Source organism: Mesoplodon bidens (genome assembly GCF_964165515.1).
Source record: "Mesoplodon bidens genome assembly, chromosome: 3".
In the NCBI taxonomy this organism is placed as follows: domain Eukaryota; kingdom Metazoa; phylum Chordata; class Mammalia; order Artiodactyla; family Ziphiidae; genus Mesoplodon; species Mesoplodon bidens.
This window is the reverse complement of record NC_138178.1, coordinates 1861366-1933454: the sequence shown is the minus strand read 5'-3', so window position 1 is coordinate 1933454 and position 72089 is coordinate 1861366. Positions and strand designations below refer to the sequence as shown.

Below are 72089 nucleotides of genomic sequence, written 5' to 3'. Positions count from 1 at the left end.
TTCAAAGCTGAATATATCGACTGAGAACAACTCAGCAAGCAGAGGTGCCAGGGAAAGCTTTACTAGCAAAGAAAACCAAACTTATAGTCACTGGGATTTTGAAAGGAATGAGCTATCACAATCTTGCAATTTCTGTGAAATTATGTTTTTTATCTATAAAATCATGAAAATTTTGCATTCTCTACAATATTTATATTTTTGCTGCAATAGAAAAATAACACTTTTCCTCACTATAGAATTAAATTAGTCAGCCCTCTCTATCCACCGTTTCCACATCTGCAGGTTCAACCAATCACAGATGGAAAACATTTGAAAAATAAAATTCCAGAAAGTTCTAAAAAGCCAAACTTGAATTCTCCCCATAAAGGCAACTATTTACATAGTATTTACAGTGTATTAGGTATTATAAGTCATCTAGAGATGATTTAAAGTACAGTTGGCTCTCGAACAACATGGCTTTGAACTGCATGAGTCTACTTAACATGTTAATATTTTTCAATAAATATATCGGAAAGTTTTCTGGACATTTGTGACAATTTGAAAAAACTTACAGGTGAAACTCATAGCCTAGAAATATTAAGAAAAAGTTTACGTTATGAATTCATAAACTATATGTAGATACTAGTATATCCTTACATAGGCATAAGGTGAGTGATATTTAATATGAAATTAATAATGAGTTAGTTTCCTTACTCTTTTATAGCTTCGCTTTCAAAGAATTACATTACCGTACAGTATGCCTCCGTCTCGTAGTTGGAGAAGTTGTGTATCAGCCTATCATCCTAGGTAAGTGGTTTTTTAAAAAATGTAACAATGTTTCCAGTACTGTATTATGACTATGACTGTAATACTGTATGCCATAAAGTTTTATGATTCATTCATTAGTGCATGTGAACTGTGAAGCAATCTTATCCATGACACTAGGCGACCATAAAGTAATCATATTGCTGCTTCCTCGTTATCAATGCAGAATTTTTCTACCTGTAAATAAATACAAATTTCCTTTTCACATTTTCTTTTCATATTTGATGGCTAGCGTTAGAATATGTATGACATCTACAGTGTTTTTTATCATATAAAACAATATTGATGTAGGAACCGACAGACAATTCACCTTATAAACAGATGACATAAACTTACAATATCGATAAATCCGATACCGTAAATGTATTTTCTCTTCCTTGTGACTTCCTTAATAACATTTTCTTTTCTCTAGCTTACTTTATTGTAAGAATACAGTATATAATATATAAAACATACAAAATATGTGTTAACTGACTGTTTATGTTATTGGTAAGGCTTCCAGTCAATAATAGGCTGTTAGTAGTTAAGTTTTGGAGGAGTTCAAAGCTATATGTGGGGACTTCCCTGGTGGCCCAGTGGTTAAAGAATCCGCCTGCCAATGCAGGGGACACGGGTTTGAGCCCTGGTCCGGGAAGATCCCACACGCCGCGGAGCAACTAAGCCCGTGCGCCACAACTACTGAGCCCGGGTGCCACAACTACTGAAACCCACGTGCCTAGAGCTCATGCTCTGCAACTAGAGAAGCCACCGCAATGAGAAGCCCCCCCTCTCGACTCAACTAGAGAAAGCCCATGTGCAGCAACAGAGACCCAATGCAACCAAAAATAAATAAATTTTAAAAAATAAAACTAAAATTTTTTTAAAAAAGCTACCTGTGGATTTTGCACTTCCCAGGGGTCAGCACCCCAACCTCCTTATTGTTCAAGGGCGGACTGCATACAGGAGGATGCGTGTAGGTTGTACGCAAATACTATGCCACTTTATATAAGGGACTTGAGCATCCGTGGAGTTTGGAATCTGCAGGGGTCCTGGAACGAATCCCCTGAGGATACTGAAGGATGCCGGACTTTACTTTTCCCTTCAAATCATCCTGGAGTAAAATCCACGGTTCTCATGCACAAATGTCTGAGATTCCTGCCCTCCCATTGCTGTCGAAACTCGCCCTCTGTTCACCGGTGCCGAATAGAAACACAGAGACAGTTTTGGGTGAAGTGGAAATAGTAGTTTTTATTGTTTTGCCAGGCAAGGGGGGCCACAGTGGGCTCATGCCCTCAAGACTGTGTGACCCACCCTCGAGGGGGTAGGGAGGAGTCTTAGAGCGTTCAAGGAACAGGGCGTGCTCAACTTGTGGACACTCTTCTGATTGGCTGGTGGTGAGGTAATTGCGAGTCAGCATCATCAGCCTTCTGGTTCCAACCGGTCTGGGGTCTGCGTGCTTGTGGGCAGCACACAGTTATCTTCTTCCACCTGGAGGGGGTTTCAGCAGCTGCAAAACAGCCCAAAGGACATGGCTCAGAAGAGTATCTATAGTCTTTGAGGAGGAACTAAATGTCCTTGACTTTGTTTAATGGCTAAAGTATTATTATTTTGTTTGCTTGACTGTTTTCCTTTCTTTCTGCATTTTCTCACTTCTCTGATTAAATTTACTTTTCGACTGAAGTTCTTCTACAGACAAAAGGCAGACAGAAGACACGGGTGGTGGTCTATTCTGGGAAGGCATCATAGGGTCCTGCTTGGTTACACCATGTGCAACCACAGAGCTGATGCTAGAGACTTAATCTCCTTTATCAAATGCCTGAGTGTTCAGTCAAAGGTGGAACTGCAGGCTTCTGCTGCCTTCTCTGCATCACATCCTCTAATCAGGAAATGGCCCTAGGGCACGAGATGGTCTACCTGGCCCAGGTTTTCATCTCTCAGCAGCAAGGAAAGCTCACAAACCCCTTTCACTAGCTTTTGACCAACACATGCAGAAAAACTTGCTTATATGTTGGTAAACAGAAATATATATTTATCTTAATCCCACCCATCCATTCATGCATTGCTTAAGCCCAGAGAACCAGTCTCATAGCTGTTCTTCAAAGCTCAGCCTAGCACCTTGGATGAGGGCAACCCCGAAGATCAGGCAAAAGCCTCGGGAAGTGGGAACAAGAGCACTGGCCTGGGAGTCAGGAGGCTGCATTCTGTTCCTGCCTCGACCCGAATCTGCTATGTGTGTCCTTAGGAAGGAAACTCAAATTCTTGCTTTTGTCATGTTCGTCTGGAAACTGCAGTAAGATCTCTTTCCTCACAGCACCAAGACTTAGAATTCAATTAAAACATACTCCCTGAACATTCTGTGCCAGTACTATAAGGTGTTGTAAGGTTTATATCAAGAGAAAACCATGTTGACTCTCATACAGCGTGGAGTAAGTCAGAAAGAGAAAAACAAATATCGTATATTAACGCATATATGTGGAACCTAGAAAAATGGTACAGGTGATCTTATCTGCAAAGCAGAAGTAGAGACTCAGACGTAGAGAACAAACATAGGGATACCAAGGGGGGAAGGGGGGAGGGATGAACTGGGAGATTGGGATTGACACATATACACTACTGATACTATGTATAAAACAGATCACTAATGAGAACCTACCGTGTAGCACAGGGAACTCGACTCAACACTCTGAGGTGACTTAAATGGGAAGGAAATCCAGAAAAGACAGGATATATGTATACATAGAGCTGATTCACTTTGCTGTACAGCAGAAACTAACACAACATTGTAAAGCACCTCCACTCCAATAAAAATTAATTATTAAAAAAGTGAAAAAAGAAGAGTAAACCGCGTTTCTGCCCTCAGGGAGTCCACCTTCTGCTGAGGGGAATAGCCTGATCCATAGGTAAGTTGTGTCTAGTGGTAAATGCTAGATGGGAAGGGAAGCCTGAAGCAGACGTTCCCAAAAAGCTTTGGTGTGTTGTGAGGGAGGGGTGGGCCGCTGGAACAGACAAGAGCGGTTCTCTCTCTCTCTCTGTCTCTCTCTCTCTGTGTCTGTCTGTCTGTCTGTCTCAAGGTTGTGAGCAGGGTGATGTTATAGGGCTTGTGACTCACTCATCCCTGATCCTCTGGCAGTAAGAACATAATAGGTTCACAATTCATTGAATTATGAACTAAATTTTAAAATACTTGTGCTGATGCAGGGCATCTATTCATAAGCTGACCCATTAGTTTTCATTTCCACTTGGTTTGATAGCCCTTTTCTTCCATTTGCTCCCTGTATAGTAAACAGACTTTTTATTATAATTTTACGTGTTTGAAGACAAAGAATTTATTAATCTTCTACCAGTTTGGAATTAAGATAATTTGGACAGAGAAGAGACTAAAGTTACCTTTCTATTGTTTATGTAACCGGGCTTTGGAATGAAAATTAAAATGTCAACTATGTGTGACTTTCTTTGAACCAGTCGAACCTTTTCGAAATTTCCTTCCGAAAGCTTGGCAATACTTTTCAGAATTACAAATGCATATAACCTTTGCGATTCTATTTCTAGAAATTTATTGTAGAGACATACTTGCTCTTAGAGGGAGAGATAATAAATAACCTAAATGAAAGAGGAGGCTCTTTATCTGCTGAACTGGGACGATCTTCAAGATACATTGTTAATTGAATATCTTGTAATAAACCAGAATGGAAAAGCATATGAAAAAGAATACATATGTGTATAACTGAATCACTTTGCTGTACAGCAGAAACTAACACAATATTGTAAATCAACTATACTTCAATTAAAACAATTTTTTATTTAAAAAAGATATATTGGGGCTTCCCTGGTGGCGCAGTGGTTGAGAATCTGCCTGCTAATGAGGGGACACGGGTTCGAGCCCTGGTCTGGGAGGATCCCACATGCCGCGGAACAACTAGGCCCGTGAGCCACAACTACTGAGCCTGCGCGTCTGGAGCCTGTGCTCCGCAACAAGAGAGGCCGCGATAGTGAGAGGCCCGCGCACTGCGATGAAGAGTGGCCCCCGCTTGCCACAACTAGAGAAAGCCCTCGCACAGAAACGGAGACCCAACACAGCAAAAATAAATAAATTAATTAATAAACCCCTACCCCCAACATCTTCTTAAAAAAAAAAAAAGATATATTGTTAAAATTGCTAAGTAAAGCAAACAGGGGGTAGGACACTAAACACACACACACACACATTTGCTTGTTTGTGTACAGACTATCTCTGGAAGGACACACAAAAAATCTGGAAGCCTTTGTTGACTTTGGAGATGGGATTGAAAGGCTTGAAGAGAAGTGTGGGAGGGGATTGTTTATACCTTGTGCAGCTTTTGAACTTTTAAATATTTTGAAACATTATAACTCTAAATTTGATTTTAAAGATTTAAAATACTCCTTCATTAAAAAATGTAAAATGTCTCAAATCTACAGCTTGCCTCCAAGGAGGTGAATTGAGGCTCTAATGACCAAGGGCAGGCAGGGAGACTTACTTTCTTTGTCTGCATTTCACACCTTTAAACTTTATTTATCATGTATATATGGGCAGAAAAGGAAGTATGTACCTTGAAGCATCTTAGATTTTCCAAATAACTTGGTTTTTGAAGTTATTATATACATTCTTCAATGCTATATGGTCAAACTACATTGAAAAATCATGTAAAGTTTTATGATTACGCATTCTAAATTTATTATAATTCAAACTGACCATTCACATCCATATCTTTGGGTTTTATGGTTTATAGCCATTTCTCAGCTGTTACTTGCAGTTCTGTAGTTCTAGAAGCTATCTACTTAAGAAACTAAAATCTTCTTTTAAAATCATATTCTCTTTTAGTTAATCTTTATGAGTAGGTTGTAGAAACCAGGGAATTAAGGTTGGCATGATGTTCTGTGACATACAATCGATGAAAATATGAAAATTGATCATCTGACAAGCCAGTTGTTAAATATATTCAATGTGCTTATTATATAAGCTCCTGGCTGCTCCAGAAGTTCAAGCCAGGAGGCCTTTGGTGAATTATAGCCTGGGTATCAGCTGCCCATCCCAAACACTCACTAAAATTCAGTCTTAGAATTCATTGGGATTTATAATGGACAAAAACGACTGCCAAAGTGATGTCTCATGGTTATATTATGCAGGGAGGTCAACTGTTCCTATGCAGTTTCCACAGAAATGATGATAAACTGTTTCCCCAGTTCATTGCTATCTAGGAGGTCATCCCCTGTCAACATTTAAAGCAATAGCTCAGGCCGTTCTGTTCAGATCGACGGAGCCCCTTATCCCTTCCCTGAGTGTGTCTATCTCAGGTTGTTCAAGAATCCCAGGCACAGGCTTCTGCCAGCGGACGGTCTGGTCAACCAACACCGGGACAAAGAACTGAGGGAATCTCATCAATTCTGACGACACAGGCCTCTTTTCCGCGGATGCTGTTTCTATTATGGCCACACGGGGTCACTGTTGGAAACTGGTGATTTCAAGCAGTACAGCGCAGACCCCTCCAAAGCTGGCGTGAAGCCCTGCTTACTGTTGGGGTCTCAACGTCCCAGCAAAATAGCTTACACTCATTTTTAACTTACTCTGGGCCAGTATTGTATACTGTCTAATTGCATCATTTTATTTAAACCTCACAATATGCCTGTGTTAAAAAAACAAAATTCCACCGAGTATATTTGAAGCTCAGATTAGTTTCATTCAAGGGTTCCTGAACAGGGCAGCACCCAACCTTGCAACTAAAAGGCACCCCAGGGGGTTATACAAAATGGAGGGTTATTATAGAGAGACGGGCGGGACAAGGGAGCTATTAGCAAAAGAAAGGAAAGGATTATTTTCAGGCCAGGACACTTTTTTGGGGGGACGGGGTGGGAAGGGAATAGCAAGGATTTTACCAAACAGCTGGCCTCTTCCTCTGGGGGGCCGCGGGGGGGATGGACAGGGCCCACGTGATAGAGGATGTCACTGGTGCTGACCAGAAAATTCCAGACTGGTTGATTAAGATTACATTTCCAGGGGAGGTTGAAACTGCAAATAGGTGAGGTATTAAGTCGAGGCTTGATATCTTGGGCTTGAGCCCAAATGATGCCCTTCTGGGCCTGTAGTTTTTCTCTGTAACACCCGTGGATTTTATTATTATCCCCATTTGATACATGCAAAAATTGAGATGTAGAAAGATTACTTAAAATGACTAAGATCCTTTGGTGATCCTAACCCAGGTTTGACTGACTTTAAGTCCGTCCTTTCAATGTGTCCTTGCTTTCTGACCTGGTAATTCCATTTCTAGGAATCTGTCCTAATTAGAGGTGCACTTAAAGGTTTACGTACAAAGATATTTGATGCAGAATATAATGGTAGGAATAGTGGAGACAATCTAAAGGGCCACCAGGGAGGGACTAGTTAATTTATAATCCATCCATGGGTGAGAATATTAAGATTATATTTATCAAGTGATTAATTACTAGCGAGTCACAGTTCTAAGCATTTTGTTTTTTGACTCAGTTAACACTCACAAAGCCTTAGGATATCCATATTATTATCATATTTCATCTAACCTAAGACATCCTCATTATAAGACACTCCATTATTTTATGCACCTCTAAGAAAAATCTGCCAATTAATCTAGGACACAATGCTTTTTAAAAAATTGTCAATGGAGAGGTGCACTCTGATTTCAGCAATATCAAAATATGGGAGAAATGTTCATCTTAGAATTGATAAAATTAACTATTATCATCCTCATTTTATGGGTGAGGAAACTGAAGCATAGATTAAATAATTTGCCCAAGGTAAAAAAAAAAAAAAAAGGCTGTGAGTAAAGGTAGAATAGTAATTAGGGTAACCAACAGTCCCAGCTTGGTCAATATCTTTCTTTCTCAAGAAAAAGTATGATATTTTAACAGTATGTTTTTAAAACAACAACAGAAGACCCTTAAAGAAAGAGTAGTTCAGGCACCTCCAGACACATAGAGGGCTTTTGTACAAACCTCAAATCATGGGAAGTATTTCTATTAGGACCACAAGAATCTCTCCTATTAAGTGAACTAAACAGAGCTCTGAGCTACAAAGTTGCCTTAATTGAAAGTGTTTTGTATCTTCATTCCCCCTGAGATGCTTTATATAAAGTAGTGGCACTGACAGTTTTTCTCTTTCTCCTGTGACTTTTTTTTAAAGTGGTTGCTGCTGTTTGGGGAACATGAAGGTGAAACATTAGATTGAGAGTCCTGTACAAATGCTTGTAATCAAATGTTTTAAAATGTGAACATAGGCTTTGGAAATGTGATACCAATGTTCCTGCAGTTTTACTTCGTATATTTCACACTAAGTGTTCTTTCTCTTTGGGGATGCTAGGATTTCTGAAGTTGGTCCAGGGACCTGATTCTTGCATCAGAAGCATTTGGTGAGCTTGCTAAAATAGAGAGTTCTGGGTTGTACCCCCAGACTTACTTAATCAGACTATCTAGGGGTGGGATTCAGGAATCCGCATTTTTTTACGAGCTGTTAGTATTAGGTATGCTCAAGCTTGAGAATCACTGCTCTGTGTGTGCCTCTGTGTGTGTGTGTGTGTGTGTGTGTGTGTAGAATCCCATGGAATTCTACACTTTTCTGAAGAAGTTGTTTATCCCATGAAAAAACACCTCATCTAATCTCGTCATTGCTAGAGTTATTATGCACTTTTCTCCGTGGAGATGCTTTTTTGCCATATTTGTAATGCCGGGGAGGAAAACTCTTCCTCTTTCCTTCTAAGTTCTTTGGCTGATCTAATCATTAAATTGACACAAGACACATTGAACAGAAGAAAAACAAATTGAATTTTTGTATGGAAGGGAGTCCATAAAAATATGAGACTCAAAGAAGTGACTAAAGCAAGCAGCTTTTACACCTTTTAGACAGAGAAACAGTAAATTTGTGAAGAATCCACAACATGAAGAAGTGTGGGCTTGGGGCAGTAAATTAGTGAGCAAATAACAAGGTTTGTTTACACAGGCTTCTCAGCCTTGAATTCCCTCTCTCTGGTGATAAGGATGTCTTTCTACCCTCCTGGTATAGGGAGGATCACTTCACATGGGACACTTATTTCCTGCTTTCGGGGGGAAAAATGAGGGTCAGTGTGTCTTGTACCAGCTGTTTTTCAAGTGAACTTAATTCAGAATAATCAATATACTAACTGGTATATTTTGAGGTGGCATATTTTACTTCCTCGTAATAGTAATAATAATAATAGCTATATTTGCCTATACTTTTTTTTTTCTGTGTTGGGTCCTCATTGCTGCACACGAGCTTTCTCTAGTTGCAGCGAGCAGGGGCTACTCTTCGTTGCGGTGCGCGGGCTTCTCACTGCGGTGGCTTCTCTTATTGTGGAGCACGGGCTCTAGGCATGCGGGCACACAGGCTCAGTAGTTGTGGCTCATGGGATTAGTTGCTCTGCGGCATGTGGGATCTTCCCGGACCAGGGATGGAACCCGTGTCCCCTGTATTAGCAGGCAGATTCTTAACCACTGCACCACCAGGGAAGTCCATGCTTATGCTATTTTCTTTACTCAGATTACAAAGAGTTCTACTGATTCACTTATAGGTGAGTTTTCATTGTGATCCTGTCTTTAATGATGAGGTCCATGACCTTAGATGCCAACAAGCCCATGAATTCAGACACATAATCACCAGCACAGAAATATTCATTTTTATTCTTGCCACATTTAATGCTAACTCATATCTTATTTTCTTAAAAAAAAAAAAAAGGAAAGGAAAGAAAGAAGAAAGAAAATTTCTTTGAAGAGGCAAGAGGGAAGCGAGATTGCGGTACCAGGTTTCTTTCCTCTGCAGGCCGGTGTCCCTTCTCTGGGCCATCTGTCACTGGCTGCATTGCCCACACATCTGGAAATGTTCCTGCCAACAAGCCACAGTGAGAATGCCTTTTTCTGGGCAGAAATGCCTGCCAGGGGCTGCAAAGCAGAGGAAAGCAGCCTTGAGTTGGAGGGGACTGGAATTTGGGAAGAGTGTGATTCCCATCCTTGGGATGGAGCCACATCTTCTCCCTGGATCAGACCACTACTGCTTGGTCTGTGGGATATCCCCAGCTGGGATGGGAAAAGAGCAGCCTGCTTGAGGAGCCTCAGAGCTAAAGGCTCAAACACATTAAAATTAGGCTTCTTCCTGTCTGTTTCAGTGTTCTAAAAAAATGAGCATTCCATGGAGATCTCTGAGACCTAAACATAGACCTTTAAATTGACCTTTCTAAAGAGACTCTAAGATCTTCCTAACACCTCTGCCAACTCTGTAGAACAGTCAATGATTTCTTAGTTGGGTATTTCCTTCAAAATGTCCTGGCTGTGATCAATTTCAGATAGTTTTCCAAGAACCCCAGGGAGATTTCCTGGATAATCCAGTTCACTGGTAAAAATGATACCACTACCACACAGCTGATGATGCAATAAATAAAGCAAGTGTTAGAAAACAGGCACCAAAGAAAACCGGAAGATTTGGTTACTTAAAGAGAAAAACCACAGCGATACAGCTTCGAACTGCTGGATTGGTTACCAGGTTTCTCCACACACTGACCCAGGGTTTCTGTTACTAACCTGAGCCCTACTCAGTTGCAAGAAAAACCCAACCACTGGCAAAGCTTGACTCTATTTCCCCTGTGTAGAAGATGTTAACTTTTATCATTCTATGTATGCTATATTTTCCCCTTATAACCTCTCACTATTTTCTCCATTTACACATTGGAATAAAAACCACATTTATGATGCATCCTGGTTTCATAAGTAAGGACACTAAAGCTCAGAAGTTTAAGTAGCTTTTCTAAATCACGCAGCTAGGGAATGACAAGAAAGAAAAAAAAAGAAAAGAAAGAGAGAGAGAGAGAAAGAAAGGAAGGAAGAAGGAAAGAAAGAAAGAGAGAGAGAGAGAGAGAAAGAAAGAAAGAAAGGAAGAAAAGAAAGAAAAAGAAAAGGCATCCGGATGTTATGTAACTGACACTAAAACACTTGTTCTTTCACCCCAGACTTTGCATCAGGAAAAAAAAAAGATACCAGATACTATGTAATTGATTATATTTGATTACAGTGTATTTATGGGAACAATATAGAGCAACATTTCTTTATATTATGCTTCTCTAAAAGGAGATGCATGTTATAGTAATAACAGATGGGATATGTGGGTCACAAAAGTTAGCCTCTAGACATAGTTCTGCCCTTTGCTAGTAACATGATTTTGGCTAAGTCACCGCCCTGACATCATCTTCATCATTTATAAAATGAAGGTGTTAAATTAAATCACCTCTAAGATCTTTGCTTACTTTGAGACTTGATCGACATCAGCTCATAACAAACTTGAAGCATGGATTTAAGTGATTAACAGCTACACCTACATGGTGACTTCTGACCTATATCGGGCTGCTCTCATCTACATCACTATCTTTATGTGAGGGGCACATTCTCAGAAAGGTCCTCTCTGAGCTTCGCAAGATCCAGTTCATAAGCATCTTTCACTTCCCTTTACTTCCTCCACCTTGTTCATTTCCGTCGTGGCACTTGTCAGAAGTTGACCTCTTCTATGTATTTGTTTCTTCAGTGTTCTGCTGTCCCCAGGCTATAGGTTCCCTGAAGGCCATTGAGTTTGTCCCCTGCTGTTTCCCAGCACCTGGAACTGCGCCTGCCATATAATACTCACTCAAGTGTTTGGTGAATAAACACATGAGTGAGCAAATTGCCTTCTAAATAGTGTGGGGGTTACTCTTTGCTTCTCACTTGCAAAGCTAATTTTAGAAGCAGTCACCAGGGGTAAAGGCAACAAAATCTTAATTTCTGTGCATCACACACACACACACAAAATCAGAATGATGTTCCCTACAATGTTGACAGTAGTTATGGCTGACCTGAGTATTGGGGCAGGGGGTACATTTCATTATCTCTATTTACCAGAATGTCTTTACTGAACATAACTTGTTTTGCCCTCAGATTTAAATTTTTACAAAGTACAGATTCGTGGTGTGATCTCTAATTTGGAGTTCTTTGGGGGGCAGTTAAAACTACAACCTGAGCACTGGGAACAGGGGCGCATACATGTGGTGTGTCTGGAGCCTCTCCAACTTTAATTATCTACGGCTAAGAAGAGGCATCTTACTTTTCCAGCCCCTCTTGGAGGTCCGTGCCCTGGAATATGCTCATGAATCTTGGATCTGGTGGGTGAAGCCCAGGTTGTTGACTCTCTAGCAGTTCAGTTAGCTAGAACCACCCATAGTGGCAGGTTTCAAGCAACCAAGATGGGGTTTGGGGGAGGCTGGTGTGGCCTCTGAGAGCGGGGCTGCAGGAGGAAGTAGGGAGGACTGGCCAGCGGCTTCACGGAGAATAAACAGCAGCAGATGGACGGTGAGGGCTGTCCCTGGAGTCTATTGATCCCCATAAGTGGCTCTTGAATGAATGACTTAGCACCAACTATGTCAAAGAATATCATAAATCTAATGGCTGCATAGGTTTTTGTTTTTTTAGTTTATTTATTTACTTATGTAGTTTTTAAATTTATTTTTAAATTTTTATTTTATATTGGAGTATAGTTGATGCAGAGTTTTGAAAGTAGCAAGTGTAGGTTAGAATTTTGGCTCTGGGTATTATCTAAGTAATATGTTACTTACTGTAAATTTCAGATTCCTCAAATGTCAAACAGGCCTAATGACAGTCACTTTCAAGGTTATTGTATGAATGATAAGAACTGACAAATATATGCAAGTATTGTGTTTTTCATAAGTATTTTAGTATAGTATAAAGACACATAATAATGGATTTCACTTTTCTCCTGGTGTCAAAGCTGTGAGTTGTTGATAGCACTTGACGTTATTAAAAAAAAAAAAGGAAAGGAAAGTGTAAAAAGCAAAATGAAAACAAAGTAACTTTTATTGTTTCCCTTTCTATAAATAAAGAAACTAAAGCTCCATGAATTTATTGATTTGCCTACAGTCACATGGACAGAAAGTGGTAAAGCACAGGTGTCAATGCAAGACATGTTCTTTTTGCTTGCCCCATACTTCCATTCTCTTGGACCTTTCTGAAATTCATATCTCAGGGGCCCAAGCCCCTTTATACCGAACAAGAATTCCCCAGGGGATTGCTAAGAGGCAGTGGGCGACACTGATTGGAAACCCAGCCGGCATCAGCTTGGGAGGAGTTTAGATTATGAAGGACAGTGTCCGCTGCCACTGCTCCGGAGGGGTCAGCCCAGCTGCAGCCTCGTTCTCAGGACAGACCCTCGATGCACTTCTCCCCTTCCCATGGCTTTACTGTTAGAACAGAGATGAAGCTCCAGGAATGACAGAGAGATGGGGGCCCACGATCACCCTTCATTGTTGGAGATTTTGCTACTTGGGTAGAAATAAAAGTTATTCTGATGTATTATTGAGTGTTAGAAAAGGGAGGGTAGAGTACAAAAACAAATAACCTAAAGTGTGTCAGAAGTCCCTAAAAAGGGTGTCACAAGTTCCTGAATGCAGTTCTGTGCTGGTAAATATTTAACAACCAGCTTTGTGAAAGCCCTGCCCTGGTTTGTAGCATTTGCTGGTTTCTGTGGTGTAAATACTCCCACGATGGCCTATTTTCAGCTGCTAACTGGAGGCCACCAAGTGCAGAGTTGGAAAGAGACATACAGGAACCCCTCACGGTGTAGTATTTCCACCATGTGGATGTAATAGACATAAGTGAGAGCCTGGAAACCAATAAAATGCAACAAAATAATCGGGAAGTGGTAAGTTTTTCATATTTATTACATTGTCTTTAATATATATATATTTCATTTACTTGTAATTTTATATAATTTTATTTTTAGTCATGACTGTATTTAACAGCCAGCCGTCACAGATCCCGAGGAGTTTATCACCGGCTCTGTGAGCTGATAGAAATAGGCTCCATCCATCCTCTGTAGGGCTTTGGGTGAGGACCCTTGTTTTGGAGAGAGCCTTGGCCTTGGGGGACTGTGCTCTGTGCCAGAGCTGGGTGGGTGAGTGGGAAAAACTGCCCGTCCATCCGCCCTCAGCATCCATGAGAACATCTCAGGATGCTCTTAAGCCCCAGCAGTGCCTCTAAGCACCCATCCTCCCACCCAGAACCAGGCTGAGAGGGGGCAGGAAGTCTCTCTGGGCTCCCACAGACCCCAAGAAGCATTAAAGCTGGTTTCCCATAAGCATAAGCAAAACTAGCGTTCCATTTCTGAGGTTTCCTGGGCTCAGCCCTCTTCCACATCTCTACCCCCTGGGAGACAGCTGAAATGCTTTCAGAACCTCTCCTCCCATGGTTAGAGATAAAAGATTATCCAGCTGAAGACCCAGTAGAGGTATGTCTGAAATTTATTCACATCTGGCAGAAGGGAGCCAGAGGCTAGAGCCTGAAAAGGAAAACCAACCTCCTGCAAAGGAGAGGCCAGGATGGGAAAGCAGTGGGAGGCCTTTCACAACTGGCTGATGTTCAGTCCTGTTCTCCTCCGAGCGGCACCAGCAGACCCAGCCACGCACCCAGGCGCTTTTGCGCCCCTCTAACCCCGTGCTGGTAGATGCAAGACATTGCTTCTTTGGACTTGGGATCAGACATGGATTAGCATCTGGTTTCCTTGGACACATTAGTTAGCCTACTGGCAAAAAAGAGAGACTAGTGCCCGTCTCAGAATGGCAATGAGCAGAGTGCTCGGACATAGTGCTTAAAATATGAAAGCTATTATCATCATTTTTAATATGGTCGGAATGTATCAGGATGCTTCATTATTATGAAATCCATCCATCGAAGCATCTTGATACTTAGAAATATGTTCTCATGAACATTAATCCCGGGCTTTGATTAAGAAAGGGGAGAAGTCTCCCCAATACACACTGAGACGAATCTGTTGGCAATTGTTTTTAGTGCTGTAACTGCAACGGCAAACCCCAAAATGTGTTTAACTCACTTGGTTTAAACTAATCACGTGAGAATAAGCGTGCAACACCTTTTCTTTTTCTTTTTTTTTTTTTTTTTGCTTTATAACAAATTTAATCAGTCATACATATACATATGTTCCCACATCCCCTCCCCTTTGCGTCTCCCTCCCACCCTCCCTATCCCACCCCTCCAGGCGGTCACAAAGCACCGAGCTGATCTCCCTGTGCTATGTGGCTGCTTCCCACTAGCTATCTACCCTACGTTTGGTAGTGTATATATGTCCAAGCTGCTCTTTCACTTTGTCACAGCTCACCCTTCCCCCTCCCCATATCCTCAAGTCCATGCTCTAGTAGGTCTGTGTCTTTATTCCTGTCTTACCCCTATGTTCTTCATGACATTTTTTTTCCTTAAATTCCATATATATGTGTCAGCATACAGTATTTGTCTTTCTCTTTCTGACTTACTTCACTCTGTATGACAGACTCTAGGTCCATCCACCTCATTACAAATAGCTCAATTTCATTTCTTTTTATGGCTGAGTAATATTCCATTGTATATATGTGCCACATCTTCTTTACCCATTCATCTGATGATAGACACTTAGGTTGTTTCCATCTCCGGGCTATTGTAAATAGAGCTGCTATGAACATTTTGGTACATGTCTCTTTTTGAATTATGGTTTTCTCAGGGTATATGCCCAGTAGTGGGATTGCTGGGTCATATGGTAGTTTTATTTGTAGTTTTTTAAGGAACCTCCATACCGTTCTCCATAGTGGCTGTGCCAATTCACATTCCCACCAGCAGTGCAAGAGTGTTCCCTTTTCTCCACACCCTCTCCAGCATTTATTGTTTCTAGATTTCTTGATGATGGCCATTCTGACTGGTGTGAGATGATATCTCATTGTAGTTTTGATTTGCATTTCTCTAATGAGTAAAGATGTTGAGCATCCTTTCATGTGTTTGTTGGCAGTCTGTATATCTTCTGTGGAGAAATGTCTATTTAGGTCTTCTGCCCATTTTTGGATTGGGTTGTTTGTTTTTTTGTTATTGAGCTGCATGAGCTGCTTATAAATTTTGGAGATTAATCCTTTGTCAGTTGCTTCATTTGCAAATATTTTCTCCCATTCTGAGGGTTATCTTTTGGTCTTGTTTATGGTTTCCTTTGTTGTGCAAAAGCTTTTAAGTTTCATTAGGTCCCATGTGTTTATTTTTGTCTTTATTTCCATTTCTCTAGGAGGTGGGTCAAAAAGGATCTTGCTGTGATTTATGTCATAGAGTGTTCTGCCTATGTTTTCCTCTAAGAGTTTGATAGTGTCTGGCCTTACATTTAGGTCTTTAATCCATTTTGAGTTTATTTTTGTGTATGGTGTTAGGGAGTGATCTAATCTCATACTTTTACATGTCCCTATCCAGTTTTCCCAGCACCACTTATTGAAGAGACTGTCCTTTCTCCACTGTACATTCCTGCCTCCTTTATCAAAGATAAGGTGACCATATGTCCGTGGGTTTATCTCTGGGCTTTCTATCCTGTTCCATTGATCTATCTTTCTGTTTTTGTGCCAGTACCATACTGTCTTGATTACTGTAGCTTTGTAGTATAGTCTGAAGTCAGGCAGCCTGATTCCTCCAGCTCCATTTTTCGTTCTCAGGATTGCTTTGGCTATTCGGGGTCTTTTGTGTTTCCATACAAATTGTGAAATTTTTTGTTCTAGTTCTGTGAAAAATGCCAGTGGTAGTTTGATAGGGATTGCATTGAATCTGTAGATTGCTTTGGGTAGTAGAGTCATTTTCACAATGTTGATTCTTCCAATCCAAGAACATGGTATATCTCTCCATCTATTTGTATCATCTTTAATTTCTTTCATCAGTGTCTTATAATTTTCTGCATACAGGTCTTTTGTCTCCTTAGGTAGGTTTATTCCTAGATATTTTATTCTTTTTGTTGCAATGGTAAATGGGAGTGTTTCCTTGATTTCACTTTCAGATTTTTCATCATTAGTGTATAGGAATGCCAGAGATTTCTGTGCATTAATTTTGTATCCTGCAACTTTACCAAATTCATTGATTAGCTCTAGTAGTTTTCTGGTAGCATCTTTAGGATTCTCTATGTATAGTATCATGTCATCTGCAAACAGTGACAGCTTTACTTCTTCTTTTCCGATTTGGATTCCTTTTATTTCCTTTTCTTCTCTGATTGCTGTGGCTAAAACTTCCAAAACTATGTTGAATAAGAGGCAACACCTTTTCTTAAAGGCTGTTGAAATACTAATCCGGCCAATTTCCTAACATGTAATGTGTGAAGAACACCGTTTCAAAGGAGGTTAGTAATGATTGTTTTTGGAGAGGATGCTCTTCTGGTGATTTTTTTTTTCCTACCTCTACATTTACACTTGCAGATCAGCCTGTGCTTAATTTTTTTTTTTTGCGGTACACGGGCCTCTCACTGTTGTGGCCTCTCCCGTTGCGGAGCACAGGCTCCGGACGCGCAGCCTCAGCGGCCATGGCTCACGGGCCCAGCCGCTCCGCAGCATGTGGGATCTTCCTGGACCGAGGCATGAACCCGTGTCCCCTGCATCGGCAGGCGGACTCTCAACCACTGCGCCACCAGGGAAGCCCTGTGCTTAATTTTTTAAAACAATTCCTTGCCTTGCCCAAGCAATAAGTTGCCGGTCCCTCACATTGTGTTTGCAGGTGATGTGTGGTCCCGGGATGAGGGGACTCTGGCTAATAAGGAGATGCTTAGGAGATAATTTCCGCAAATCCATCAGGGACTTCTCCAACATTGGGCCCCATGCAGTTTGGGGGAGCCTCACTGCTGAGCCCTTTTCCCCCCTCTAAAAACGGGGAAAATGAAAGCTATTTCATTGGTCGGAGGAGAAAGCCTTGAACAGTTCCTGGGGGCATCCCAACCCATGTGGTAATCTCGGAAGCCCGAGATTAAGAAATGCTGTACCAGGAGTTTCCATTTGGGAGGTGGAAGAGAGAAGCACAGGGCAGTAGTTTCTGTTTTCAAAGTGTGGTTCATGGACCTCACATTTGGGGAAGTCACAGCACAAAGCAATGAACAAAAAAAATAGTACATTTCATACAGAACGGCGCGTGATGTAGGTACTTTGAGAGGCCCGAGTTTTAGCTTTCTGCACATGAGAACGAAAGGGCTCTAACTCACACCTAGGCCCAGTTTAAACACGGCGTTCAGAGATAAACAACGGCCACAGCTGAGAGCATCTGGAAGCAGGGGATTTCTCACCCCATCTCCCCCACGTGAGGGCTCCATCTCTGCCCCGGGCCCCACTGCCCTCCTTCCTTGCTGTTCCCACGTTGCACAGTGATGGCAAAAGTTGTGAGGACAGAAGGTCAGGAGAGGCAAAGGAGGGATGAGGACACAGGAGACTGTCCCTTTCATCCTCGCCTGCCCTCTGGGTGGTCCGCAGGGGAAAGCCTTGCATGCTGATGTGGCAGGAATCAGATACCCCTGTATTCCTTAAGGCATTCAGGTGCCTCTGCAATCTTCTCTGGGATGCCGTAGGGTGGCCAGGGCGGTGGGGAGAGAAGAGCAGAATGTGATGACGCACACGGGGTGGTCCCCACAGGTCTGATGGAATCCTAATCCACCTCAAGATGCCGAGCGAGGCCAGCAGGTTCCTCGCCAGCAGCTGCAGGGGACCCGGGCTGGGCGGGAGGAAGCAGTTTGTGTTTCAGGTACCAGAGGAGCAGGGCCAAAGTCCAAGGAGCATCAGCCTTGAGGGTGGGGGACAGGGTGGGTCTGGCGGTCCTGAATCTCCTCCCCCGGACGCTTCATCCTTCCATCTGCTGTGTCTTTTTAGTGGCATCCAAGCTAAATTCTCTGACAGTGCATGCAAGTTTTGCAAATCACAGCTTTGTAACTTAGAAAGACTTAATATGAAGAAGTTCAATTATCACTGAAATCCACTCACATTATCATAAGAAACTTACCTACGTCAATGAAAAATATAAGACCTACTGGACTTCTAAAATACAATTTCAACTCTTCAAAAAATTTAAAGATTGTAGTAGTGGTTTTAAATTGATTACTCATGTGTCTGTACAGTTTCTCATCTGAAGGTTATTGTCAGAAGTTTAAAGAGGTCATTGTCTAAACCTCTTGATGGGTAAATAGGTATAGCTGCAACAAAAGCCAGACAGAAAAAAGTTATGCTCATGAAATCAGGCTCAAGTTCCTCTTAACTTTAAAAACATCTTGGGCTTCCCTGGTGGCGCAGTGGTTGAGAGTCCACCTGCCGACACAGGGGACACCGGCCCCGGTCCGGGAAGATCCCACGTGCCATGGAGCAGCTGGGCCCGTGAGCCATGGCCGCTGAGCCTGTGCGTCTGGGGCCTGTGCTCCGCAACGGGAGAGGCCACAGCAGTGAGAGGCCCGTGTACCACAAAAAAAAAAAAAAAAAAAAAAAAAAATCTTATTTAAAGCTTTACTGAAATTCAGTATTTAATGATCTTCCTCAAACCCTTTTGTATTTTACTGTTATTATAATTTAAGAAAATGAAATACATTTTTCACCAAGCCATATATAGGTATCCCGTTTTTTCCAGTTTATCCCAGTATTCTCTAAAAATATTATATTTTTTGAATATGAAGAAGACTGGAAAGCAGTGTCCTGTATTCTATTTATTAGTCTAGAGCCCATTAAGCTTACATAGGCTGATGCACTGACTGGGTCACCTACCACTGTTCATCGTTTTGGTTCTGTTGAGTAAATGAGCTCTGATTTCCAAACTACAGACGACAAACCTATTATTGTTCCAACCTGCCAGTGGAGAAAGCCTCTTCAAGTACACTGCAACCTTGCAGCTCAATTTTCAAGTGCATTTTGTTGGGTGCAAACAGCTTCCAGAGCTGTTTTGTAATGTGCTTTAATCAGCCACCTCTGGCTGTGCACACTCCCGCTGCGGTGGTTTCTCCTTGGCAAGTTTAAACCTCACTGTTCTAGCACGCTGAGCAGTATTGCTTTTGCAAGCCTGTGTTACAAAGTCTTGATGGAGAAAAATGCAAGTAGTCTGCAAACTTTTTCTTTCTCTTCAATTGTCCTCTCTCTCCGGTAATCCGGGTCACCAGATCCAATCTTTGCTAGACTTTAAAAATGTATTTTAGTAAAATCTCTTAATTCACCCCACCAGCTGAAATCTGCTACTGCATAAGCAACGAACAGCCAGCGAGAACCCCGCTGGAGCAGCCATTTAGGGAGCAGCTCCCTAAAATGCAACTATATTTGGAAGACCTCTATGTAGGAAGTAAGGCTAATACTTAGTTCCCAGAAGATTAGGTGTGGTTTTCATTAGCTCATCAAGGGGGTGGTTCCATGTTTCTATTTTTAAAATTGCTTATAAAGATCATCCTTCGTTGGTCAGAGACAACAGATAGAGGAGAGACGTCTCTCATGTTATGATTAGAGGCAACAGCCAGGACAATCTGGTTCCCAGAGAAAAGGCGAAGGGAGCTGATGCTACAGTTTCAGCCGAGACTGGGATAATCTGCTTTTGAGTCCCGGCCAAATTCCACGGAGTCCGCGGCCAGGCCAGCGGGGCTTCTCCCCGCCTGGGCGCGGGCTGCATCTACCGAGTCAGTGCGGCAGGGTCAGTCCAGGCAGCGCGCCCTCCTGCAAGAGCAGAAGCCCGGTGTCCTGGACCAGGGTCGGGGGGTGGTCCAGCCCTGAGACCACTTGGAAATGGTACTCGCCCCGCGTCATTCATGCCACTGCACTCTAGTACTTAAAATAATTTGGGGGATGGCTCAGGGTCCCCAATCAGTCGTCACCGTTTAATTTGCTAGTTGGGCTCGCTTTTACTAAAGTCTCGGGCGTCTGTCAATCCCCTTGTTATCACCAACGCCGCGGGCCCAGAAGCACAAAGAAGTGATGGGCGTTAAGGTCCTACAGCGAGGGCCTTGCTTCTCATCTCAGCTAGCCTCTGTCCGCCGGCAATTCTCAGGTGACTCCCTTGGGTGGGAATAACAATTCACTTTCCGTAGGAGAAACGTGGAGAGTCTTCGAGCGGGTCCGCTGCAGTCTTGCCCTTGTGTGCGTGTGAGGGTGCGTGGGCCCGACACGAGCTTGGGGACAGGAAAGGGCCGGACGCGGGCTCAGCGAGGACTTGGAATCTGGGCTCCACCTGGCGCGTCCGACGTCCGGGTCGCCGAGATGGAGAGGGTCGGTGCCTTACAGCGTCTCTCCCTCTCGGGGCTGTCTTGCAAAATGTCCTGATACTCAGGAAGTACTGGCAGGGCCGCGGGGCTGGGGGGAGCGTGTGCCGCCTCTCAGTGGGTATCGGCAATGTCCTGGAGAGAGGATTTCGTGGAGGGAGGCGCTGTTTCCCTAAACTTCCTTCCGGCTTCGCCGAGAGAAAACGCTTTCCACTCGAGAAGGAAGATCGCTCGAGACGCACGTGGACCTTCTTCCCCAGCGGGACAGAGAATCCCAGACTCGAAGCTGGGGGTTATAGGAGGAGACGGGGCAGATACACTTTGTAACCGGGCGGTGCCACCAATAACCAGTTCCCATAGAGGCTGCAAAGAGCGAAAGCAGCTTTTGCTGGCGGGGACCCCGGCCCTCGTCCGGCGCCCGTCACCTCCCACGGCAGCCTCTCCCAAGCCCTTAAACTGGGTCGGTGCCGGGGGCCACGCATCACCCCCCTGCGTGTGTGACCTGGACCGAAACCTGAGCGGGGCGGGCCGCGGTTCCGGGAAGCTCCCTGCGCCTCCTGCAGCGCGGGGGGGCAGCACGCGGCGCCCCTGTTCGCCCCCCACCCGAGCACACAGACACACCCTCCGGCATGGGGGCGCGGGAAAGGGCCGGGGACCCCGCAGCAGCGCCGAGGGCGCCGGCACCTTAGGAAAGACGAGCTTCCCTCGGCGGCCGGGGGCGGAGGCAGGGCCGCCCTTTCCAGCTCCGCGTCGGGGAGCCCTCTACCCCGCGGCTGCCGGGTCCCCAGGGCGGAGGGACCTCGGGGGTGTTTTTCCAGGCGGTGGGCCGGGGCCGCGCAGCCGGCAGGGGCCCCCGGGAGGCGTGGCGAGGCCGACCCGCTGCTGGCGCGCCCCACCCCCGTCCCTCCTCCAGCTCCGCCCAGCGCCCCGAGGGCCAGCGGGGGGAGGCCGGAATTTCCCCCCGCGGGGGCTCGGGCTGCCCCGCAAGCCGGCGGGCTCTTTCTGTTTACGGAGAGAAAGGGGAAATGGAAGAGGTGGGGAGGCGGCGGCTGGAGTCCGCTGCGCCGCCCCTCGGCCGGCCCAGAAGCTGTGAGTCAGGGGCCGACGAGGGCGGCCCGGGCGCGCGAGAGGCGCGGGGCTCACTCGACCGCTTGGGCCCGAACGGCGCGCCAACGCTCCGGGGCCGGTAGCCCTGGTTCCCGCTCCTGCCGACGCCGGACCTGGGGACCCCGGCGCGCCCGGCTCCCGGGGGCCGCCTGCCAGCTGCGCCGCGAGCCGTCGGGGGACGGCGGCGGGGACGCGCGGAGGCCGCAGGTAAAAGTTCGGGGGCTCGGGGCTGTCGTTCGATCGCAGCCCTGCTGGGTGCCCCGGCGGTTCGCACCCTGAGGTCCGGGGCGCCCCGGCATCCGGGAGGGCTCCGGGGCCCTGGGGGGGGGCGTGCCAGTCTCCGGCTGCGGCGCTTCGGGGCTGCGCGCGGGTCGCGGCTGCAGCCGGCACAGCTGGAAAGCACCTTGCGCAAGGGTCCCACGGGGCGCCGCCCCGCGACTCCTCCCCTTTCCTCCTCCTTCCCGGATCCCTGGCGCGCGAGCAGGGCAGGTCCCGGCTTCCCGCCGCGGGCGCCACCCGCAAGGCTGCGCCCTCCCTACTCAGACCCGGTGAGTGCGCCCCGGAGGCGCGGGGCCCGGCTGCCGCTGGCCCAGGCGATGGGTGCTCTTCTCATGTGCAAGCCCTTTAAGGCTCCCTTCGTCTTAAGGACCGGGAGGAAGGGAGGGGAGGGGGGTTAGCGGGGTCGAGAGCCTCCGAGCAGCTGAAACAACTTCACGCTTGCATCCCAGATCCCATTCTGCGACCAGTGGGGTGGTTATAGCAGAACACGAATGCTGGGCTTTTGGCCTGAGAAAGAATGTTAAGGGGGAAAATGTTATTTCACAGATGTTTCCCCGTGGAAATGCAGTATCAGGATTCCGAAGTTCTAGTTCTAGGCGGAGAACCACGTTGAAAAGGAAGCGCAGCGTCTAGATCGTCCCAAAATTTAACGGGGAAGGCCGCGAGCTGTCTTTAAGAAAACATTGCAATGTCAGTTTCACTTTTGGAAAGACGTATTTTGGCCCAGAATAAAGGACTGCTCCGGACAAAAACAGGGAAAGAAGCAGTAATACAGTTGCTTTGCGTATCTGTGGCCTGAGTTTTAGGTACTTGCCAAGTAGAAGGTAATTTGAATCGGCAGACGCCCCCAGATCTGATGGATTGAGGTTGGTGTGCGGTATTTCTGGCAGACGGCCAATAAGGAAAATCGGATGGTTGAGACATCTAGAGGTTTTGAAGCGGCTGTGCTTCTAATACAGCTAGAATGGCTTCATTCTCGGTTTCTTTTAAAAAATAAATTTGTTTATTTATTTATTATTTATGTTTGGCCGTGTTGGGTCTTCGTTGCTGCGCGCGCTTTCTCTAGTTGCAGAGCAGAGGGTGCTGAGGTGCGCGGGCTTCTCCTTGCTGTGGCTTCTCTTGTGGCGGAGCACTCGCACTCTAGGTGCATGGGCTTCAATAGTTGTGGCTCGCGGGCTCTAGAGCGCAGGCTCAGTAGTTGTGGTGCGCGGGCTTAGTTGCTTCGCCGCATGTGGGATCTTCCCGGACCAGGGATTGAACCCGTGTGCCCTGCATTGGCAGGTGGATTCTTAACCACTGCACCACCAGGGAAGTCCCAATTCTCGGGCTTTTTGAGAAAAAAAATATTATTAGAAGAAGTCTTATTGGAGGTGTGCCCTGAGGGGCAATGTACTATTTTGGCAGAAAAATCTTTTAAATGTGAAGTAACACGAGGTATAATCACCTCTGTACGGTAGGAGCTACGCCAGTAATCTTGGCCATTGTCATTCGCACTTGCCAGGAAACCCTCGACTTTTGTTTATGGAGATGGAAGTAGCTAAGAGTTTGCCATTATGTTAGGAGAGTATTTCCTCTTGGCTTTACTGCCAATTTCAGAAATTATTTGAAGCAGATAATTTTGACTGTATCTGCCCATTTGTCCATTTCTAAAATTGGTGTAGTCCCCTCCTGCGTTAACAAGTGGGGATTTAATGCAGATTTTTATTGAACACTGTGTGGGGAAGGGTGCTTGCTGTAAAGTGAAATACAGATCCCTTCATCATTCACTTTTCTAGACGTCCACTGATGGTGAATAACGCAGAAATCGTTAGCATCTTGTCTGCTTAATTAAGGTGTGAAAACGCTGAGGTTTTTGCCGGCGCCCTGAGCGGTCGGTCGTCAGGGTTTTCTGGGGCACACGCGGGTTTGCACGCGGGTTTGTGGGAGTGGAGGCTGGCGTTGCTAGGGGATTAGTGGCGCCGAAGACACACGCCTCCACCTCCCTGCCCTTCCCCAGCAATCAGATTACGGGCGTGTGTGTTTCCGCCTCTCAGGTTTTACATACAAATGTTCCAGGCTTTGTGCAGGATTTAAAAACCAAAACCCGCCTTTCCTCTCCAGATCAGCTAACCGACTTGTAAACTGTATGGACCTTTTCCTCTCTTTCTATAGCCCTGTTACTACTGGGCACTTTACTTTCTCTCTGGCCAGCCATTCGCTAAGTAAATCCAGCAGCTTTGGAACTTTTCAGCCAGTGGGGTCCTAAATTGAGCTGTTGTTGTTTCAATTTCATTTTTTTCCCTGTAAATTTTACAAGTAGAAACTGCAACTAAATGGCCCCATGAAACCCAAGTCCAGTGTTCCTCCATTAACCTAAAAAATTCCTTTCATAACTCAACAGACTCCAAGAGCCTGAATCAGTCTTCCTCAAAGACCAGCCAGGTCTCAGAGAGGGCGCTTTCCTTTGCTCTCTAGATGTAACTGTAATGATAGCAGCCATCAAAACATTTCATTGGTTTCTGCCTTTTTTTTTTCTTTCTTTCTTTGTCTCTTATTTTAGAAACAGTCTTTAAAACCTTACTGTGAAGGAGGGGGAGGATGGGGGGTTGGGGGGGAATAGGTAGCCGCAGCCCATCTGCAGTTAAGAGAGGCGGCCTAATGCAGTATCTGCAAAGCCAGGGATCCAACCCAGTCCTTCGATGTCACGCGCATCGTAGCAGCTGCAAAAGACATAGTTTACTTACTGTGTACCAGACTCTGCACCCAGCACCTTATGCTCCCGAACTCCTTTGACCCTCACCACCACCTACAAGGGACGTGCTGTTATCACGTGCATTTTGCAGGTGGGGGACATCGACATGCAGTGAGGTTAAAGTACAAAACTTGCCCAAGATCATGCAAACGCTAAAGGAGGGGCTGAGATTGGTCCCCTGCGGTCTGAGTCTAGATGCCGTGTCATAACTGCGCAATCCTAGACTTCTTTCCCCATACACAATTTGTAGTGGCGCAGGGGTTAAGACTCCGCGCTCCCGATGCCGGGGGGGCAGGGTCTGACCCCTGGTCAGGGAACTAGATCCCACAGTGCATGCTGCAACTAAGACTTCACATGCCACAACGAAGGAGCCTGTGAGCCGCAACTAAGGAGCCCACTGGCCACAACTAAGACCTGGCCCAACCAAATAAAATAAATATTTTTTTAAAAGAGCATTAAAAAAAAGAAAGAAAGAAATGGATCGTCCAGTAACTTAATAACGACACTAAATTGCATGGTTCTTTTCCCAAGTGAAATTCACCAAGAGGCCTATGTCTGGGTCTTGTGGGCAGGTGGCCCCAAGGTGGAATATTTCCTGGAGTTTGGTGCTTGTGCTCCAGGTTGATGGGAGCCTGTGGCTTTTATTTAGCCCTGTATGTTGAACGCATTGAAGGATTGTGCTTTCAAGAAGCTGAAACACTTGTCAGAGAGAGGCGGCTTCCAGGAGCACAGTAGTTTAAGTAGACATACATACCTTTTCATTTTCTTAGGTCTCTTAAGTCCTTTTATCTTTAATCCTTTGGAATGGTGTTGTTCCAAAATCGTGAGTAACAGGATCATTGTTTACCCTTGATTTACCTTCTTTTTCTCATTTACAGATCCCCAAGTGTGGCTCCTGATTTGTATATAAGAACTGAAATACGGTTTTGGCTAATCAGAGTTAGTTGACCTTGCCCATGTCTTGCTTATGATAGATTTGGCGTCCCTGACTTCTTTATAAAACCACAACTTCTAGAGAGTCATTGATCTAGATATTAAGTTAACCTTCTTGAGTCTTTGAGATGCATGCTTTGTACTGTTGAAGAATCCTGGTCACAGGAGGGGACAGCTGATTACAAGTTAAAGGAATCTTCTCCTTTCTCATACCCATCCTCAGCAGAAAGAGGATTTGAGATTTGCCATCTCCCTTCTAAATGAGCTGTTATTTGTGTCAGAACTATTCCTGAAACTTGACTTACCATCATCACATTTGCTTAGATTAAAATCCATTTGACATACTTCTGGCTTCAGGGCCTGAATTTTATTTGCAAAGTTAGCTCCTGAATTTGGTAAAGGAGTTTTTTGTTTTTAAGTAAATTTCCATTTTAATTTTATTTATTTATTTATTTTGGGCTGCGCTGTGTGGCTTGCGGGATCGTAGTTCCCCAACCAGGGATTGAACCCGGGCCACCACAGTGAAAGTGCTGAGTCCTAACCACTGGACTGCCAGGGAAGTCCCAAGGAGTTTCTTTTTTTTTTTTTTTTTTTTTTTTTTTTCTTTTTGCAGTATGTGGGCCTCTCACTGCTGTGGCCTCTCCCATTGCGGAGCACAGGCTCTGGACGCGCAGGCCCAGCGGCCATGGCTCACGGGCCCAGCCGCTCCGCGGCATGTGGGATCCTCCCAGACCGGGGCACGAACCCGTATCCCCTGCATCGGCAGGCGGACTCTCAACCACTGCGCCACCAGGGAGGCCCAGGAGTTTCTTTTTTTAAAAAAAGCCACCCACGGCCTAAAAGCCACAGAGATCATGCAGGGAAGATTGTCCCCTTGGGGGAGCAGCAGGGCTGGAAACGGTCAAGGACCAGGCGCCTCACCTCCTGCCGCCCTAATTCATACTTACATTTAGTGGACGTTTATTTTCAGTGGCTACAGCTTATGCCACCAACTCAGTGAGTAAGTGGGAAGCAAGTGAGCTCGCTGGATCTCAGGTTGCCTCTCTGTAAAATGAGCGCCGGACTAAAGGTTATCTAAGGTCCCTTTCTTCACTGTCTGCGCGCTTGACCTCACACACACTGTGGCCAGAGCCCGTATTGTATAAACAAAGTCATATAGAAGCCTGTTCCCAGTCCTTTCCTGTCAGTTTCCCATTGATCTCAAGTGCAAATACAAACACAGTAAACTAAGTAGTTGAGGTTTCTTTTGCAGACTCTCTGGGGAGCCTGACAGTGATGGAGTTCATGAGCACTGGAAGTGATACCAAAGAAGAAATCGATTTATTAATGAAACATTTGAACGTGTCTGATGTAATAGACATTATGGAAAACCTGTACGCAAGTGAAGAGCCTGTGGCCTACGAACCCAGTCCGATGACCGTGTGTCAGGACAGCAATCCCAAGGAAGAGGGGCGTTCCGAATCTGTGCTGCTCAGCGGCCAGGAGGGGCCTTGGCTGTCATCGGTCCGATACGGAACCGTGGAGGATTTGCTTGCTTTTGCAAACCACATATCCAACACCGCAAAGCGTTTGTACGGACACCGACCGCAAGAATCTGGAATTTTATTAAATATGGTATGTTTTTTCCTGATCAGTTGAGTGCTGTGTGTTCAGCTTTCTGCTGCTGCAGCACTTAATGCTGAGTGGGATTTGAACTGGGTTCAGACTGGCTGCCAGGTATGGTTTCTAAAAATGGAATATCTGTAAGAATCACCTCCATGTGAAAGGTGCAAAAAACAGTCTTCGTTAAAAGTTCCATTTAAAGGATCTTTTCCATATTTTAGGATTAGTTCTACAAATAGATAATTAAGAAGAATGAATTTTAATTTAACAATTCACTGAAGAGCTCATTCGTCCATTAGGCCGAAGAGAAAGGCTTCCTGAGATTCCTTCACCTGAGAGGGGAATAAAGACTTTGCCTTTAATTAACATGTAGTTTTTATGTAGTATAGTTGATGTATAATTTTATCTAAGTTATAGGTGTACAATATAGTGATTCACAATTTTTGGAGGTTATACTCCATTTGTATTATTATGAAATATTGGCTGTATTCCGTGTGTTAACACGGTATATCCTTGCAGGTTATTTTATACATAATCGTTGGTGTCTTTTAATCCTCTCCTCCTTTCCCCTTCCCTCTCCCCACTGGTAACCACCAGTTTGTTCTCTATATCTATGAGTCTGTTTCTTTTTTGTTATATTCACTAGTTTGTTGTATTTTTCAGATTCCACATATAAGGGATAGCACACAGTATTGGTCTTTCTCTGTCTGACTTATTTCACTTAGCATAATGCCCTCCAAGTCCATCCATGTTACTGCAAATGGCAAACTTTCATTCTTTTTTATCACTGAGTAGTATTCCATTGTGTGTGTGTATGTATATATATATATATATACATGTACCACATCTTCTTTATCCATTCATCTGTTGAGGGACAGTTAGATTGCTTCCATTCCTTGGCAATTGTAAATAACACTGCTATGAACATTGGGGTACGTGTATCTTTTCAAATTTGTGTTTCCATTTTTTTGGATATATACCCAGGAGTGGAATTGCTGGATCATATGGTAGTTCTCTTTTTAGTTTTTTGAGAAACCTCCATACTGTTCTCCATAGTGGCTGCACCAATTTACACTCCCACCAACAGTGCAGGAGGTTTCCCTTTTCTCCATATCCTCGCCACGTTTGTTATTTGTGTTTTTTGATGATGGCCATTCTGACCGGTGTGAAGTGATATCTCATTGTGGTCTTGATTTGCATTTCCCTGATGATTAGAGATGTTGAGCATCTTTTCATGGGCCTGTTGGCCATCTGCATGTCCTCTTTGGAAAAATATCTATTCAGGTCTTCTGCCCATTTTTTAATTGGGTTGTTGTTTTTTTGATGTTGAGTTATAGGAGCTGTTTACATATTTTGGATATTCATCCCTTCCTTATTGGTTGTATCATTTGCAAATATTTTCTCCTGTCCAGTAGGTTGTCTTTTTGTTTTGTCGATGGTTTCCTTTGCTGTGCAAAAGCTTTTCAGTTTAATTAAGTCCCATTTGTTTGTTTTTGCTTTTATTTCCTTTGCTTTAGGAGACAGATCCAAAAAAATATTGCTACAATTTATGTCAAAGAATGTCTGTTTAGTTTTTTTGAAGGCTGAACTTTTATGCTTCTCTCGTCACATCTTGAAACGTCACGCTATTAATACTGGCTAAATTCAGTTCTTGCAGAAATGTAGTTTGTGGGCAGTAAATAGTTATCCACAGATTCACTCTCTTTAGTTGACAAAGTATGAATGACAAGGGCTATACTTGTTTAGTCATCCCAAGTATCCAAATAATCCAAAATATTGTGACAACACTTAGTTGCCACAGTAGGGGATCAGGTGATGTGTTTGGGTGTGGTCAGTGTCTTAGTCTCTGAAAGGTGAATGTAGGTGCTGGCTTGAGGTGATTTTTAAAAAAAGGACAATTCACAAAGGAGTGGGTGGGAACTTGCAAAACACGCTTATTGATGAAAGTGCCTCCTTTCCTTTGGTGTATCTAAATGGCAAGACGGCCAATGTATGGGGGGCGGTGCTGAACAAGTAAAGATTCTGGACCGAGTACGTAATTATTATTATTATTTTTTGCATACCACATTCGTTCAGTTCAAAACAACACAGTGATTTAGGTCAGCTGTGTAGTGAATTGTTTTGTTAGAAGCCAGTTGTGTTCAGCTATAGCTCAATTTGCAGCAGAATTGCAAAATTACCTTTTCCAAAAAAAAAAAAAAAAGATTACATTTTGCATCATTGTGTGACTTGCTTTGGTCTGGATATACCAAACTGTACTTGATAGTTAACTTTGCCTTGAGAAGAGTACTTCTGTTTATAAATGGGAAGTCATAATTTGAATAAGGGTTAATACCTATTTGTCTTAGCTAAAATATAGCTGGAGAATTCTGGTTCAAAATAATATATATATCTATAATCAGAAACATAATTGTTTATGTATTTCTCTCTTTTTTAAACATATTTATTTGTTAAAATGGGTATCTTAAAGGAAAACATGCAGAATAAACACATTATTTTTGCTTGTAAATATGTAGAGACTTGGGCTTATTTCCCCTGGACTATCAGACTGATGAGAGATGGGCCATAGAATTGGGAATGTACAGAAGGGAATTCAGGAAAAATATAAAGAGTACAAAGCAGTAGCTTCCTGAAGGTTTTGGAGTGAGGGATAAAAAAAAGCTAATGCAGCAAACGAGAGAAATGAAGGCATTAAAAGGAAGTGAAAATATTACCAGCAAAGGGTAAGAGTAGATTGTTGTCAGTCCTGTCATGGAGCCTGTGCTCCAGAAATGAATCAAGTCATATTTGGGAGAAAATTTGCAAATAGGACATATCAAAAAAGCGGGGATCTTTACAACTTTCAAAAAGCTTTTTGTTTTAAAAAGTGGTCAAGAATATAAAATACAGCAAGAAGACCTAAGCTTAAAATCCACAGGAAAGTAGAGCATGCCTTATTTGGCAAGTCACCCTGCGGTTGATGGCTCAGGGGGCTGTGGTTGGCTTTCCTGTCACCGTCCTTAAGGATTAGGTGCATCTCTGTGACAGCTAGTAGCCTGTCACAGCTCCCTGTTTTATAAATAATGGCTCAAGAACGGTGACTTGCCATCCCAGATCAGAGCCAGTCCGAGACAAGATGGTGAAGGAGGCCACGTTGGCTTCTGGCTTCCTTCATCCTCACATGTGTTCTCCTGGGAACCATCCCACCTTCAAGACCTTCCTCTTCCCATGGTCTTCCCACGAAGACTCCATCAAAACTTTTCTCTCCTGGCCTTGCTGCTGTCTGTTTCTCTGCTTTGCAAGATGGCAGCTAATTATCTACCCAACAGATTGGTTCCAAGGTAAAGTCGACCTTCAAGTGTATCTACCGATGGACCAAATGCTTTCCTTCCAGTATTCATCCATTCATTTGCTAGACAGAGCTCAAACCTCTACAGGGGATGAGGTACTTCTCCAGGTGCTAGAGATACAGTCTGTGTTCCCTGGTAGCTTTTTGCCTGCTGGAGAGGGCAAGTAGACAGGTAATTGTAATGCAGTATAGGACTTCTCCATACAGCTAGCCCTGATCGCTATGGGAACGCTCAGGCGGGATACCTCACATAACCACGAGGGTGAGCAGGAGGAATGGAGGAATGTCAGATAGGCTTCCAAGAGGAATTTAAAGAAACATTTTTTTTTTTTGGCCGCACTGCACAGCTTGTAGGATCTTAGTTCTCCAACCAGGGATTGAACCCAGGCCCTCGGCAGTGAAAGTGCCGAGTCCTAACCACTGGACCACCAGGGAATTTCCCCAAGAGGAACTGATGCCTAAATTACTGAGTTGGAATCAGCCAGATAAAGGGGCTGGAGAGCAGAGAATGTTTCAGATGGAGAGAATGGAGGCACAGACGCCTGGTGTATTCCAGGCAACCTACAACCACAGCGCCTGTGGAGTTAATTGGACAGGGTGGAGGACCCAGGAGTTACAATCATATCCTGAAGCGCATAGGCATGTAAAATGGTGGTCTGCATGTGTGTGCAAGTGGGTGCTATTTTCCTGAAAATAATATTTAAAAGATTCCACCAACATCCAGCAGGACCTGGGGAAGAAACTTTAGGAGACTAAGCCAGGGGTTGCTTTGTGTGAGGGTGTTACAAGTTACTTATAATCTAGACCAACTCTCACCCTCATCTGGGGATGAATAACCTAGAATGGGTTCTAAACACTCAACTCTTGGGTGATTGTTTGGGAAGCTCAAGAGCCCCAGAGAGCTCGCTCATAGATGTGGGTGTGAGATGCTGTCCTGCTCCGCAGGCTTAGTCACGGATTCCTGGCTTCTCAGGGTTAAAAAAAACCTTAAAGATCCTTGAGTCAAGCTCTCTGTCTGAAGCTTGAATCACCCCCTTTATCAGCTCCAATAATTGCTGGGGCATTTTGGTCTGTGCTTGGAAACCTGTGATGAAGCATGCATCATATTCTAGGGCATTTAATGTCATTTTGGGCCAATGCTGATTGTAGGGAAGTCCTTCCTTAGAGGGTACTAAAAACCATCTCTGACTCCCCTGACTCCTAAGCCCTACTTCTTGGCCATAAAAATGTGTATATACATATACGATGAGGAGTGGTGAAGATGGCAGGCCCTTGAATTAAAGTGCCCGGCATGTATCTCAGCTCTGAAATGGACTAGCTGGGTGACATTGGGCCAGTCATTACAACCCCTATGCCTCTGTTTACTCATCTGTAAAATGGGTAAATGGCCACATTCATTCCATACAATGAATGCACGTGACCTGTGTACACACAGTGCGTGTTGAAAGGATGCAAGTGTTGTGTTTGTGGTTGTCATGCGCCTTCCTTACGACAGTCCTCCCAATGTTTACAAAACTGCATGTTCCCCACGCCGTCTTCCCTCTTCTTTCTCTGATGCCTCTGGCTGTGCCTGCTCTTTTTCATGCACTGTGGTGTTACCTTTCCTCCTCCTGTGGGTAGCCCCCTCTGGCCTCAGGCCCACCTTACTGCCCCGAACTTGAACCTGGCTGTCCCTTTGCTGTGGGACCAGCAGAGCAGGACAGAGACGGCTGGGCCTTTGTTCTAGAGCCCATGCCTCTTTTCCTGTAGACCGAGGTCACATCCATTTCCTAGCTGCTACATCACACGGGACCCTTATGGAATTATTCTCACTGACATACCTACGGCCTTTCTCAAGTGCTGCTCCTGGGCCCAGTGTTGTTTTGTGTCAATGGCAGTGATTGGGATGAGGAAATGGACTGCGTGTCTGCACTTGACCATGGCTTTAGTATGTTAAGGGGTTGGCAGAGGTAACGGTTAACATAGATTTCCATAAGGTTATTAGCTTGGACCCCTAGAAAGAAGAAGAAGGAGAAGAAGAAAGGGGAAAAACATTTCAAACCGAAATAGGGAAGGTGTCGGACTTGGGGGAGATCCAGGGACTTTGCAGAACCACAAACGGGCCAGCACTTGCATGTCATACGACACGTTCAGGGACTGTCGTCTGAGGTGGCCTGGGAGAACTTGCAGGATGTTTGGAGGAGGGTCCCCAGAACACTGGGGATGCTAAACTGGCGTGAAGGAACTGTAGTATTTGATCTAAAGCGAAGAAGGCCAAGTTGTGCTCAGTGACGTGTAAATGTAGACATGTAACAACTGAGGTTTGACCACAGCTCAGCTTTAATTACAGCCTCTGGAAGATCAAAGGCTCTCATCTAAAGGATAGGAGCTGTGGCTTTGGGGTCAGACAGACCCGCGTTTGAATCCTGACTGTCACTGCCTAGTGAGTTCCTTAATCTCCTGAAGCCAGTTTCCTCATCTGTGAGTGGGGATAAAGAGTCCTTACGTCACAGGCCCGTTGTGAGAAATTGCTGAGTTAATGTATGAAGTACTCAGCACAGGGCCTGGCCCAGAATTAATGCTCGGTAGATGGCTGGTATTATTACCCTTCATCCTGTCGGCTAAGAGGACACTGCATCAGAGTGGGTTAGAGAAGATTTGGGTTGGACCAAAGTAAAACTTTCAAGTGAAGTAAGTCAGACAAAGACAAATATCATATGATATCACTTATACGTGGAATCTAAAAACATGATACAAATGAACTTATTTACAAAATAGAAATAGACTCATAGACATAGAAAAAAAACTGATGGTCTCCAAAGGGGAAAGGGTGAGGGGAGGGATAAATTAGGAGTTTGGGATTAACAGTTACACACTACTATATATAAAATAGATAAACAGCCAGGACCTACTGGTTACAGCCCCGAACTTGAACCTGGCTGTCCCTTTGCTGTGGGACCAGCAGAGCAGGACAGAGCCAGATCCCACGGATCTAGAACAAAGGAACTATAGCACAGGGAACTATATTCAATATCTTGTAATAACCTATAATGGAAAAGAATCTGAAAAAGAATAGATACGTATATGTATAACTGAATCACTGCCGTTCACCTGAAACTACCACAACGTTGTAAATCAACTATACTTCAATTAAAAAAAAAATTTTTTTTTTAAAGTAAATTTTTTTTCCAAAGGTGAGTTAAGCCCTGAAGTGGATTCCTGGAGAATCGAATGAAATTGGGTCTGTAAATATTTAATAACAAGGAAGAGGCAATAAAGCGAGTGCAGCTGAGTGCCGTGAGCATGGTTCTGTCTGCATGTGGTTCCCAGTGTGCTGTAGAAGTGGCCTCCAGGAACTTGAGGTGACACTTCTTGAAAGGAGGTCATATTTCAAACTTGGCAACGCTGCGGTCTCCACTTAGTCATTTTCCCTCTCGGGTCCTGCGCAGAGGCTGCACTCAGTGAATACTAAAGTTTTAAGTGTAGTGACCTCACATTTCAAAGTATTAGCGTCGTTCTTTGCTTCATTCCCTGATAGTGAGCACGCCTGTTCATGGGGTGTAGCTAAGATTAGCAATGGTAGGTCCTGAGTGAATAACGCTTACGGTCACCAGGATTATTCCCAGAGCAGGGCCCGTGTGAGGAGCCCCGTGCATCCGGAGATGAATCGGAGTCTCTACTCTTTACCCCCGTGATCCGCACTCCCCTTCACCCTCTCCCATGCTTGAAATAACTTCATGTCACTTTGATAGTTTCATAATTCCCGAATTCATAATCTGAAGTCATGATATTACTAATGAAACATAGGTAAAACCTGTATTTTGAGACTCTAACCCTTGAAAGCATACCCAACAGATTTTTTTAGGTCATGTCTCCCACGGACTCTCGTATTAATTTGTTTTCATTTTATTTATAATTATTTCTCCTCTCAATTTTTCACTTTTGAAAAATTGAGATAGACTTTATATGCAGTAAAATACACAGATCTTTAATATCCAGTGTGATGAGTTTTGACAAGGGTACATACCCTTATACCCCACACTGCTCTCAGGATATCTCTCTCTGAAATTTTTTAATTGTTATTTTTATTCATTTATTTAAAAATTGAAGTATAGCTGATTTACAATGTTGTATTAGTTTCAGGCATACAGCAATGTGTTTCAGTTATACTATACTGTGTATATATATATATATATATTCAGATTCTTTTCCCTTATAGGTTATTGCAAAATATTGAGTATAGTCCCCTGTGCTATACAGTAGGTCCTTGTTGGTTATCTATTTTATATATAGCTGTATGTATATGTTAATCCCAAACTCCTAATTTATCCCCCCCCATCCCCTTTCGTAACCGTAAGTTTGTTTTCTATGTCTGTGGGTTTATTTCTGTTTCGTATGTAAGTTCACTTGTCTCTTTTCTTTCTTAAGATTCCACATATGATATCATATGGTATTTGTCTTTCTCTATCTGACTTACTTTATTTAGTATGATCATCTCCAGGTCCATCCATGTTTCTGCAGATGGCATGATTTCATTCCTTTTCATGGCTGAGTAGTATTCCACTGTGTATATGTACCACGTCGTCTTTGTCCATTCCTCTGTTGATGGACACTGAGGTTGTCGCCCTCAGCTTTTGGGTCGACTGGTCTTCAGACCTCTTGTTCAAAGTGTTTACTGACTCATGAACCCTCAGAGGTCAGGGGTCATCTGTCTCTCGTTCATCGCTGCCTGCTCAGCTCCAAACACAGTGCCTGGCACGCACCACGCACTCAGCAAGTACTAAACGAGTGAATGGATGAGAAGTGGCTCTGCCCTTGCTTTGCTTACATGGCACTCAACTCATAGCGCTGGCATAACACGTTGTTTTCCGGAACGTCTGTGATCATCAGTTCATTTCCCTACTCTCTGTGAGTGCGCGTCACCTCTGAGTAGTAGGTATGCAGACTAACAGGTTAGCACATTTCAACTGGAAACGAGTCAGCTTGCATGCACACTTTACATTTCTGCAATGTTTACTTTCAGCCTTTTTGTCACAGCAGTCATGGTGCCTTAGGTAAGTCATTTTTAAAGTTCTCTTTGGCAGTGAATTACTCACACGTAGATAGAAATATGATCAGGTCTTATCAGGGATGTGTTCCTGTTACATGCTTTCTCTGTTTTGCTGAAGCTCTAAACGGGAGCTCTAAGAGGCTTCTGTACACTGTTATGATTATATACGGTGACATTAATTTTGAACCCTGCGTGTAGGAATGTGGTCTAACGTAACCAGTTTCTAAAGGGCAGGTCTCAGAAGAGGACTTTGCTGAAATTCTCACCCTCCTGCATTTTTGTTTTGTTGTAGGTAATCACTCCCCAGAATGGACGCTATCAGATAGACTCTGATGTTCTTCTCATCCCTTGGAAGCTGACTTACAGGAATATTGGCTCTGATTTTATTCCTCGGGGGGCCTTTGGAAAAGTATACTTAGCACAAGACATAAAAACTAAGAAAAGAATGGCATGTAAATTGGTACGTACTTCATAACCAGACAGGGTGCCCTGCGTGTTCGGCATAGGGGCTTTTGCGTGTTCGTTTATTTACTTTACTCAAAGCTGGCTACCCTTTGACTGCCTCTTATCTAACTAAGGGTGCTGTGTCCAAAAAAAGCATCTGTGTTTTATAGATTTGCTTGCTACCTGGGGCCATTCAGCCCCCAAGTCTGCTTAAGGGCATAGTTGATTTTAATCAGTTTGCTCTGATAACAAAGAAAGTACCAGCTTCTTTAGCGCCAGCTTGGGTAACTTCATCCCTCTTGTGGTGGCTGAAGGGGGGCCACCCTGCAAGAGCACATCTGTTTGCTGCTGCTTTAATGCCACCCACTGGGGAGGGGACCAGGCAGGGAAGCAGACGCTGGGAAAGCTGCAAGCCTCCTCAGGACTATAGATTAAAGGGCTGAATTTCAGAGAAAAACCCCATCTCTTTTTTTTTTTTTTTTTTTTTAAGATGTTGGGGGTAGGAATTTATTTATTTTGCTGCGTTGGGTCTTCATTTCTGTGCGAGGGCTTTCTCTAGTTGCGGCGAGCAGGGGCCACTCTTCGTCGCGGTGCGTAGGCGTCTCACTGTCGCGGCCTCTCTTGTTGCGGAGCACAGGCTCAGTAGTTGTGGCTTACGGGCCTAGTTTCTCCGTGGCATGTGGGATCCTCCCAGACCAGGGCTCGAACCTGTGTCCCTTGCATTGGCAGGCGGATTCTCAACCACTGTGCCACCAGGGAAGCCCCCCATCTCTTCTTACTGGACAATCAATGCTGAGGTGCCCCACTTTGGAAAACCGTTTGGCAGGATCTAGCAAAGTGAACGCGCACACGCCCTGTGACCCAGCAATTCCACTCCTGCAGCTGCTCGCCCAGCAGGCATGCACACGCGGTCACCAGAGCCACATGCTAGAGTGTTCATGGTAGCAGTATTTGTAATAGCCCCAGACTGGGAAGTTTCCAGGTGCTGAAATATGGTGTATTTACATACTGGGATGCTGTCCAGTGAAGAGAAGAAATGATTTACAACTTCCTATTGATGATGATAGATCTACATTAGGTTAAGCCAGAGCAGCTGGACACAAAATAAGATCTACTGTATGAGGCTTCTCTTACATAAAGGCCGAAAAAGGCTAACCAAACCCATGCTGTTGGAAGTCCCATTAGTGGCTGCCCGTGAGGAGCAGGGACAGGCAGGGGGCAGCAGGGGGCTTCAGGGCACTGGTGGGCTTCTGTTTCCTGATCTACATAGTGGTTACATGGGTGTATTCAGTTGAAAATTCATTGAGTTTGATACTTAACCAGTTTTGCACTTTTGTGTATGTCTGTTCTACTTTAAAGTTTTGTTTTTTTTTTTTAAAGTGCAATAAAACAAACTCACTGGGCTTCCCTGGTGGCGCAGTGGTTGAGGGTCCGCCTGCCGATGCAGGGGACGCGGGTTCGTGCCCCAGTCCGGGAAGATCCCACATGCCGTGGAGCGGCTGGGCCCGTGAGCCATGGCTGCTGAGCCTGCGCATCCGGAGCCTGTGCTCCGCAACAGGAGAGGCCACAGCAGTGAGAGGCCCGCGTACCGCAAAAAAAAAAAAAAAAAAATCTGGAGACATTATTTATAGCTCTTATTTTGGAGACATTCCATATCTATCTGCACTGAAAGAGCTACTTCTTTCTTTATTAATGACTTCCAATTTTCTGTAGAGTAGATGGCCAGTGCTAATTTAAATGCACTGTTAGAACACAAACTGAGAGACCAGAGACATTATATTATTTCATGACAAGGAATATTGAAAATATGACCTAAAATCTAGGTGCCATAGAAATTACATGTATAAAAGATGGGAAATTACCTCCTTTGTTTCAATCATCATGAAAAATTCTTTGGTTGGGTATCTATACTCTAAATGAAAGCAGTATTTCATTATTTTGTTTTTTATTTTCTTATTTTTTTTACCTTAAGCGGACATGAATGTAAAGGCATATATCAAGTAAACATTATCTTAACTCAGGGGTACAATTTCACAACATGTCTGAGTGTCCTTGAGGGCATTTATTTGCCTTCTGGTTTGTGAGTTGACCTATGTTGTGTATTCTTTTCTTTATCCTGGGGTTGTTTAGAATCTTCCTTGTGTTTTGTGTTCTAGATCCCAGTAGACCAATTTAAGCCATCTGACGTGGAAATCCAGGCTTGCTTCCGGCACGAGAACATCGCTGAGTTATACGGCGCGGTTCTATGGGGCGAAACTGTCCATCTCTTTATGGAAGCAGGCGAGGGAGGGTCTGTCCTGGAGAAACTGGAGAGCTGTGGACCCATGAGAGAATTTGAGATTATTTGGGTGACAAAGCATGTTCTCAAGGGACTTGATTTTCTGCACTCAAAGAAAGTGATTCACCATGACATTAAACGTGAGTTCTCCTTGGACATGTCCCTTTTTGGCTTAAAAAAGACTAGTTAGACCTTAGGCACATGGCTCCTCCTTCAATCTGAAGGTGGCAGGGAAGACACCCCTCCCCGCCAGCACTCTCCCCCTTTCTCCCTGGGTTCCTGAGATACATTTTAGAGTCTAGTGGGGTCACGAGAGCTTTCAAAGTCATAAGGAAGGATGATTTTCCAATTGTTGTGCAAGAGATTATAGCCACATATCATTAACGACTGCCTTGTTAATAGGCTTTAAAAATAGTAACATACTTAAAAACACAGTCAACGTTTTTGAAAAACAAATTGCTTTTTAATTTTGAATACAAATTTGGCAATAGTCCATTAAAGAAGCTTTCACTGACTGCTTTCTAGGAATAAGAGATTGTGGGGAAATACATAAGAGAGACCTGCTATGAACCCTTAATATCTAAGGGTAAATTGGACTAGCAAAACTTGTCCTGACAAAAATTGGGTATTTTACTTTTTTGTTTTAGAAAGTGGCTTGATAATACTATGCTTATGTCTTAGAACTTGAAACTCAATATATAAAAAAAATTTTTCCAGCTTTATTGAGAAATACTTGACATATAACATTGTGTAAGTTTAAGGTGTACAAGGTAATGATTTGATATATGTATATATTGCAAAATGATCACCACAATAGGGTTAGTTAACATCCATCCATCTCATGTATTTATAATTTTTCTGTGTGGTGGGAACTTTTAAAATCTATTCTCTTAGCAACTCTCCAATACGCCATTCAGTATTATGGACTGTAGTCACCATGCTGTACGTCACAGCCCCGGAACTTTTTCATCTTATTATTGGAAGATGAAATAGTATTCATCTTATTATTATTTTTCATCTTATTATTTGTAACCTTTGACCACCTTCCTGAATTCCCCCCACCTCAACCTGAAGCAACCACTCTATTCTCTGTTTCTACGTTTGTTTGTTTTTTTCTTTTTTAGATTCCACATATGTTAGATCATGCGGTATTTGTCTTTTCCTGTCTGACTTATTTCGTTTCGCATAATGCCGTCAAGGTTCATCCATATTGTCACAAATAGCAGGGTTTCCTTCTTTTTTATGGCTGAATAATATTCCATTCTATATACCACACAATTTATATGTATATATTATGTATCATAAAAATGTATATATATACAAATCTTCTTTATCCATTCATCTATCAACGGACACTTCGGTTGTTTCCATGTCTTAGCTGTTGTATCTTGAGGATTATTAATGGCTACAATCATTTATATCCACCTTGGCTGAATTCTTGACAAATCTGAAGTGATTTTTACCTAAACTCTCACCCAGATTCATCCTTCTCTTTTGAACATAATAAGCCCATTTTAGTAGGGGAAGCATTTCAGTCTATCTTTATATGGAACTCGTTGTTTTAAATAATGTTTTCATTTTATTTAGGGATAGATACACAATTTTTTACTGAAAAATTTCCTCTCTTTATAGCTAGCAACATTGTTTTCATGTCCACAAAAGCTGTTTTGGTGGATTTTGGTCTAAGTGTCCAAATGACTGAAGAGATCTATTTTCCTAAGGACCTGCGAGGAACAGAGGTAATTATGTTCACACCAGAATGGGCAATATCTTACTAAGAGTAAAAATAAGGTGTGCTGGCATTACTGCAGAAAGGACAAAGAAGGGGAGGAAAACCATTACGTTAAATCATTGTTATCATTGGACCACGTTTAATGAGCATTTACTCTGTGCCGTATACTCTTTAGCCCTTGAAATAAATTGTATTGTTTAATCCTCACAATACTGTTATCACAGGCAGATACTATTATTCCCATTTTAAAATAAGAAAAGAAGCTTGAAGAGGTTAAAATGAAGTGCCCCAAGTTACTCAGCTACTGATAGATCAGGGCCTCGAAATCTAGTTCTTTCTGAGTCTAAAGTCTAAGGTGTAACGGCTATGTAACTTTTTGATATAACTAATATATGTGGTTTTAGCATAACGAATATTACTGCTTGGGTTCAATTACAGCCATAATTGTCATGGTCCTTAAGAACATTTACTGAAAACCGACAGCATTTCAGGCCTCTCTTGAATCCTGGGAATCTTAAAAGAAGTCTCATTTACTGGAGCACAAATGAATCTTATTTGAAGATATAAACTTGCTATACTATTTAACTCATTTGTGAAGCAAGAACAACGAAAACAAAACTTTCCTGAATCTAAATGGGATTCAGAGAAATGCGTTCACGGGCTGTCAAATAATATATGTAGCGCTCACCGTATTAGGCTGAACAGTTGACCCATGTAGTGAGTGTCTATCCAGCACCTGCTGTGTGAAGACTGCTGTAGGTACCAGGGATGGAGCACAGGGCAAAGCCAATAAGGAGTCTGCTCTGGACGGAGGACCCATTTTAAATTTACCTGAATTATTAACGTTTAACCGTTTAGTTCGCGGTTGGCTATGATGGGTATGGGGTTGTATGCATCTGGGAAGTTACATGGGTGTAGAAGCTGCCTTCCTGACCCTTCTCCATGACTGTGAGATGATAAACTATCAGAGGGTGACCTGTCAGAGCCCCCCAGCCCCCCATGCCCTTCTAGCCGTTGAAAGTGCCCTCAGGAAATGGAGAGGGGGCAGTTGGCTGGACGTTTGCCCCGAGATTATCAGGTCAGTCCTGGTGTTAATCAGACGGTAACCTTTAGTTTAGCCAGTAAATGTATTGCACCGAACTCATGGCAGTGCTAAAAAACATTGTCTGCCTTTCAAACCAGGATTCTGTAAGCCTTTTCTTAACTCTCTGAAAGCAGAGACTCCCCGCCCCGGGCAGCAGAAGAGATCTTTGTTTTTGCTGTTATTACTGAACTTACTCTGGAAAATACTTGGGAGAGGATTCTGGAGAGTTGTCTTCAAGCAGAATAACGTTCAGAAGAGAACATTATTAATTTATTATTTTTTTAAGAATGTTTTAGTCACCAGATCTTAGGAAAACTTTCCCAAAGCGCAAAATCTAATAAGACAACACTTATGACATGTTTTTTTTCGGAAAATACTTCAGCATGTTTTGGCAGTCGTCAGACATTCAGATATGTGACACTCTACCCTTTTTCCTGGAGCCAGTTTGAGAAACAAACTATTTATGGTATTAAAGATGGAAAATACCTTTCTCTTCCCAGCAGGGTGATCAAATTGAACATTTTGCAATAGCCAGAGAAAGACATCTCCTTTCTGGGATTTTCTAGCAGGAAGAGAGTGTGTGCTTGGGTATGAGATAGGAGCACAGCGTCTGTTCCTGAATAGTATTTGGATTGAGGTATTTTCACCAAGTGTAAGTTGCTTTCTATGATGGGCTAAACTGGCCTTGGCGTTCCTAGTTATAAACTCTTCTGATCAACCCGTGTTTGCTTACCCTTGGCACTCACGATCGAAGTGTGAGAGTGAAGTGTGACGGTGAGTTGAAGTGGGAAGGAAAGCTCTCGGCAACCTTGTTATGACTCCTCATCCTTAAAGAGCCAAGAAGGTATAATTCATCAAGGTCAACCGTGCAGATTCGCTTCCCGTTAGAACTCGATCACTTGGCTACAGATGATTTCTGATTCCCCCAACAGAGCTCATTCAAATTCGGGACATGATCTTGTAACCATATATTGATAATACACATACAGGGTTCATCTGTCCTGTCTTTAAGCTATTGTGTTTGAATTCCCTACTACAGAGAAGGAAGGAAAAATCAACGTGAATAGCTAATTAGAATTCCTTTGATTGCATGCTTCCTTTTGTAAAGTTCTTATGTAAGGTCACACGTTATCCTCACGTGCCCGGACACACACACACACACACACACACACACAGTCTCTTTCCCTTTGTAATAAATGTCTTCAGAGTTGAAGGCCTTGACCCCTGACCGCTAGGCTCCTTTGCTCCAGTGCCCACACCCTCGGGCGCACGACCCCCACACAGCCAGCCCTGAAAGGAAGTGCCCTTGACCCCCATGCCCTGCTGCTCTGGCGGCTTGAGGAGCGAGGAGTGTGAGCCGTGGGCCCCTGCGGGGGCGAAGGGGAGCTGCCCGAGGGGCCGCAGCCAGGCCTCCAGGTGGGTGGGATGCTGCCGCCCCCGAGGTGCCATCGCACTGTCCCTCCAGGGCCCTGAGCACATCGCTGCCCTTGGTGACGCCCGCAGTAACGCTTTGCCTAACCCTTGCTTAGGGGAGCTGGCAAGGGTGGAGCAGGGTGGGCACTGCTGTTGGCAGCTGTCCGTGGCGCGAAATCTTGTGATTTTATTTGGTAAGAAAGTCCTTCAGAGAGAGAGAGAGAGAGAGAGAGAGAATCAGTGAGGGAACCAAAGCCAGACAGCCCGGAATTGTGTCGTAGCAAGTACTTGAGGCAAGTTAGGAAGGGGAAACTGGGCAATTTCCCCAGGTTTTGTAAGCCAGTTCTTTATTTATTTACTCTGAAATGTATTCTGGGAACACTCACCCGCTTTTCCATGTTCAGATGACAGACGGCATCAAAACTCCTTAAAGCTAAATCTTGACAACGAGGGTAGTAACTGCTCTATGCCTGTAGCCGCCGTAAAGACGCGGCTCCCCAGGGTTTGCTCTTTTTCTCTTTTTTACGTTTAGAAACAAACGCTGCTTACAGAAACTATTTCTAAAACTAGCCCTCCTTTTCCAGCATCGGCTCATAAAACCAGACAGAACTTACACAATGTGAATATGGCATGCCTTTAATATTTAGTCACTGGGCTCCCTGGTAGGTAGAAATAAGAAGTGGTTCATAGAAATGACCGATTAGGATCCCTTGCCCACTATTACACTTTAAATTCTTCTCTTCCGCGTAGTCGGTGTTGATACCCTGGAGACTTCTGCTGCCTTTGGATGACTGCAGATAATTAGTGGTTTGGCATTTTAATGACAAACATGAAATGAGGACATGTATTTCAGTGTCATTTAAATATGAAAGGAATTGGTGTTTTAATAGAAACAGGAAGCGTTGATCTGTGCTTTGCAGAACTTGGATGAGTGGGACTCCCAGGTGGGTTCTCGGCTGTGGCTCCTTTGCTGCCTGGTCTGCCTTGTGTTCAGTCTGTGCGAAGAGGTGTTCTGAGGCTGCAGGGGCCCCTTGGCCAGAGCTGCCTGGGTCCCCGAGGGTCTGTGCTTCTCCTTCACTGAAGGGAACCCAGCAATGCCAGGCCCTTCTGAGGGGATGAAGTGTGCGGTGAATATGGTGAAGCTTCCCCAACTGGATTAGGGAAGTGGTACCTAGACAGGTGAGGGGAGTCAGACTGACCTGTCCTGCTTCTCTTTCAGATTTACATGAGCCCGGAGGTGATCCTGTGCAGGGGCCATTCGACCAAAGCAGACATCTACAGCCTGGGGGCCACACTCATCCACATGCAGACAGGCACCCCGCCCTGGGTGAAGCGCTACCCACGCTCCGCCTACCCCTCCTACCTGTACATAGTAAGCGCCTGCTCAGGGGAGCTGCTCTTTCTCAGATAACACACCTGAGTGGGATGATGGTGAACTATGACCCATGAGGGGAAGCTGAAAGTTCCTCCCACGTGGAGCGATGACCCGTTCCCGCAAAGAAGGCATCACTGTTTGAGCGGGGACCTACGCCAATGTGCCTGGGCAGAAATTATAGCTATGCTGTTATACAAGATGCCACTGAAGAGCATCAGAGTAGCATAAATCATTGAGCCAAGGAAGTTGTATGTGTTCTTTGAACACGTTCCAAAAAATGATGTTAGATTATAGATCCCCACGGCAGCCTGGAACGTAGTGAAACACGCAGGCCCCCTTTGACCGTGGAGAGGTTGAGAAGTAGACGCTTCCCCATTACTGCACAGGGACCTTCGGCCACTGCTCTGATGCAAAGCTGTTTATTCAAACCTCGCATGTATCTTTGACTGCATTCAACCAAAAGATGGGTTTCACTCGGTTTCCTTAGGAAATGTTACTGAAGGGTATGAACTGTATTTGCTTCGAAACAAAAGACTGCCCAGGTCTTGTAACTAGAGTACTTGTCCTGTCGAGGGTATATTTTCATACCACTGACGCTAAGAGAGCTGATTTGTTCGTAGATCCACAAACAAGCGCCTCCTTTGGAAGATATTGCTGAAGACTGCAGTCCGGGCATGAGAGAGCTGATGGAGGCCGCCCTGGAGAGGAACCCCAATCACCGGCCCAGGGCAGCAGACCTGCTGAAACATGACGCCCTGAACCCCCCTAGGGAGGATCAGCCCCGCTGTCAGAGCCTGGACTCTGCACTCTTTGAGCGGAAGCGGCTGCTGAGCCGAAAGGAGTTGGAGCTTCCTGAGAACATCGCGGGTACGGACGCCCTGCAGTGGGCAGCGCCCTTGCCTCCCTTCTTTGTCTCTGTCCAACTTCTAATAATTAGAGCTCATGAAAGCACTTGGGAAAAAAACTGAATTAGCAGATGCAAACTGGTATACATAGGATGGATAAACAGCGAGGTCCTACTGTAGAGCACAGGGAACTGTAGTCAATATCCTGTGATAAACCAGAATGGAAAAGAATATGAAAAAGAATATATGTGTGTATAACTGAGTCACTTTGCTGTACAGCAGAAATGAACACAACATTGTCAATCAACTAGACTTCGGTAAAATTTTAGAAAATTGAAGTGACTTCCTGCATGCCATAAGTTGTTGGAGAAATTTCAGCAAGAATGTTAGCAAAAGCATATACAAAAAAAAAAAAATTGGCTGGGACTTCCCTGGCGGTCCAGTGGTTAAGACTCTGTCCTTCCACTGCAGGGGGCACGGGTTCTATCCCTGGCCAGGGAACTAAGATCTCACCTGTCGCGGGGCACGGCCAAAAAGAAAACAATCACAATTTAAAAAAAAAAATTGGCTAATTTACCAGCAAAGTCTAACTGCTTTCCAGGCACATGGAGATAATGCAGTCTTTGAGAACTGCTCTGCCTTGCTTTTTTGCAGCAGAGAATAGCATTTGCTTTTAAAAACAGATCAAGGATGACAGTTTTGCTGTTGGCGAAGAGCCGGGTTCTTTTTAATGCAATTATGGTGAACCACGCCAGCCCTTGTTTGGAAACATCGCGGTGCTGATAAAATATTGAGTTTGAAGGTGACTTGCATTTCTGCTTCCTCTGCTCAAAATCTCTCTGCCAGCTGTGAAGCTTTCGCATTTAGGAAAGACAATACGCATTCCAGGAGCATTGAATATTCACAGAGCGGGGTTTCCAGTATTCTTATGAAAATCTGGGACATTCTAAATCTATTTGGGTCCAAACCCAGATGTCAAGCCTGGAATTCTTGTTTGCATTTCTCGGCTTCTTGTCTGACTTTTCTGCATTTAAAAAGAATCATCTGGGATGTTGGAAGACGGGCCAGGATTTCTAGCTGATTTCTTGTGGTCCTTGACTCTTTTTTGAATTCTTTTGTCTGTGTCGTATCACACAAACGAGCCAATAGTGTTCAACTCTATGGCTCCTTAATAAAACCAGAGTCTGAATGCTGTTCCATTAGGCCCACAGTTTGTTGTTGTTTTCGTGTTTTGCTGAAGAACCAGGCATTTATCATTGAACATGTCCCCTGGTCGTTTATCTTATGTTTTCGATGTTTCCCTTTTCAGATTCTTCATGCACAGGGAGCACTGAGGAATCGGAGGTGCTGAAGAGGCAGCGTTCTCTCTACATAGACCTTGGGGCCCTGGCTGGCTATTTCAACCTTGTCCGGGGTCCACCAACACTAGAATACGGCTGATGGATGGATGGCAGCATTTGCCCTAAATTAGGACTCAGCATTTACTGGTCTCTGGGAAGCTGATTCTGCTGACTCTGCACAGGGCTCTGTCAAGTGAATTGTGCGTTTATCGGCTGGGCTGCCACGACTCATGGATGTGACTCCACGTGGCTCCTGTGTGTTGATCTGTGAAGCTGCCCCGGGGCCCCATCAGGCTGGAAGGTTCTCATTTCTCAGGTGGTACGTCTGACTCAAAGGAAGCTGAGAGTTCACAGAAAGATCATTTCCAGTGACTGATTCCATTCACTGTGCACTTTGCTCAAAATTTTAAAAATACCAATCACAAGGATAATATATTAGCCTAAAATTACTATTCTCGGTTCTAATTTAAGTATGGGAAGTTCATTTAACTCAGAGTAGTTTGGTGTATATTAGTGTGTATTCTATGATAACTCTTTGAGCCTTTGTCAGTAAATTGCAATATAAATGAAAGCCTTTATATTTGGGGTGACTAGAACAACTTGAATATTGTAGCAATAAGCTGAACTAGTGTCTTAAAAATGGCTAGCTGATTAATTAGGAGCCGTCTGACAGCAGGCCATAGAGCTGGGTTCTGTTATGTTCCTATGGAAACATTTTGTACTGTACATGCTATGCTTCAAACATTTAAAACGTGATGTTTTGAATGTGGATAAAACTGTGTTAAACCACATAATGTCTGTACATCCCAAAGGATGAGAATGTGACCTTTAAGAAAAATGGAACCATTTATAAATTCTTAATGATGCGACTTTTATAATTCTTATTTCTCTATTTTCTTTAAAGCATTTGTATATTAAAATAGCATACTGTGTATGTTTTCTATCAAATGCCTTCATGAATCTTTCTTATTATATATATTTTTTTAACACTGTAAGGTATGTGAGTATTCCTACTTCAATATGTTTTTACATCATGCAAATAAAAATGACACTTCTATCCAACGTGACTGGTCAAATCAACTGAATAAATTCAGTATTTTGCCTGAAGTCTTGTAAAGAGTGTGATTCCCAACTGGCACGAGAATGGGTTTTAGGTGTTGGAATGGAACTTGGAGGAGGTCAAGTATCATGAAGAGGCAAAAAATACCTGAGAGCTTTGCAGTTTGTGTGTGTGCTTCTCTTCTCTTGCTGCTGTATGAAGCCACTGTTGTCATCTGGATTGTTGTCTGGATTGTGTTTTATCCCTTTGGTACATTGTGATAGGAAAATAATTCTTGGCCGCCTGTTCAGGCTAAGTGTGGTTCTATTTTGCATCTTGTTTTTACATATTTATGCTACCTCTGAATATCTGCTTGCATTCTCCATGCCGATTATTGTCAAGTGAATAACCAACTTGCCTTTGTAGAAGGTAGATTTCAACCACATCTACCAAACTCTAATCAACACTGTTGAATGGGAGTTTGATCCATCATTCTCTGAATGAATAGTATTAAACACTTGTGTCCATGTTACATAAACACGCCCTCCTTGTAATTCTCAACAGTGCACCTGTGAAAGAGGCATTGTTACCTCTGTTTTTTTTTCAGAGGAAGAAACTGAAGCAGAGTGAGGTTGCTCAAGATCACAAAGCGAGGAAAGAGACAGCTGGTATTTGCATCCAGGCCTTTCTGGCTGCCATGCTTAATCTCTTCCTCACATTGTTCTTATGATGGTGATAGACCAACACAAGTGATAGAACATCCACGGCACAGAAAGCACTGTGTCCCCAAGATTCAGGTCTCTAAATAAGGACAGAGGTGGAATTACCATGAAGCTAATGCAGCTTCAGCCTCAGGGCTCCTCCCTTGCTTGGGCCCCTCCGTGGCCCTGGGCCTGCTTTCATACTCTCCCAGACCAGGCCCCACAAACCTGGATCTGCACTAGTGTACACGTGTCAAGGTGTGCACAATTTTGATGATTTTCATAAAAAACCTAAAGAGCCCATGTGATTTGAGTTCCAGTTAAATTCCACTTGGGGAAGAACATTCCTTTTAAATGAACGAGAGCTCTCGTGGAAAGATCTGGGGGTGTTTGTTTGCCAAGAGGTGATCAGGGTGGAGCGGCTGGGAAGGAGGACAGCCAGGGGAGCTCAGGGCTGGGACCTGTGCCCCACGGACTCGCAGAGCTGTCAACCCGGGAAGCCACAAGGTGCAGCGAGATGGGCCGCCAGACAGAGCATCAGCTTAAGAGAGGCGAGGAGACCCCGAGAGGGCTCGAGGGAATCCACTGCTCACCTCCTCCTGAGAAGATGAGCAGTGGGGCTGTCAGGCCCACCCGGGTACGTCCTGCTTCAGGCACCAAGGCTTCTGACTGTGTGGGTGCGTCGGAATGCGTCACGGAAGATGGATGGTACCTTTCCAGCTTGGGCCTTGGAGATGGTCTTGTCTAAACCCCTCTCAGATGGCCTGTATAGAGACGTGCTCACTGGAGGTCACACAGGCAATGCTGGAGCCGGGTCTTCTCGTGCCCACGATGCCCCTTGTGTTTGCCTTGAGGTCTGAAACAGATCATGAAGACTGCCTACCAGGAATGAGCTGGACCTAATGGGGGTTTGCACAGCCTCGGAGAGATGGCTCCCAGCTCGGGGGTCAACTGGTGCATCTACACTCCTGGTGTTGTTTCCACTGGACATGTGCTGTGTCACGACCCAGTAGGACCTGAAAGCAGTGGGGTGATTTCTATCAGCCCCTGAGCTCCTCCACTATCGACAGACCAAAGCCAATCGATCTTGCCTTGCTAGCAAATTTCTGTGGTGTAACTCACTAGAAAACAATGTTTTCTAGACAGCCTGGGGTTTTTTTTTAGTAGGTCTGCAATGTGATTGGACGTAAAGGTTGGCCAACCCCTGGGGGCAGCCAGGAAGAATTGCGCTGCCCAGCGGGCGAGCAGTTGAGTTGAAACCTTAAGGGGACTTTCTCTGGGCAAAGAACTGGGCTGGCCCCTGCAGGGGACACAAGTAGCGGAGGGTCCTAGCCCCCTCACACATCCAGTCCCTGCTGAAAGGAAGCACATCCCATTTTGGAATTGTTAGAAAATTCTTTGTTTTGATATATTACTTGCTGTTTCCAAAAATATTTTTTGGCCAAGCATTTATCTGCAGTTTTACCTTTTTGCCTGTGAGCTAGATTTTCAGATGTCAATTTAGTCTCAAATGCACAAGAAAATGATCATCGCAGTAACATGGTTTCAGAACTTCACTTTGAGCCAGAGAGAGGAGAGGTGCAAAGTAGCTGCACACAAAGCACTTTTGTCCCAATCTCACGCATCCTCGCTGGGATTTTTGCTTGGCTCTCTGCAGGGAAGGCGTGCAGGTGACAGTGTCAGAGGGAGGAGGCATCGTGCAATCATGGGCCCTGGAGTAGCAGCTGTCCCCCAACCTCTACAGCTGGAGCTGGGCTCACCCCTCCGTAAGGACCACAAGTTCTCCCCATTTTACCTATATTTCACCTAGATCTGGGAAGTCTGGGAAGTCTGTCTCACTCCGAAATCAAAGTGACAGATGACCACTGCAAGCGATCACACATGAGGACGGGAGCGTGTGCTTCATTTATGATCAGTGCTGGGGGAAGTTCTGAGTACTTAACCTTCAGACATCTGTTTAATCAGAAATTATGGAGATAGAAGTGATAAAACCTGGCTTATCTGGGTGCCCAGAGCGCCAAAGCTGATTTCATAAGATCCTGTTAATTCTGGTGACCGTACAAGGGAAGTGAACTGGAAATACAAGCAGTGAGGAATCAGCTAGAGAGCAGAATCGTCTCTCATTACAGCCCTCCGTCCATGCAGAGGTGCCCTGAGTTGACCTGGTAATTGTATCATCCTAGGAATAACACTAAAGATTAAAAGAGATAGGGAATCACTCTACAAACGTTTGCTACTCTTATTATTTTCTTTAATAGATTCATGCTAATTTTTCTCTCTTTGAAGCTTCATGTACTTCAGGTCTCTCTTTCCCACGTGGATGTAGAATTCCAGAGAGCAGAAATTGCCTTGCGTTTCATCGGAACATGTCTCTATAGTGGTCCATCGATAAACTGCAATAGACTTGATACTTCTGAGCCTAACTAACATTCTTCCAAGGCATCAGGGGGATGAAAAGGAAGACGAAAATTCTCAGGAACAAGAGAGTTAGTGCACACCAGGGGTGGAGTTGATTTCTAGTTCAACACGGCTTCTCACAAAAGCGCGTGTGCGGACTCCAGGGACCGTGAGCCCACGGGCAGTGAGGATAATGAAGAGGTTACAGGATGACAAGAGTTGGTGCCAACAAGGGCTTTGCCAACTCTGGGGCTCAGCAGAGCCTCCCCGCTCTCTGCCTGGGTATCTCTTCTGCTTGGAAATTCAGGTCTTGCCAAAGCTTTGCTCCCAATAGAAGAGAAGGCTGGGTGGGGACTCGGGGGTCCAGGAAACGCCCTGGACCTCTCACAACTTCTGGGTGTGGATTTATTTGTGAGTCCTCTCCAGGGCCAGCGAGCAAGAAAGCGCCGATTGCTTCTATCTTAATTAAATTACAGAGGAAAGAGAGAAAGCGAACAGGGTAATTAATTCAGATTTCCTCACTGAAACCCAAAGTTCCTTTTGTCGCCTGGCCAGCAGGCAAGAATGAACAGAAAGATTTGGTAAATACCTTCCTCATTGTCCTCTGCAGCCCCACCCGGTCCCCAGCCCGCTGTCCAGAAGCAGTCGCTGCTCCCAAAGCTTTCTGCACATATACACACATATGTGATTATCCAACACCCTTCCTTGGAAAACAATAACAACAAAATGCATACACGGCAGCATAATGTGTACATAGTTTTACGTCTTGTTTTTTGACAGAATATTTCCCAGCGATGACAGAAGGAAGTGTTTTAATAAGAGCAATCATATTTAACATGTGTCTTGCGTTTGTCTGAGACAAAGCCTTTCCCCAGCTGTTTCTGCCAGGAGGCGGGAGGCTCCAGTCTGGCGCCCCTGCTTTTCTTTCCTCTAGAAATGGAGGGCTGGAGCCAGAGGGCCTCTGGGTTTGCTCCCAGCCATTGACATCTTTAAGATTCATTGTACGTTGAACAAGCCAAGTTTACCGAGCCACAGAAGGTCCAAATTGAACTGTTCTCAGGACAGGGATGGGAACCAAAGCTTCTGACTTCTAACATCAGGATCTTGCCCCCAGACCACGATGGGACTCTCGAGGGCCTGGGAAATCCCAGAGCAGAAGCAAGACAGCACTTTACACTCCTGTTAGCTTTGGGGCGCACCGAGTGGATAGGACTGAACTGGACCCATCAAGTTTCCCTTCTGTGGGTACCAAGAGGCTGGATCCTGTCTCCAGCTGAGGTCATGAGATGTGACCTATGAGAACAGGCTCTGGGGGAAAGGATGCAGGAAGGAGAGACTCTGTACATGGAGGAGCATCAAGGTGACATTAAAGGAGAAGAATTGATGGTGTTTGATACAGAAACAAGGTCATGAGCTTCTCATTAAAGTTAACAGTGACAAAATACTTTGCTAGGTGCCCACCCTGTGCCCCAGAGCTGTGGAATGCAGTGCGGAGAGAAGGTCCTATTCCAGTGAACGAACTCTATGGCATTCAAACTCCTTTTCATGCAAACTGTGTTGTAGTTTTGATGTTGAATCAATTTCTCGTCAACAGTTCTGATGCAGGGGGTGGTTCTCCACGTCACCCGCAATTCTCAGGCACTAGCTGGCTGTCCTACAATTCAACACGATTCTGACACATTCTACTCAGAGCCGGTATCAGATCCCAAGGAGAAGGGCTCAGTCCTACAAGACTGCCCTCAGCCCCCACTCCAGATGCCAGTCACCAGTCCAGGTTGTCACCTGGGCTTCTCAGGTTCCCACAACCCCCTCCTAGAGTGGCTCACAGAACTCAGAGAATCGTTTTCCTTACTAGATCCCCTGCTTATTACAAGGCATATTAAAGGAATTAACAGCCAGATGAAGAGATCCACAGGGCGAGGTCCTGAACAGAGGAACTTTTGTCCTTGTGGAGTTTGGGACCTCACCTGGTGGCAACTGGAAAGGTCTGGTTGGAACCTGGAAGCTCTCTGAGCCCCTCCTTTTGGGTTTTAATGGAGGCTTCATTACACAGACACGATTGATTGAATCATTGGCCATTGGTGACTGACTCAACCTCCAGCCCCTCTCCCCTCCCTGGAGGTTGGGGGGTGGTACAATCCCAGGGCAGTGAGAGTGAGGAAAGAGGGAGTGAGACGGAAAAGGATGGGAAGCAAGTCAATGTATTACTGAACTGGCCACAGCTTCAGGAAAAAGCACAGCTCTCCTGTCTCATTGATCAAGGTTTGCCCGTGAGTGCTGGCTTCCCTGCACCACGGGGTTCAGTCTCCAGGCACCTTTGGACAGTTGCTGGGAAACCAGTTTCCATGTGCTCCAGTTTGGCACTTCACTCAAATCCGTAAGTGAGGGAGGAACCAGAGCCTTCTGGGTCCCGTCAGGCCTGGGCGTCAGAGCTGCTGTGGTTCCCACCGGCGAGTAAGCAGTGGACGCCATGTTGGCACGTGGCTCCCTGGCCCCTCCACCTCCCTTCGTGGAGACCTGGCATAAGGTGGTGGCAGCTGTGGCAATGGCAGGGGGCTTGGTTCACCATGAGTAAGCAACCAAGGACACAGGAGACTGGTGGGGTCACGTGACTCTGGGGAGGTGTGTGAATGGTATTCAGTACAGAGTTCCAAGGGAAAGAAGGCAGATGTTCAAGAGACAGAAAACCTTCTAGAGTATCCTTTTCAAGAGATAAGGCAATCAGAAAAATTGATTCACAGTGGCACTCTTTCCAGAGATAGCTACCTAGGGGAACCGGGGGGTAATTAGATAGCTCTGGGCTGGCGGCATCAGAACTGCCACCAACTCCAGGCTGGAGGGATTGGGAGTAGAGAGTGATTATTGAACTCAGGACAGTCATGTAGCAGAGGCCACCTTGAAAGGCACGGTGACCTTTGGTCAAGGGACACAGTCAACCCCAGGGCAAACTCACCAAGGGGTTAGAGGGGTTAGAGGGTAAGAGCTTCAGTCAGAAGCCAGATAGCAAGAGTCCACTGAGGTAGTTCATGTGGTTACCCACCCCCACCCCACCTCCGTCCGCTAAGAGCTGGGTGGAGGAGTCGGGGGGTGAGCATCTGGAAGATCTCTGGCACAGGGTCTCAGGGAACCCCTCATCTAGGATTTTCTCATTCCTGCCATTCTTGTGTTTTAATTAGATGAGAGATGACATAGATGCTCAAGTTTATAGCACCAAGAGGGACTTTGCAGGGTTCATAGGAGGTGTCTGGGCCAAGAAGCTTGCGCCAGGCAGGAAAAGAAACACAAACAAATGCCCGGGGGCAGGGATGAGCAAGGCAAGTTTGTGAAGCCTTGAGGGGTGGTCCTGGCCCAACAGAAACCAGAGGATTGTGGGAAATACTGGTCAGTGGGTGGGGTCATGCTTTGAAGGGCCTTGAAAGCAGGCAGGTCAGTTTCCGCTTGATGTGGCAAGAAAGAGTTTCTGAGACAAAAGCAGCCCTAAGTAAGATCGGCCCAGGCAGAACAATAAATCCACTTTAGAGAAAAGGGAAATGGGACTCAGGGAGTCTAGCTGGGAGTGAGTACAGAAAAGGAGGATGGAGCCTGGATTTGAATATGGTAGAGGATGGTAGGAGCTTATATTGTTGGGCCTGGAAGTGAAAGAGAGAAACGAGCTGGTGGTAACAGAAGTTTTATTTTTTTTTTATTTTTTAATTTTTTTAATTTTTTATTTTTTAAAGAAGATGTTGGGGGTAGGAGTTTATTAATTAATTAATTTATTTTTGCTGTGTTGTATCTTCGTTTCTGTGCGAGGGCTTTCTCCAGTTGTGGCAAGTGGGGGCCACTCTTCATCACAGTGCGCGGGCCTCTCACTATGGCGGCCTCTCTTGTTGCAGAGCACAGGCTCTAGACGCGCAGGCTCAGTAGTTGTGGCTCACGGGCCTAGTTGCTCCATGGCATGTGGGATCCTCCCAGACCAGGGCTCGAACCCGTGTCCCCTGCATTAGCAGGCAGATTCTCAACCACTGCGCCACCAGGGAAGCCCCAGAAGTTTTATTTTTATTTTTTCATTTATTTAATTTTGGCCGTGTTGGGTCTTAGTTGCATGTGGGATCTTTGTTGCTGTGTGCGGGCTCTCTCTTTGAGGCGCGCAAGCTCAGTAGTTGCAGTGCACTGGTTTAGTTGCCCCTCGGCATGTGGGATCTTAATTCCCCAACAAGGGATGGAATCCATGTCCTCTGCATTGGAAGGCAGATTCCTAACCACTGGACCTACAGGGAAGTCCCAGTAATGTAAGTTTTAAACCCTGGGGGACTGAAGAGATGGGGATGAGTCTGACATAGAGAGGAAGGCGAGATGCCTGGGCATCCAGGGTAGGGTGGGGCTGCAGCGATGATAGCTTGGGTTGAGACATGTTGGGATTGAGAAAACCCACCACTAATCATCTCTTCTCATCCTGACATGTGCAACCCAGGATATTATCTCTGAAAGGATAGACCGAGGATGCGATGCTGAAAACTCGGCCTCTGTGCACTGGTGCTGAATTGAATCTTGGAGACAGAGTTTTGGATGAAGTAGAAAAGAATAGCCTTATTGCTTTGCTGGGCAAAGGGGGCCGGAGTGGGCTCGTGCCCTCCAAAAACTGTGTGTCCCAACATGGGAGGATTTGGTGCAGAGTTTTGTAACAGTGGTTCAAGAGTGGAGTTGCTGATAAGGTTAGGGTGTGTGCAGGGCCTGTACTCCTTTAATCTGGCCTCAGGTGGTCTCTTGAAGAGCTTCTCTGGTTCTCGAGGCTATCAAACCGTGACCTTCTCTCTGGAATGAAGAATGTCAACATCTTCCATTTATTGGGGGTTTTAGTTCTGCAGAAGAGCTCAAAGATACTGTTATGCGTATCCCTTGAGGCAGAACCAGGACCCTGCCCCAAGGCTGCCCTATTGTTTCTTGGCTGGTCCTCCCTTATCTCTGCATCCCCACCCTTCCCTGATTAGCAACTGTTTGAATCTGCCCTTCGGAACTCAGGGAAGGTCATGGAGGCTGAAGTCTATCCCCTACAAACAAGAAATGGGGGACAGAAAGGCTTCCATACCCAGGAGCCTCACAGGGTCCTACTTGGTTTCAGATGGGGCAGTGGGAGCTGTCCTCCAGGGTTCAGGGGATGGCAGGGCATTGTCTACAGAGAACTCACAAACTATAATGAAATCAGCACAAGTTGATGTGCTTTTGATTACTATGCCCTGATTGGTGATAAAATGCTCCTTCCTGAAAAAAAATCTCTTGATCTAAATTCTAAACAATTGCTGTGGTGACTGTTGACTTTTCAATACATGTGTAAGCTAAAAGCTAGCATATTTTAATTACTTATCCTTTTTTTGTTCTTCAAAAAATTAGTTATTTTTTAAATTGTGGTAAAATATGCTACATAAAATATACAACTTCCCATTTTAACCACTTTGAAGTGTACAGTTAAGTGACACTAAGCACATTCACGTTGTTATGCAACCATCACCACCACCCATCATCCACAGAACCCTTTCCATCTTGCAAAACTGAAACTCTGTCCCCACTAAACACTAACTTCCTGTCCCCCTCCCCCCAGCCCCTGGTGACCACCCTTCTACTTTCTGTCTCTGAATTGACTGCTCTAAGTACCTCATAAGAATGGAGTCATTACTTATTTAATAAACTTATGGTGCTGACTTAGGGAGCTAATTACAAAGTTATCCCCACAGAGAACTCAGCTCCATATATTTGTTTCAAGGGTAAGTTTCCAATGTGACATAATTGTGGACCGTCACTCAGTCACGGTTGGTGTCTACAGCCCCGTGGTCTTTCGCATCCCCATGCTTAAACCGATTCAAAATAAACAATGACTGATAGCCCAGTGGTTTTAGAGAATAAGAAACAGATTTGAGTCACTTCAATTCTGTCATTCTATGTGACCACTTGGAGTTCCTATTCGTGTTTAAAATTTGAAATAGTAAAAAAGAGCTAACCTTGAGGAACAATATTTTTATTTTGTAAGTGTAAAATTTAGTTCACATGTGAAATATTTTAAATTTGAAAAACATCTTTAAAATTAAAATCATTTTTTCTTTTTAAATTACTGATTGTTGTTTTAAGACTAAAATATGGACCAAGAAAATAAAACTTTTTTTTTTGTGGCCAATACCAGTTGTTGCATATGACTTGAAGAGTAAGCTCATCAAGAAGGAAAATGAGTCTCTCACAATAAAGATGGTCCCTACTCTACTGTTTAAAAGAAAGGAAAAAAAGAATAAAACAGGCAGTTGATGTTAACAATATCATGGTTTCATAAATGTCTACCAAGTACCAAAATTACAGAGAACATAGGTGGTTTATTAAAATTATTTCCTTCCAATTTTATTGAGACATAATTGATATACAGCACTGTATAAGTTTAAGGTGCCATGCTGGGGCCCACACCATGCAGCAACAGACCAGCAACATCCTCATGAGGCAGGACCAGGCAGCCCACTGGACTGGGGTCAGCCCCGCCTACCAGCGTGCCCACAGGAGTCAGCCCCACCACGACAGAAGGGCCCCCACAGCACACATAGCGGCACCCCTAGAGCGTGCAGCTCTGGTGACCAGAGAGGAGTGTGCTGCAGGGTTCCACTGGAGTCTCCTACATAAGGCCACAACTCCAAGATCAGACAATGTAACCAACTTAACTAATGCATACAAATAAAGACAGAGAATTAGGCAAAATGAGGCAACAAAAGAATATGTTCCAAATGAAGAAGATTAAGCTCCAGAAGAAGAACTAAGCAAATCAGAGATAAGCAATCTACCCAATAAAGAGTTCAAGGTAATGATCATAAAGATGCTCAAAGAACTTGGGAGAAGAATGAATGAACACAATGAAAAGTTTAATGAAGAATGAAGAAATATAAAGAAGAACCAAGTAGAGTTGAAGAATACAATAACTGAAATAAAAAATACACTAGAAGGAATTAAAGTAGATTAGATGATACAGAGGAACGGATCAGTGAACTGGAAGACAGAGTAGTGAAAATCAACCAAGATGAACAGAAAAAGAAAAAACCAATTGTCAAAGATGAGGACAGTTTAAGAGACATTTGGTACAACATCAAGCATAATAATATTCACATTGTAGGAGTCCCAGAGGAAGGGAGAGAGAAAGGGGTAGAGAATTTATTTGAAGTGATAATAGCAGAAAGCTTCCCTAGCCTGGGAAAGGAAACATACATTCAGGTCCTGGAAGCAGAGAGTCCCAAGTAAGATCAAACCAAAGAGGTCTACACCAAGACACATCGTAATTAAAATTGCAAAAATTAAAGATAAAGAGAGAATCTTAAATGCAGAGGGAAAAGCAACTAGTTATGTACAAGTGAACTCCCATAAGACTGTAAACTGAGTTTTCAGCAGAAACATTGAAGACCCGAAGGGAGTGGCATGATATAGTTAAAGTGATGAAAGGAAAATACCTACAACCAAGAATACTCTATTTGGCATGGCTTTTATTCAGATTTGAAGGAGAATTAAAGAGTTTTACAGATAAGCAAAAGCTGAAAGAGTCCAGAACCACTAAACCAGCTTTACAAGAAATGTTAAGGGGACTTCCTAAGTGGAAAAGAAAAGACCACAACTAGAAATATAAAAACTAGAAAGGAAAAAAGCCTCATTCATAAGGGAAAAGATACAGTAAAGGTAGTAGATCAATCACATATAAAACTAGTAGGAAGGTTAAAAGACAAAATTGGTTAAATCATATATATCCATAATAAGTATATGCAACAAGTGATACATAAAAGAAAAAGATGTAAAATATGATGTCAAAAACATTAAATTTTGGACATAATAAATAAATAATAAATAAATAAATCTAACTAAGGAGGATAAAGACCTGGTCACTTAAAACTATAAGACATTGATGAAAGAAATTGAAGATGACACAAACAAATGGAAAAATATATTGTATTCATGGACTGGAAGAATTAATATTGTTAAAATGACCATACTACAATCTACAGATTCAATGCAATCAAAATACTAATGGAATTTTTCTTATAACAAATAATTTTAAAATTTGTAATTCTAAATTTAAAAAGCAAAACATTTTATAATTTGTTTAGTTTTTGTTGGAGACAGCTTGCAGATGAGGTTTTAAAAAATGGAACATTCAGGGCCTCCCTGGTGGCGCAGTGGTTGAGAGTCCGCCTGCCGATGCAGGGGATACGGGTTCGTGCCCCGGTCTGGGAGGATCCCATATGCCGCGGAGCGGCTGGGCCCGTGAGCCATGGCCGCTGAGCCTGCGCATCCGGAGCCTGTGCTCCGCAACGGGAGAGGCCACAACAGTGAGAGGCCCGCATACCGCAAAAAAAAAAAAAAAAAAAAAAAAAAAAAAAAAAATGGAACATTCAACTTTTAACCAGCTTTAAAACCTGAGGAAATTGAATCTTAATGTCCTTGAACATGAGATATCAGAGTCACATCTCTCTTGCTTTAGACAAGTGGAAATGCTAGCAATAGAGTCAAAACTCCTAAAAACTACTGACAAAATCCATCAAGTGGAAATAGATTAAGAAAGAAAAATAGTGAGAAATTTTGTATCATCTTTTGAGCCTAATTAATTTTTAGCTAAATAAAATCTTTCTAAGGTTAAAAAGCAGATATATTATCAGGAATAAAAATAAATTTGTTGACACTGGTGGAAATAGCCTCAAACTGCAGTTCAGTTTTGAAGGAATATTTTGTAAAAATTAAAATACTATTCCTTTAGAAGAGAATTTTAATTCATGTGTATTTAAAAGAAAATTCAAAATTAATTTGTTCATATTCTGGGAAGTTACACCAAATTGAAATTAGTGACACATGTTTAAAAAGCAAAATACATGGGCATTCCTTTAACTGCAGTGCTGATATTTCTCACAGTTATTAAATATTTGAAGTGATCAGATGTGTCCATATTGATGATGATAATCAAGTTAAAATAATCAGTTCTGGGCTTCTTTTCCAATTCTGGGAAGATCGCTGCTGGACACATCAAAGAAATCTTGGGGGTTTCCCTGGTGGCGCAGTGGTTGAGAGTCTGCCTGCCGATGGAGGGGACACGGGTTCATCCCCGGGCAAGATCCCACATGCCGCAGAGCGGCTGGGCCCGTGAGCCATGGCCACTGAGCCTGCGCGTCCGGAGCCTGTACTCCGCAACGAGAGAGGCCACAACACTGAGAGGCCCACGTACCGCAAAAAAAAAAAAAAAAAAAAAAAAAGAAATCTTGGAACAATTGGATGTGGATGGACTGAGCATAAATCTCTGCCATGGTCAAAGAAATGTCAACACTGCAGTTCCGACCAGTGTGCACGGTGATGTCTGGCAAAGATCTAAGAAATTGATCAAGTCCTAGTTGTGTCTCTTGGAAATCATTCTCTGCAACTTTGCAGAGTTTACTCTTTTGTGTGTGTTTCTTCATGTGTGATATTGTTGGAATCATGGGAAATTTTAATTAATTCTTAGTAGTCTCACCTCATCAATGAAAAGTGCTACAGATTATAGGTATCAAACCAAAAGTCTTTCCCAGAGAAGATGGGCTCAGTATGAAGCTGTGCATGCCACAGACTAATTTTGAAAATTAATCCTGACTTGGAAGTTGGGAGGATGTGCTTAGGTTTTAGGAAAAGGTCTTTAATCCTGCAACAACAAAATATAAACAAGTGATGCTGACATAGAAAAAGAATTAAATTTTGAAGAAGAATGTAGAGGAATGACAAAAGATGCTAGCCTTACCTTGTCAGAAGAAACCCAGAGGGCACTGTTTGAATGCCCCAATGATTTTCCCCAAGAACTTGATGCTTGTTCTAAAGGAACAGAGCCGATAATGTCAACGTTTATGCTATGATTTTTGGAGATGAAGAAAAACTTTGAAAGATTTTTAAAAATATAGAAGAAATGTATGGTGAATTTTCTGGAGAAGATATTTGGAAGATAATGGAAATTTTTTTTAGTATGAAGGCTTTTGAAAGCCACTGGGAGCAGTCCCCAAGAAACAAAAATATTGACAGTGTTGCCATTTCTGGAATTTATTGTGAAATGGGATTTATGGGAATCTCTGCTAAACTATATTCTTTTCCTAACTATTTGTATACCTGGTGTCTCATGTGGAAGAAACTTTTTGCACTTAAAATTAATAAACATTGTTCTTCAGTCAACTATAAGTGAAGAAAGATGGACAAATCCAACCATACCACAGAGGGTATTGCACATGAATATGCAAAGAAGATCAATCCAAACTCAGTCTGTCATTGATAGATTCGCAGGTGTTATGGCTGGAAAACTGAAACTATAATTTATTATTGTCTACTGCAACAGAAAAAAGTACAGTTTTTACCTCTTTCAAAAAACAAATTAATGCAATTAAAAATATTAATCATTTGACATTTTTGTTTTTTGAACTGTAATATTTATTTCATTTTTAATATTTTTACTAGCATGGTTATTATATAGTTGAAGCTCAGTAAAAGAACATTGTGCTTCTTTTCTGGTCATAACTATAATTTATTTCATTTCATAATTGTTTTGTCATATAGAGGAAGGGAGTGTTAAAACATGATATGCTCTGGGCTTTATGTTAGGTGTGCCAGTGTGATAGAGTCATCTTTGCAAGTTGTACAAAAAAGTCTTTTTTTATTGAGGTATTCAGAACATTGAATATCTTCTTAACTCTTGATCAAAGTTTGAGATTAGACCTGGGACCCGGGTCCTGCTTTACATCATCCAGATCGTGGTATAGCAGACTGTATATCACAAAGCTCACTCATAGTGGGTTCTTTAATAAACAGTTTTTGAATAAATGAATGAATAAGTGAATGAAAGACTTCTATCTGGCAATCTGCTTCCGCACAAAGAAACATGTGGAATTTTAATAAGACTTAGAAGAGATTTAAAAATACACCCAAAAATGTACCAAGGATGGGATAGTTTATTAGTATAAGGTTTCTGGAAGTTCTATAAACTTTGGTGTGGTTTTTAATATCTTGGCTGTACAAAGCATAGTTTGCAAGAAATTGTGAACCGTGAAAACGGTGTTTCCTTAATGAATAAAATTTAATTTGAGAGGAAGCTAAGTGGTCAAGAAAGATGACACAATAACAAGAAGAGTTGCAACGAGTAGGAAATAACATGGAGAAGCAGGAACACCACCTTTACCTAAATAGTTATAGAACCACCAACACTTGTTTCGGCTCTTTGATACCCAAGCTGGAGAAATGAGGTTTAGTAATTTATGACACTGGTGTGAAGCTTCCTAGAACTTTTAGTTCCAATCTTCAATTGGGGATCCATGACATCTGACCTAAAATAGCCCAACAACTCAAGAAGGGTGGCATATGCTTCCTTCCTCTCCCGTACTCACTGATGGTAATCAAGAGGTAAGCTGAGGAAACTAAAAAAAGGTCCGAAGAAAAAGAGGAAGTGTGTGAAGAGGGTTGATGTGAGTTTTCAGTCCATTTTCGGTTAGTGTGTATGCTGTCAATATACCACCATGCTCTCTACCCCCTGGGACTCCCGGCTCCTTTCGGAAACACACGTGAACCTGTCCACTGGGTTTTCTTTATGATGTGAAATGTGCCGCAATGCTGAGAGCTCCCGTGGGAGTTTGGTAGTGGATGGAGGGGTGGGTAAACTTGGACAGTCAAGCCCAGGTGGGACCTCCTAGCCAGCCTCTGGTCCTAATAGGCCCTGCTAAATCTGTCGGCTGGTTAAGTGCTTGGATTGGAGGCATGAAATATGAACTAGAGTTGGAACAAAGAAAATGTAGGGCTAAGTACGTAGAAGGGGCTGCTCGGTTAGCATCCCAAAGGGTTTCAGTTTGTGCAGAGGAGAACCCAGGAGAAATATGTTTACTGCAACATCATTTATAGCTGTGAAATGTCAGGAACAGCAGGGAAAGGATTAAGTAAGTTATGGTATCTCCTCTTATGAATCTCATGGTATCAGTAAAAAGTATATTAGGGAGAGTTAATAATTAGACAAGGAGTTGATCCCTGCTTCATGACTGTAGCTACAGTTGTCTTACAGGAAAATCTAATTATGCTCAAAAGGAAGTGTCTGGCGCTCTTAAGATAAAATACACACTCAATAACCTGGCTCACACCGTCTATTATTGCCTCTCTAGAATCAGCCTTTAAACTTCTCTTGCCCTTTCCCCTCTATGCTGCACACATGCTGTTTCCTGTGCCTAGAACAGTCTTTCCCTATTGCCAGGTAACCCCTGCTAATTCTTTAGATCTTAAGTAGGACCTTGCCTCACTGCGGGGAGCCTTCCTGATCACCCCCTCCAAGACCAGATTTTATGCTTACGCTCAGTATCATGAGTGCCCTGTTACTTCTGACATTAGACCATAAACTCAAGGAGGGTGGAAAGCATTCTATCTCCAGGACCTGAAACAATCCTTCACACACAAAAACACACAATGAATATCTGAGGAACGAGTCTTAATATTAAGTGAAAATGGGAGGATCTACAACTGTATATGTAATATGATTACAATTAAAAAAAAAAAAAAACCCGAACCTTTTAAACAGAAGAAAAGATATACTGGACAGCAAAAGTTAATATTTCAATTGACAGTTTTCTATTGCAACCATGTATTATTTTCACAACAACAAAGAATACCTTTGTTATTTAAAAAATACAACAGAAAAGAGGAAACACTCTGAATTCAACTGTGCCGTTGAGAATGGGGTTTCAAGCATAGTGCCTGTATCTGTGATTTGAGTTTAAAAAAACAAAAAGCCTGGGGTAATCTCTGGGTGGAAGGAAGTTACATTTATATAAACTACTCACATGCAGGCCACAGCGGAGGTGGGCCCAGAGCGAGAGGGGAAATGAAACACAGGGCTGGCAGGGGACCGCTAGGGCAAAGCTTGCAGGACAGGTTTTGGGCAGGAACAGGGGTGGATCAGTGCATGCTGAAGAAATTGAAGGGATGCTGAAGAAGTAGCTGGGAATAACCATGAGAAGAGGGAAGGACAGGCAGAAGCAGATAATCCCCACTGGGGCAAGGATGGGCTCATGTGGTTTAGACCCCTAAAGGGAAAGAGGGAAGGAGAGGCACAGAGGGAAAATCCGTCAAGTGGAGGTGATGGAGGTGGTGGTGGTGGGTGTATGTGTGTGGGTCTGTGGATCCAGGGCACACGGGCAACAAGGTCCTCGGAAAAGACCCCAAGAGAAATTTGAAGAAGGAGACACTCAACTTGACCAAAGGGAGCAATCATACTTTATCTGAAAAGAAGCTCAAGGTACACAAAAGAAAGGTGTCAAAGGTGAAGGAAACTTGGGAGTTCAACTCAAATGAATCAATTTCCCACGTGATAAAACTCAGCTGAAAGTTGACAGGCATGTGACTAATCCAGGGAGCAGCAAGGGACACAGGGGAGGAAGTGGGGAGATGGGTGCGGGGGCAGAGATGAGAAGTTGTTTGTTGTGCTAGAACAACGGGGTGGAGGTGAGTGTCCCCGACAATTTCTGGCTTGCTGGGCGGCAGCTCGGGCAGTTATATAATGACAACTCCCAAGGACCTTCCTAAAATAACAACCTCACCAGCAGCTGATAATCACAAATAAAACAATAACAAAAAAGGAAACTAGAGTGAGTTTAACTGATAGAGCGTTGCACACTAAGCAGGAGAAAGCACATCACCCACGGGTGAGGAGAAGAAACGTGGAAGATGATGGATGGCCCGTGGGGTCCAGGAGACCCAGGGTAGAGGAGTCTGTGGGACTCTCCACCAGCACCTCCATTCTCCTGGAAACGGCCCCTGCCTTTCTCGCTCTGGCTCCGGCTCATCCACTTAGGGATGGAGAATCAGATGCAAGCTGGTTCCTGCCTGGATTTTTGGACTGGGGACCCAATGCCATGGGGTTAATTACCTCAGTGTCAAAAGCACTAAGGTATGTCAGACGTTCACCAAGCACACCAGTTAAGCAAAATGAACTCTTCCTCACCCAGAGTCATCAACAAAAACTGGCCGAAGAATCTGAGAATGCACCAGAAACCACCTGGGTACATATATCACCAAGAAGCCTGTTTCCTGCCTTAAGAACCAAGCTGTTGGGGGATCTCTCCCCTGTATCCAAACAGAGATCTCATCAATGCTCCAGACAGGATATGTGCCTCGACCCACTGTGCCCTCCCAGCCAGGTGTGACCTCAGGGACTCCTGGTGGTCATACCCCAAGTTCATACCTAGGAATTGATGGAAATATGGCTATGGCTCCCCAGCACCCAGGTGTAAAACTTGGGAGCACAGAAACCACATTTCCTGGCATGTGGTAATGCTAGGCATCTAGGGGGAAGACTCAAGCTGATGACCCAAATAGGTCAAGAGATGCAGGCAGTCTGGGGGCACTCATGTCTCTGGTTCCAGTCTTTCCTCAGGCTCAGCTGAATCACATTATCAAAATTTTTCTTAGCCCCTTGAGTCAATGAATTCCCCATTGGAGCTCAGCTGGCTTGAGTTGGGGTTCTATCTCTTACCATCAAAACAATACAGAGAGGCTGGTGAAATCAGTGTGGGCACTTGCCAAAAAGCATCTAGCTGCTGAGGAAGAAGAGCACAAACTTCACAGCAGAAGCAGGCTGGTAAGGGTCTGGGTGTTCAGGACCCAGAAGTTCTTGCTCTTGACTTTGGGGCTATGCCGGTGAATGCTGCTATAGGTGACTAAAAGAAAGACAATCAGATCAAGCTGGAAAGCTGGGACAGGGTGGATAAAGAAGGTACCAAAAAAAAAGCTGGGAAGTTGATGGGGGTAAAGGCAAGGATGCAGATGCTACTGTTTTCTGAATGGCACCTCCAGGGACATGACCATGAATAGGACGGCAGGTTTAACCTCCAGATTAGGGAGCTCGTCATTTAGAAGAGAAATTTGGCTGATCTAGGGAATGGTCAGAGACAGACATGCAACGCATGTGACTCAAGAAAACATGCATCAGGAATAGTGCTTCCAATCTGCAGGATTAGGACAGAAATGTAACTCGAGAGGAAATTATACAAAATGACAGTCGTACGGTAAATCATATGTCTGCACACAACGGGGTGACCATAAAACCCCACCTGCAACAGTCCTGGTTTACACCTATTGTTCTGGCATAATTGTTAACAGCACCCTCCTTCACACTCAAAGTATCTCAGTCTGAAAGATCAATTCTACCGTCACCTTAGTGAATAGCTAACTTGCTACTGTGTCACAATTGACGGGAGTGTTAGATTTCAAGGTCCCAACTGAGGAAGGGGAACGGTACCTTTTGCCCTGAAAAATACAGGGGAGCCACAGAGAGCAGTGAGAGGATGGGAAGGAGGGAAGTGGCAGTTTGGGGAAGAAAGAGAAGAAAAATGAAACTGCTGTCCATAGTTGGTAGGAAAAAAGAGGAAGATATAAGGAATAAACAAAATGGTATGGAAAAAAACATCAGCAGCTAGAAGAAAACTGCTGAGGACAGAATGGGTGGAGCTGCTGGTGAGGTCTGGTGAGCTCAGAACCACAGGACATGTGATCCCGGGCACAGCGGGATGACCTTGGGGGACCCTGAAGTATCACTGATGGAGATTAGTGAGTCACAGAGGTAGAACGAGACCAGGCAGAATCCGAGGCTGTGTCATTTGCTGCAGGCACTCAGGTCAGCGTGCGTCACTGCCAGGGACCAGAGCTGTGCAGAACTAATGATTAACCAGTTCAGGACCAAGGTCTGGGTCAAGGGGAGAAGATGGTCACCAGGGAGCCCTCTGAGGAAGCCGTTGCTCTGAGGTTCTCCCAAGGACTCGTGCTTTTTATCCCGAGAAATTCAAGGTTATCGGTCAACCTTGACGCTGGGATGGACAACAAATCTTAAAAATATGAACATCATAGATCAACCCCTTAACTCGGGCGGACAAGGAAGATGAGATCCAAGTGGGTTAAGTGGCTTGCAAGTGTCCAGAGAGCCCGGCAGTGGCAAACCTGCAGCTAGAATCACGGTAGCCTGATTCTCAGGGCGGCACATGTGTGTATCATAAAGAACACAGTGGTCCATGAGATGCTCCCAAGAAGCCCTTCCTTTTGGAGGTTAACTATGTACCCTAGAACAGAACACGGCTTCAGAAACCTTGAAGTGAAAAATCAGCTTAACCCAGGATTTTCTGAACTTATTTGATTACGATACCTTTTTTTCATGGAACATGGAATTTCATTTTGAGAGGCACATCTAAGAACATACTTTGGAAATGCAATCTGTGTGGTCCTTGGGGGCTTAGAACACACCCGATTTCGCTGGGGTGGAGGGTGCTTCCTTGTCTCCCAGGGGCCTTTGCAATACAGGTCTGAACATGCAGTCGTGCTCTTTTTGTTGGGAAGCGTCTCAACCAAAGTCCGTATTTTTGGTGGGTTTTATTGGGTCCTAGCGTCCTTGTGTAGTGTGTTTTCCATTTTCCATTCCAGATCCGCTCTCCACCTTTTCTCCACCTTCTCTGTACCAAGAGGCTGACCTATATGGACCACATTAACAGATTCTGGCTCCCTTGCCACTCTCCTCCCTGGTGTCTAGTTTGGGCAAAGGGAACCCATAGGAGGTGAGGGCAAAACATGAGGTCAGGCACTTAGTTCCTTGGTTCCCTCCCTCGAGCCAAGATCCCAGGTGCTTCCAGGTGATGCTTGTTCTCTCTCCAGGCCAGTGATCACTCTCTCCATGTCCCTTGGGCCCTGGGGTGGTAACAGCGTGCCCTCTGCCCTACACCTTATGGTTTCTCTACATACTTCCCCCACCAGGTCCTCAAGTGGGAAAGAGCTTGGCACATTAAAACAATGGCCGCAGCCATGTCCAGATCCACATGGTGGTGAGAGGCAGAACAGGACCGTGGCCGGGAGGAGCTGGGGTCGCTGGGGCCAGAGCACACAGGGCTGCCGGCTCCGGGGACGAGAGCCTTTGGCCTTCTCCTCCTGGAGACCCCCAAACAGGCATCTCCAGCCTATTTACCCGAGTTCTAGTTACCTGCACCTGGGAGCCCCATGTGGGAGCCAAGGGTGGGTCACATGGAGACTTTTCTTCTTTTTGTCTAAGCCTGATCTTCCTCTCACGTCCTAAGGAGCCTCATGACAGACGAACCTCAGAGATATGTCAGGGTTGGTTCTAGACTACCGCAATAAAGTGAATATTGCAATAAAGTGAGTCACACTGAGTTTTTGGTCTCCCAGTACATAGAAAAGTTATGTTTACACTCTACTGTAGTACATTAAGTGCGCAATAGCATTATATCTAAAAAACGAATTTACATACCTTAATTTAACAAATACTTTATTGCTAAAAAATGCTAACCATCATCTGAGCGTTCAGTGAGTCCTAATCTTTTTGCTGGTGGAAGGCCTTGCCTGCATGTTGACAGCTGCTGATTTTGACCGGTAGCTGACAGCTGGGCTGGCCGTGGCAATTTCTTAGAATAAGACAACAGTGAAGCTTGCCGCATGGGTTGGCTCTTTCTTTCACAAGTGATTTCTTTCGCACGCAATGCTAGTTGATAGCACTTTACCCACGGTACAACATCTTTCAACTTTGGGGTCAATGCTCTCAAACCCTGCTGCTTTATCAACTAAGTCTATTGAATATTCTAAATCTTTTGTTTTCATTTCAAACAATCTTCACCAGGAGTAGATTTGCTCTCAGGAAACCACCTTTTTTGCTTGTCCATGAGAAGCAACTCCTCATCCATTCAGGTTTTATCATGAGATTGCAGTAATTCCGTCCCATCTTCAGCTCCACTTCTAGTTCTCTTGCTGTTTCCACCACGTCTGCAGTTCCTTCCTCCACCGAAGCCTTGAACCCCTCAAAGTCATCCGTGAGGGTTGGAATCAGCTTCTTCCCAACTCCTGTGAATGTTGATATTTTGACCTCTTACCGTGAATCATGAATGTTCTTAATGGCGTCTACAATGGTGAATCCTTTCCAGGGGGTTTTCAATTCACTTTACCTAGATCAGTCAGAAGACTCACTGTCTGTGGTAACTATAGCCTTATGAAATGTATTTCTCAAAAAAGAACAGGAAGTTGAAATGAGCCTTGATCCATGGGGTGCAGAATAGGTGTTGTGTTAACAGGCATGGAAACAAAAATCTTGTCCATCTCCAGAGTTCTTGGGTGACCAGATACCTTGTCAGTGAGCTGTAATATTTTGAAGGAATCTTTTTTTCTGAGCAGCAGGTCTCAGCAGTGGGCTGAACATATTCAGGAAACCATGTTGTAAACTGATGTGCTGTCATCCAGGCTTTGCTGTTCCATTTACAGAGCACAGGCAGAGTACAGAGATTTAGCATAGCGTTCTTAAGGGCCCTGGGATTTTCAGATGGTGAATGAGCATTGGCTTCAACTTCAAGTCACCAGCTGCCTTAGCCCCTGAGAGAGATAGCCTGTGCTTTGAAGCTTTGAAGCCAGGCATTGACTTCTCCTCTCTAGCTATGAAAACCCTAGATGACATCTTCTTCCAATAGGAGGCTCTTTCATCTACATTGGAAATCTGTTGAGTGTAGGTACCTTCATGAATGATCTTAGCTAGATCTCCTGGGTGACTTGCTGCAGCTTCTACATCAGCACTTGCGGCTTCACCTTGCACTTTGATGTTCAGGATTTGTACCAAACTTTGTTCAAAGTTTTCCTGCTTGTAAAGCTGAAATTCCATTTCAAAAGGAGAGGAAGAGAGGAAAGAGAGAGAGAGAGAGAGAGAGACTCTTCCTGGCTACGATGTGATGCAAACCACCTGGTCAGTCAAGACCACAACTGGGTCCCAGCAGAGGGCCTCCCAGGGTACTTCCGGAAGGAGTGTCGGGGAATCACTCTAGCGTGCAGCTCTATTTGCAGGGCCAGAGAGAGGAATTTGCCCCGCCTGGCGCTGACCACTGTTTACCTCTTTGAGGGACTCTGGGCACCTTGCCCACACCACTTCCTTCTCATGCCCTCCCTTGCCTTCTCTGCCAATCTAGAAACACTACAGTTACTAACGCCTAAGTCTTGGAGAAATTAGTCATCCTCATCTAAAAAACAGCTTTAATTCTAAACTGCTGCCTGTAGAATTGGTTACTTAGGACTAATAGCTGTTTAGACCTAAATAGAAGAGTTTAGCACCATCTTGTGTATTTTTTTTAATTTTGTGGCCACCAATCCCTGAAAAATGAATTGAGAATATGTTATAAGGTGAAAGGATCATAGCAGAAAGAGGTCTTAGGGAAGATTTAGCAGGATTCTGTTAATTTAGAGCTGTAGAGATGATCTTCCCAGAAGGTAAGCTAATGGTCCAAAAAACCCAGAGCTGCCAATAGTCAAATCCAGAAGACCCCAGTTATCTCTGACAGCTGGCCCTGTCCTGTTTCTAGAACAACATGGTTCAAAAGACACTGAAGAAAAGCCTGTTATATCACAGTTTGGAATGGAAGGCTGAGGCTGGATGGATTTAAATTACAGATACTTTTGAAAGCAAGATATAAGAAGTTTAATGTGATAGTAATTAGGGAAACTATGAAGATTTCAGCCTGGTGGATTTATCTTCAGAATTCAACAGAGTGCTTCAGTGGAAGCCCATTTGGGCAGAGACTATACATTCTCAGGGGACAAACCCTACCATCCGGGGGACTTGTGTGCAGTGCCCACCATGGGAACTTGGACCACAGGGGCTCAAAAAGCAGCTGCCACAGTGCCCCATTGTCTAGAACACTCCAATGTCCAAATACAAAATTCTGGAAAGATAGTACTCTGCTTGGATTTGAATAAAATGGAAGACAATGTTGTACAGAATAAAGAATTCCAAACTTCAGAATTGGACAAAACTTACTACACTGTGAACTTAAACTGTCTGACTGAACAAGTCCTCACCTGGAAAGTGGGGTTCAGAGTTTTTACCCCATGGGTATGAGGATAAGATGGGATAATACATACAAAGTAACAGGAATGTAGGAAAGTCAGTGTAAGATAATTCTCTACCCTTTTAACATTTTAAGGTGTAGAAGTCAAGACTAAAAGGAAGCTGCAAATAAAAACACATTCTTATCCTGAGTCTGAGGCGATGAGGTGCTCAGAGGAGATGAAACAAGACAGGCAGGAACAGGGTACAGAGGAGACAACACAATTTTCAAGATCATTTTCCTTAATTTACTCTCTTTGATACAGACCATTCTTGGCCATGTCCTAATCTAGACCCCCATTAGATTAGGTTTTATATATTGGGTGGGGCTAGGCTTGTCTTCAAAAAAACCTGGCCTTTCTATTTCTTTATTTGTAAAAGCTATCATTTTGCTCGTAATGAGAGGAGAATAAGGCTTAACAAAGCTTTCAAAGCCAAACATTCCATATTGATCCTTGGATACGTGAGATCCACTTTGAGTTGGTGAAAATGTTTTCAACAGATACTGCAGCTTAAGGAAGTGTTGAGATGGTAAAAAATCTGTTTACTTAAGGAAGTAAAGGAGGAAAAGGGGGCAAAGGAAGGAAGGGAGAAAAGAAGGAAAGGAGGGAGGGAGGGAGGAAGGAAGATGGACTCTTCAATTTCCCCACGTGGAGTTAAGGAAGTGGTCAAATGAGAGACACGTGGAGAACAAAGCCCGAGGGAGGGAAATGGGAGGTGGAAGTTCAGAACAGGTAGGCTTTCCCTGGAACAGCTGCAGCCTGGAACTATCAGGGAATTCCTGAAGCTAGAAATGGAGTTCTAAACGGGCCCACATATTTCTAATTCCTTCCCCTAGGCAGAGTGTAGTTTAGTGTTTTTCAGACTGTGGTTTCGAAACCTCTTAGTCTGCTAGGGTGGCCATAACAAAATATCATATACTGGGTACCTCAAACAGCAGAGGTTTATTTCTCACAGGTTCTGGAGGCTGGAAGTCTGAGATGAGGGTGCCAGCACCATTGGGCTCTGGTGAGAGCTCCCTCCCTGGCTTTCAGACGGCTGCCTTCTTACCGTCTAACTGTGTGATCACATGGCTTCTCCCGGGTGTGTGCGCACCTAGGGGAAGTGATGGGGAGAGTTCTTCCTCTTCTTATAAGGACACCAGTCCTATCGGATTAGGGCCCACCCTTATGACCTCATTTAACCTTAATTCTGTCCTAAACACTCTATCTCTAAATACACTCACATTGGGGGTTTGGGCTTCAGCACCTGAATTTTGGTGGGGGAGACCCAATTCAGTCCAGAGCATGGGGTATGTAGTTAATTTAGTGGTTTGCAATGAACATTTGTAAGAAATTGAATCCAAGTAAACAGAATGAAGTGGCTTGCCCACAGGGCTGCTAGGTACAGATGTGCAGGTTGTGCACTGCACACTCTACGAATGTCGTTTGCATTATAGTCTATGAGGATTTTTGTGCACCACCCATGGGACAGTAGGAGGTGGGTCTTATGTGAAATGAAATGCATTTCTTACAGTCTCACAGTCAAAAAAGTTTGAAAGCTCTTACTGTCGTCGTGTGTCATTTTTTGGTTGCCCAGCATTGGAACTCCCTTTCTGGTGTTGAGGAATGCCTAACTGTGGGAATCTTGATGGGGCCAGGGTCCTGTTTTCCTCTACAGAACCCAAAGTGGGAAAAGTATTCTGTCCCTGTTCTCCCTG

The 72089-nt window shown here is 44.2% G+C and overlaps 1 protein-coding gene across 2 annotated transcripts; it reads left to right on the top strand.

Annotated features, from left to right (window-relative positions):
* The first annotated feature begins 22087 nt into the window (after positions 1-22087).
* Positions 22088-47316, top strand: MAP3K8 (mitogen-activated protein kinase kinase kinase 8). 2 transcript variants are annotated; one of them, XM_081230057.1, is made up of 8 exons: positions 22088-22168; positions 27157-27518; positions 36156-36323; positions 38464-38725; positions 40218-40324; positions 44034-44186; positions 44810-45056; positions 46344-47316. In XM_081230057.1, exons 2-8 carry the CDS (start codon positions 27180-27182, stop codon positions 46472-46474), a joined length of 1407 nt encoding a protein of 468 aa, XP_081086183.1. In that variant the 5' UTR covers positions 22088-22168; positions 27157-27179; the 3' UTR covers positions 46475-47316. The 2 variants fall into 2 exon arrangements, with proteins under 2 accessions (XP_081086183.1, XP_081086184.1); XM_081230058.1 differs by lacking the exon at positions 22088-22168 and adding an exon at positions 22447-22509.
* The last annotated feature ends 24773 nt before the right edge of the window (positions 47317-72089 follow it).

Coding starts and splice junctions, on each gene's coding strand:
- MAP3K8 (XM_081230057.1), top strand. CDS start 27,180: ATGGAGTTCATGAGCACTGGAAGTGATACCAAAGAAGAAATCGATTTA. Junction 38,726..40,217: donor GATTCACCATGACATTAAAC/GTGAGTTCTCCT, acceptor CTCTCTTTATAG/CTAGCAACATTGTTTTCATG. Junction 45,057..46,343: donor GCTTCCTGAGAACATCGCGG/GTACGGACGCCC, acceptor TTCCCTTTTCAG/ATTCTTCATGCACAGGGAGC.